This window comes from Crotalus tigris, unplaced genomic scaffold, assembly GCF_016545835.1.
Source record: "Crotalus tigris isolate CLP2741 ecotype Arizona unplaced genomic scaffold, ASM1654583v1 scf7180000017590.881132, whole genome shotgun sequence".
Taxonomy (NCBI): Eukaryota; Metazoa; Chordata; class Lepidosauria; order Squamata; family Viperidae; genus Crotalus; species Crotalus tigris.
Genome location: NW_024096496.1, coordinates 413,583 through 485,671, shown reverse-complemented (window position 1 = coordinate 485,671; position 72,089 = coordinate 413,583). Strand labels below are relative to the sequence as shown.

At 41.4% G+C, this 72,089-nt stretch overlaps 1 protein-coding gene and 1 long non-coding RNA gene across 3 annotated transcripts; both read right to left on the bottom strand.

Moving 5' to 3' along the window:
- Positions 1–16,484: 16,484 nt before the first annotated feature.
- LOC120317082 lies at positions 16,485–41,931 on the bottom strand. Of its 2 annotated transcripts, XR_005559131.1 has the most exons (4): positions 41,688–41,931; positions 40,059–40,220; positions 39,063–39,299; positions 16,485–16,840 (listed from the first exon to the last, which is right to left on the bottom strand). It is a non-coding gene; the product is annotated as an uncharacterized LOC120317082 (long non-coding RNA). The 2 variants fall into 2 exon arrangements; XR_005559130.1 differs by lacking the exon at positions 16,485–16,840 and having other exon boundaries at positions 36,913–39,299.
- Positions 41,932–64,753: 22,822 nt separating this feature from the next.
- On the bottom strand, positions 64,754–71,032 carry SIX3 (SIX homeobox 3). Its single transcript, XM_039363307.1, has 2 exons — positions 69,637–71,032; positions 64,754–66,453 (listed from the first exon to the last, which is right to left on the bottom strand). The coding sequence occupies exons 1-2, from the start codon at positions 70,470–70,472 to the stop codon at positions 66,261–66,263; spliced, it is 1,029 nt and encodes a 342-aa protein (XP_039219241.1). The 5' UTR covers positions 70,473–71,032; the 3' UTR covers positions 64,754–66,260.
- Positions 71,033–72,089: the final 1,057 nt, after the last annotated feature.

Here is a 72,089-nt window from a genome sequence, read left to right as displayed (position 1 = left end):
TATTCAATTAAATTTATAATTTGTCTAACATTATATTTCATATATCGCCCTGTTATAAATCCTGCTTGGTCATTATGAATCAAGTCCTTCATAACCTGCATTAATCTATTAGCCAAAATTTTTGTAAAAATCTTATAATCAACATTTAATAATGAAATTGGCCTATAATTCTTAGGCTCTGTAAGATCCTGATCTTCCTTTGGAATCAGTGATATAAAAGCTCTTTTCCAAGAAGGAGGAACTTGTGTACCCAACAAAATACTATTAAAAAGTTCCTTTAATGGCTCCATCATTTCTTCGGATAAAGTCTTATAATACCTCGAAGTCAATCCATCTGTTCCCGGAGATTTTCCAACCTTTAACTGCTTAATAGCTAAACCAATTTCCTCCACAGTGATTAATCTATTCATCCCATTTTGTTGTTTCTCTGAAAGTTTAGGAAAATGCACTGATTGTAGGTATTTATCTATATCCACACCCTTTATGTTATCACTTGAATATAGTTTTGTATAAAAATCTAAAAAACTCTTTTTGATCAAATTTTGCTGAAAAACCTCAATACCTTTATATTTTACTTTCTCTATAATTCTAGCTTTCTGTTTCTTTTGTAACTGATAAGCCAACCACCCCCCAGGCTTATTCGCATTACAAAAAGTACTATGTCTCATATACGACAGATTAGTAGCCACCTGATCTGCCATCAACATATTAAATTGTTCCTTAAGCATCTTTATAGATACCTTTAAATTATTATCAGTTGGATTAAGAACAAACTCTTGTTCTTTTAATTTAATCTCTTCTTCTATTTCTCTACGTCTTTGTAACCCTTTTTCCCTAAAAACTTTATTCAATTGAATCAAAATTCCCCTCATATGCCTTACTGGCATCCCAAACCATGGACATCGATGGTCCCTTATTCATATTTATAACAAAAAAGTCCTTTAAATGCTCTTTACATTTTTGTACAAACTCTTCCCGAGTAAACAAGTTCTCATTCAATCTCCAGGGTCTTCTATTCCCATCTTCCAAATGTAGTTCCATCCACACCGGACTGTGATCTGACAAAATCTGGGGAAAATTTTCACCTTCCTCACTCTAGAGAGAAAGTCACTAGTAATAAAAAAAAAGTCAATTCTTGAAAATGACTGATGTCTATCCGAATAGAAAGTGAAATCTCTATCACTTATATTCCTTTCTCGCCAAATATCAATAAGCTCCAATTCTTCTTTCAAATCAAAAAAAGTTTTAGGTAGCCTAGTTTGGGTAAAAGTTTTAGAGGAGCTCCTTTTGTCTATAGTTGAGTCTAGAACCCCATTCCAATCACCCATCAAGATTACAGATTTATAATCCAACTGAGATATCTTCCCATGCAAAAACTTATAAAATTGTTTCTGTTGCTGATTAGGAGCATATAATCCAACAATAAGAACTTTTTTACCTTGTAATGATAATTCCACAAAAAGATATCTTCCTTCAGAGTCAGTCTCAATTAGTTTAGATGAAAAAATTTTCTTCATGTAAATTACCATTCCCCCTTTTTTCCCTGGAGCTGGAGCAATAAAATGTGAACCCAAACGAGGATTCATCAAAAGTTTGGAGTCCTTTAGAGTTATATGAGTCTCTTGCAGACATATCAAGTCATTGTTATATTGTTTCAAATAGTGGAAAACCTTTCTTCGTTTCTGTGGCACATTTAAGCCATTAACATTCCAGGTCAGGAACCTGGCCATCTCCACCGGCCTGAAGCCTCTGGAGCATGGCCTGCAGATCCACTGTTGAAGATCTTTTTGGTCTTGCCCCTCCCACAGGCTCTGTGATAACCATGCCTTCAACTTTGTCTCCACTCTTCTGCTGCTGCTCTTTTTCTTTACATTTATGGGCAGCTCGTGTCATCCTTTGCTCTTTTATCTCAAAATTCTGTACAGCTTGTTCCATGACCATCATTGATGAGGCTCCTGCCATAACAGGCTCTTCCATTATCCTTGTTTGTGGGGATGAGGACAATCTTGCCTTTAAGATAGAGTGATAAAAATCTCTTGCCTTCGGAACTGTAGTTAATCTATGACGTATCCCCTCATAATTCACTATTATTCCTCTTGGAATCTCTCATCTAAACTGAATTTGATGATGCTTTAACTCATCAGACAGAAAAGCAAAATCTTTTCTGCCTCTTAAAATTTTGGGAGGTATTTCTTTTAAAATTATCACATCTTGATCTGCAATTTGAAACTTTTGTTTATAAAAAGCCTGTATAATTTCATTACGAGTAAATCTTCTGGACAAATAGATGACCACATCTCTTGGTAAGTTTCTCTGTCTAGTAACCCGTGAGTTAACTCTAAAAAATTTTTCTATCTCATTCCCAATTATTTCAGGCCTCCAGCCCAGATTAAGAGCAATATCTTTCACAATAAGCATCTTTAAGTCCTCCTGAGGGTTCTCTCTCAACCCCTGATACGCAATGCATACTCCATCTCTCTATATTGTGACATAATTTGTTCATTCTGTGTAATTTCAATCTTATTCTCTACCTCCTCCATCCTAGATTCCATTCTTGTTGCATTTTCAGTAATCTCCTCAATTCTGTCGTCAATTCTCTCTATATGCAGAGCAAGGCCCTGGAAAGCAAAAAGTATGTCTTCCCTAATTTGCTTATTTTTTGTCTCCAATAGTTCTTCTGTAACAGCCCTCTCTGCAATTATAAGATCTTTAACTTCCTCCTTAATGTCCAAAGCATGCTTTTTTAAAGCTTCTTGTAAATCTTTAAGAGAAATTGCAGGAGGAGGAGAGGGTGGAGATTTTGGTTTCTGGGAAACAGGCTGGGTCATTGGGGAAGAGATAGTAGCTTTAGGAGGAGGAGGCAAGTGTTTTGAAGCCATTTTCTTAAGTTCTAAGAAGAAAGATTCTTGTTTGAAAAAAAAGGAAAAAATCACAGTTCTTTTGAATATTCTTTTAAAAAAATTACAGAGAAAAAAGAAAGGAAAAAAAAATAAAAAGACAAATTCTTGCTTCTATATTTAAAGCATTAATCTGTAGCCAGATTTTAACTTTGTGATGCAGATCAAACAATAAAGACAATCGCCATCTTGCCTTTCACTTTCCCTTTCTTCAAAAGGGAAAGTGAACAATAAAAAAAAAAGAAGATACTTGCTGGAGTTAAAGACACCATCAAACTTAGACACAATTTCTCCTGGTCTGCTCCGTCTGCTTTTAAGTACTCACAAGCGGCTAAAAGAAGCAGATGTGGAAGCGGCAGCTTGCTTCATCCCAGAACTTCAGGACGAAGGCTCCCTGGAATGCGGAGATGCTCAGGCTCTGAGGGAGCTCTACCCTCCAATCCCCAAAAATATAGGGATCCAGGGGAGCTCTTACCTCTACCTGAGAGCTCTCCTCCTCCCTTTTGCCCAGGAAGGAGATTCAAGCCACGGGACAGCTGATTGTCAAAGTCCCACGGCTTTTACACGGACCAGTAACGGGCGGCTTTGTAAAACGCTGCCATCGTCGTCGCTGGAACCACCGGAAGTCGGGGGTAGGGTCTTGATCACATGGTTATGGCCACCATGTTGCCCATTTTTATCCTGATGCATTTTTAAAAGCTGAGACTTGGATCACACAACTTTTAGACCCCCTTTATAGACACACCAGGTGACTTTTCAGAAGCAGAAGGCATTAGTCTATTGGTGATTAACAGATGACACTCATGGGGTTGTGGTAGATAATTTAGCCAATAAACAAACAAACAAAAAACCCTGCTAAAGTATGAAGACATTTGTCTCACTTTAACAATTCACCAATTATTCTCGCATCAGCTTTTATGACATTAATCTGATGAAAGTGCTATAATTCAGAAAAGCTGATGTTAAATTAGGGATAAAATGCTATAATACTCCTTTTTTAAAAAATATGTTGATTTGGATCCTTTTTGCATGTGAGGGTTTTCATAGCAAATTATTACCATCTGATATGAATAACCATGCAAAAATATTAAATTCTATTTTTAAAAAAATAAATAAAATTGAATGAAGTCATCCTTTATCTGCCCTGGCCAAATTCAATAGATACAGCTATCAAGTGTGGAAGGGATATATTCTACTTGCCTGCTGGGAAATTGTTAGAAGTCAGGGCTCTGTCAGAAGAAAAAGCAACTCTAATTCGGTGCCATAGGCATCGATGATAAGTAAAAAAGATTTAAATTGAGCTGTTTACAAGATTAGTGTTCAAAGAACTCTTTGGATGGACCATCTACCTAGATGATTAATCAATTCATCTTCACTTTCCCCCACCTTTGGATACAAGCAAAATAGAATACTCAAATGAAGAGGCAGCAAATTTAGCTACCTTACGTAAAGCTACCATAATTGGGCTGCAAACATCCAATCTACTAGTAGAGGGCAGCAAAGAGACTTTTATTTAAGACTTTTATTTAAGGCACATACAAATTAGTGCATCCTAGGTCTGATAATTCTATCTTATGCGATTTTAATTGTTTATAGAGCATTTATTTTTTAAATTTTAGCCCTCTTCTGGGCCCAGTTGATGAAAGGGTTAGATATACATTGAAAAAGATACAAGATGAATCTGACAGGTTCTTAAAACATAAAACCAATAAAAGTCATACTTATCTTTAATGCCTATAGGTACATATTCACCATTATCCATTTTTAGAATATATGACCCAAAGAAAGGTGACAAATACTAACTTTTGCTTTATAAAACACACAGTCTTTTAGATGTAGTTTTTATATAAAAAACTTTGCAAAGTATCAAAAACACAACCAAAATATTTCATTCCTTTTTGGTCAGTTAGCAACCCTAAGAAGGAAACTGCTAAAGAAAGATGTAGCTTATCTCTGTCTTCATTTTTATGAAAAGCCCCTTGAGTGTGTCATATGTGATGGGGGAGAGCACAGAACATTGATTTAAAAATCATTTCTTTTCCTTTTAGCTACAGTTGTAATAAAAAGAGACTAAGAATTAAATGAAGTGACCTTTACAGCTACAGGAATGGATCCAAATCCATAGGAAGTCAACAGCAGCTTCTCAGTGATTTCAGTGAGGATTAGAACAAGTCCTACAAATGGAATGCAATTCATTCATTGTCAATTAATTCCTCCCTAGACATGTTGATCATTTCATTCTCAGTCTCTACCGCACCATGTAGTTAAATCAGAATTACTTTCATTTTGGCAACCTTGCATTTTTCCATGAAGTTTATACATATAGACAAAAGTATGGAAATGAAAAGTCCCCTAATGCTTGTTTCTGAGCAATAGCAATGGCACTTAGATTTATATACCACTCTGTAGTGTTTTACAGCACTCTCTGAGTGGTTTACAACATCAGCATGTTGCCCCCAATAATCTGGGTCCTCCTTTTACTGATCTTGGAAGGATGAAAAACTGAGTCACATTTAAGCCCACTAGGATCAAACTCCTGGCTGTGGGCAGAGTTAGCATGCAATATTGTGTTCTAATCACTGCGCCACCACCAAATAAGTATATGTTGCATTTTGGAGTAGTTGCATTTTATATGTTTATTGAACCATAAAGTCTAATACAGCCTTGTCCAGTTTTTGTTGGGAAGAAATGCTGGATGATGAAAATGGGAATTCAATCCAATACATCTAGAGCAGAGGTCCCCAACGTTTTGAACACCAGGGACCAGTTCCGTGGAGAGAGGTTTTTCTGTGGACTGGAGGGGGTGTGATTTCATGTATTGCCTGCATCCCACGGATGGGACTTTGCTTGTTTGCATGGACCAGTTTCTGGCATGCCATGGCCCAGTGCTGGTCTACAGACCAGTGGTTAGGGACCCCTGATCTACAGGCAGTTAGGAAAGACCGACCTAGCAGCTGAGCTGCTTTAACTGTTTAGGGAGTTGCATCACTGGAAAATACATGCTGGGAATGGTACAATTGACTCAGCCTAAGTCAAAAGTCAAAATTAGCCCACATTCAGAAAAAGGGGTGATATCTATGGCAATAACCCAGGGGATCTCTCTGCAGCTCCCCTTTCTCTGCAAGTGAGCCAGTTTTGTGTATTGACACAGGTTGATTTAGCTGGCTAAGAGTTCACATATGCTTTTTAAAAGTTATTTGGGAAAGTTTTTTATGGAGAAGAACACTCCTTCTATCTAGAAGAATGTCCTGGCCACATGCTGCAAAGTTAAAGAACCCTAACAGTGGTGCACCACTAAGAGCAAGTACTTGGGTAGTTTGCTGTCTCACCCATCCCTCCTATGAAGAGATGTACTGTATTCTATGTATATAATCATTATTTCTAAATATAATCAGTAAGCAAGTGAATATTAATAAACATAATCAAAGTGTGTTGGAGCTATCATAAAATTACAACAATATTTTTTGGTGGAAGAAGCTCCAAGGGATATCAGGCTTGTGGATTACTTTCCTTTGCTTTTTGCTTTTTTATATATATATGCTGTGGTCCACTTTTGTCCCCTTGTATATAATAATAGCCACAACATGGAAGGTTGTAAATTACCTAATGCAATAAGCACTAACCTGTAAGATTGACTTTAGTGCATTATTTATAACATAATTCTGACAGAATGAATATAAGGCAAAGAAAGCCCTCAAAGCTAAGCTAAAAATCAAGCCAGGATTGGAACTGAATTGAGATAACTATTCTGGCAGAAAATCATTTTGTTGCCAAAAGTTTGCCACACCATCTAAGTTGTGTCCTACACCTTCAACCTTTCATTTTTGCTGAATTCACTTCAGATTAAAGATTTTTTTAAAATCCCAATTTTAATTCCATATCATAATATCAGACATGGGATTCCTTATATTTGCATAGAAATAATCCATGCTATTTACACATAAAATTCCAATAGAGTCATAACAGGCTATGTGAAGGAAAGCAGCAATAATATAATGACATTTTAATGGAGTCCCCATAGAGTTGCACTGAAATTGTCAATAGGGTGTTGTAATAAACTTAATTGAATGTCTTTGCTTTTAAGAACTATTAGTAATAGTTCTTCAGGAAAAAAGAATGCAAAAACACTGGTAATGATTTTACAAAAGTTCCATAAAAATCTTAGAAAGCCCTGCAGAATTGTATTCCTTCCTTCAATTTGCATTGAATTATATGGTGACTACATGGATACTCTATATAGTATTTATTGTTATGACTAGCTGGACTCTCATCTCTATCCCCCCTCCCAGCATCAACTAATTTTAAAAGCAAAGAGAAAATGGCTGCATTTTCATCTGTTGTCAAAGCAAGAACATCTGATGTTAGCAGAGTTGATACCCATGAGCACCAACTGGCCCTCAGAATACATGACAAAAGCTTTTTAATTTCACAACACATGGACAGACTCAGTTTCTATTGGGAAATTGAGAACATTCTAGAATAGATCAAGTCAAGTTCAAAAAATGCCAGAGAATTTCTGGAGGCCCTGCATTCAGTCAAATTGGCTGTTAAGAGACACACCGAGATAAACAGCATCTACATACCACTCAAAAGACAAAAGACAATCAAAAAGTCCAAAAGGAAATAAAAAGACAAAAACACCTCCTCACCCACAATCAATACTCATATGAGCAGAGATTAACACCAAGATTAACACTAAACCAACAATCAAGAAGTAAACAATACCCTAATCAGACAAACACTCTAACAGTAAACAAGAACACCAAGAACACTCCCATCAACACTGACAGGGCAAATCACTAGTACATAAAAATAAGAGCAAACCCATTCTGGCACTGATGATATTATCTAGTTTGGTAATGAAACATTTGCAAGAAAGCTACCAAGCTCAGAGCATCAAAGATCCCACAGTTCAACCCTGAGCTGCAAATATTCTCTTCTATTGGAACTAGGATATCTCTCCACTTAGGATGTCTTTTCATTTAGGATGTCTCCATTCCAGTTATGTATTCTTCTAGATTTGATACTCAATTTGTTAATCCATTGATAATTTGGTTAGGAAAATGCTGTCATAGACCTGACATTGCAGAGATCTCCTATAAATTCATAAATTATTTCAAATGTAGAAATTTATCAAAATAAGTCATTCATTTATTCCTAATCTTTACTAAATAAAATATAAACAAGAAACTACCACACATAATAATACAGCCAGCATAAAACACTAATGAAAATGCAATATTTAGTTGCACACTTGGTTTCTATGTAGTTAAGAGCTGTCTTCTCAGAACTGTTGAGACAGCTGTCTATCAGTATGTGCAGTTACCATGGTTGATCATATCCCTTCACATTAAAATCAAGAATATTATAAATATTTTTCAACAGTCAAACCTGCTTGGATCCATTTTGTAAAAGTGGAAGGAATATCTTATACTGAATCAAAATAATTAAGAAAGAACTGTGTATGCTCTTGTCTTGCCCAGAACTCTTCTGTGTGCAAAGCAAAATGTTTTGGATGCTTCAAGAAAATATATCTCATCCACTTCTGGTTGTATGCCACTTTGGACTGAAATCTTGGTTGGCTGATAATCATAAGATCCCTTAAAAAAAAAGAACTGTTACAAAACACTGTTTTCAGTGGTGCTTTGATAATTGAAACATATTGGATTACAAAAACTATATATAAAGTTAAGAACTACATAAGATTGGGTTGTTTGGATTTTAAGATGGGCTGGTTTTATAAAACTAATTAAAGAGATTATGGCGCCATTGAAAGACTACCTAGAGGAGGGAGACAAAATGGATGTTGTATATTTATCTAAAAGTGACAGAAAACCACACCTAACATCTCCTCCTGAAGACCCCAGTGTGGAACATCAGAGATCTGCAGGAATAATGACTCAAGACAATGCAAATATATTCCAGGAGAAAATATATGCAGTGCTGTGATAGATTCAAACAACAATTGTCTTAAATCATGGTGAGATTAAAAACAACTTTGATAACATAAATGAACATATTTTAACTAAACTCACAATTAAACAATGCTCAAAAAATGACGATAAAGAATGAACAAATAAATCAGACAATAAAACACAAATCAGAGGAAAATGACTTAAATATGAAACTACAAATGAAGAGAACTACAACTTAATACAAGCAAAAGAAAATCCGCAAATGTTTGCTACAACAAAGGAAATAAAAAAGATGTTTTATCTTCCAGGACTTCAAAACAAACTTGAGGATAAAAAAAGAAGATTTAATAAAATGGATTAAAGAGCTGTCAGGAGAACATTAAAGCATGAGAGACAAAAAATGAATATTCTACTCAATTTGTGTTTTTTATCCCCGACAATGTCTACAAAAATACAACCTGGCAAGCTAAACTGACTGATTTGGAAAGTGACCTGGAAAAGAAGAATTAGATTTAAAAGATGTAATTCAATGTACCAGATGGAATACTATATGACTGAACACCTGTTTGAATACAGTTAAAAATATAAAGTTTGGATATAAAGAGGCCCTATAGTAAGATTGCTAGATGGTGTATTATATGATTAAATACCTGTTTGAACATGGTCAAAAGAATAGATAAAGTTTGGATATAAAGGAGCTCTATAGCAAGAGGGATAAGATATATAAGTAATATAATATTTTTATAATATATGAAATGTAAAAGTATTGAGATGGTAAATTTGAATGAAAAGTTTGGATATTCAAAAGTAATGAATTTTGACAAAATTATGACTGATAAGAGTGGTTTCAATATTGAGGGGAAATAAAGCTTAAATAAGAACCTTGAAAACAGGACATATAATGACTTAAAAAGATGACTTCTATAAATATAATTGAAATATAAGCTGATTAGAAAAGATGTTATATGTTGATGTTATTGTTATATGCATAAATACTAGAAAAATGTTTATACCCAACTCTATATGTATTGAAAGTATTAAGAATTATATTTGTTTAATGTAGACAAAAGGAGAATATTGCTGGAAGAGAGGATCAAGGAAATATATTATCAACTAACATATTGATCAACTATAGAAAATAATTATTATTGATTGTTTTTAAATATATGAACCCAGACAACACATTATTCATTAAGCACTAAAGATTGTTATTGTAAATAATTAATATAATATATTAAAAAAGAAAAGAAAATATATCTCATCCAACTGATATTGGCCACATAAAAAATATTGCTTGTTCTCTGACAACGGAACAATCACTACCATAAATATAATTTTATGTTAGCTTTCTGCACTAAAATATACATACTGACAGGTGTCTATCTGCACCATTTCGCTCTCAGTTCTCCTGCTACTCTCCTTGCTTGATAAATGTTGTTTATCTATGTTGTTCTTGCAATTATTTCCTTTAATACATACTTGAGAATCAAAAGTTGCTATTCTCTTCAGCTAGAAGTGTCTGCCAGTAATTCAATTAAGCTGTCAACACTTCAGTTGAAGAACATCAATAGAATGGAGCAAGACTAATTTTCATATATACATTTGTATGCACGTAGAATACTCATCATAAACATCCCTTGTCTTGTTTAATCATGTTCCCTTAGCAAAATGCTGAAGTCAGTTAGCTTTTGTTCCATTGTCATATTCCTCTCAGAAAAAACTACATGGTCCCCACATGGCTGTGACTGAAACAGGACTCAGCCCTATGAGTAGTATTAGTATGCACAACTTAAAAAAAAAGTTAAGCATGGTTTCATTATTATTGCTATCTTTTGAAATCCAGATATGGGGAAACCTGATCATCAACCATGATGTTCCCTCTACAGAATGAACAACTTGCCCACATCATTAATGTACTTGGAGGGGAAAAAATATAACCTATAAGGCATCCCAGGCACACATGTATGAAGATTTAAAAACACAGATACAAATCTTTATACTGTTTTATTTCATTTTTTAATATTATTTACATTGATAATCCGTTTTCCCCTCAAAGAGTTTAAGAAGGCATAGTTAATATTTCCTTAAGTTAGGAATGCAGAGCTAATAGCTGACCAAAGATATAACTCTACATTCTGAAGCTCCAAGACCTTCAAAATCAAATGCAATTGCTTGAGTACCCCATCAGTTAAATGACAGCAAAAATAATCAGTGACACAGGAATGATAGGAACTGGTGAAATCAGGCTGTAAAGCTCTGTATATATATAAAACAAAGAAAATTGGAGTACACAACATTTCACACAACATAACAAGGACTGCACTTGGCCATTGAATGCTGTGCCAAAAGCCAAATTGGGAAAGTACAAAGAGAAGGTTGGGCCAGGACACAAACTAACTTTGGTGTATTTAATTGTAATAAACATTAATTCTATAGTTATTTAATTGCTTCCTGTTTATGTACAAATTACCCGTTCTTCATCAGTACAAGATTTTCTGGTTTTTTCTAATCTTCCCACTGAGGATTCTACACCTTTAAGAAACCAAATTTTCAGACTGTAATGCCTATGTCCTATTACTGAGTTAGGAATTTTACAACTATAGTTGCAAAATCTGGGGAAAACTATGAGCTTCATGACTTTTCCTCCTTAAAACTTCAATTGTATCTCTTAGTTATAGATTATCTTTTACATGTAGAATTTTGCAAACTCTCTTGGCATTAACCTTGGCATGTGAATCTAATGTAAGTACCTAAAATCACTAATACAGTAATCTGAGCTGCATGACATATGAGGCGCCAAAGTTGGGAATCCATTTTACACCCTACCTCTGGGGAGTATTTTTGAGTACATAGGAATGTTCCATATTGTCACTTAATACTTGTTTGGATTCTGTGATTAAACACGCAGTCTACTTATGTACATTGATCCCAGCACTGCCCTTGGGTTTCAGGACTTGGCATTGTCTACTGAATCTGTGATGGAGTTTCTTGGTCTTCCAGATTATCAGGATGAAGTAATAGGAGGGATTTCCTTAAGACCTACAACAAAGTGTTTGATTATGTTTATCCAGCCTAATTTGGAGAGGCAAATCAGACTATATATTGAGGTAACTAGAATGTGATGCTTCCTTAAAAGAAACCCCCAATGGAACTTACCTCTCAGAATGTATCAGGTTGCAGTGGGAATCTTAGCTGTGGAATAAAGAATTCCTTTCTTTAAAAATCCTAGCATATCCATGTTTGCTTTGGAACAAATAAGAAGCCATAGCAAACTGAAGTCACTCCAGATTGGGTCACAATCACACAAATGAGAGCAAAGTGGGTGGAGGTTGCTTTCAGGCGTGATTCATTTGTCAGTACATGAATGCTTTCATAACTAAAATGTGGAATATTGTTTTAAAGCATATTGCTAACAAAAACTGGGATGGTACTTAAGTCATAAGATTGCAGGGTGATTTTTCTGGAAAGCAAAGGTTTTGGTTAGTCATGCCATTAAGCAAAGAGGAGAAGTATCCAGGCAACTGGTCTTTTAGGAAAATAAAATTATATCCAAACATCCAAGCAACCACAAGTATCCTTTGACATCCTTGTGCCTTTATTTGTGCAGGGATGTGAAAAAGTAGTCACAAGATAGCAATAGCACTTAGACTTATATACCTCTTCCTAGTGCTCATAAATGGGCACTTAGTAATTTAAGAAAAATATGTCTATATGAGTGAGTCAGTCAACGAGGTATACCTATAAGGCAAGACAAAATATATTCCGGGGAGTAAAAAAAATCAAAGCCTATGTACAACAGGTCCTCAGTTAACAAGTCACGTAAAAACTGTTCGAACAAATTTTAAAAAATTACTTACAACAAATTATCGAAGTTATGACAGTTGAACATACCCCCACAGTCACATGATTGCATTTCAGGCACTTGGCAATCAGCTCACACTTACAACTGGTTGCAGCATTCTGCGATTACATGCAGCATTTGCTTCTGATGTTTTTTGCCAGTTTCCAGCAAAAAAAAAAAAAAAAAGGCCCATGTGGCAAAATGGATTTGCTTAACAACCACGAATCACTTCACAATTGTCATAAAAATGGTCATAAAACTGAGTCAAGTCAAATGATAGCCTGCTTCATGAGCGCAATGATTTACAACCAAAATTCTGGGCCCAATTGAGATTGTTAAGTGAGGACTACATGTATGCAAATTAGCAGTGCTTTTTTTGTAAAAAAAAAAAAAAAAAAAACAAGGTGCCAGAACTTACACATGTCATACAACCTGCCTTGCCTACCCTACAAGGTTTCGTCCAAAAAAGGTGCCAGAACTCCGTTCTGTGTGTTCTATGACAAAAAGAAGCCCTGCAGATTAGACATATGAAAGATACACAGTTGGATTTTGAGAAGAAAGAAAAAAATAGAGAAGGAGTCAAGATCAGCAACAGTAATAGCTCTATGTGTGAACTCCTTCCTAGCTTAATTTTGTATTATTAATTACTACTCCTTAAAAAAATCTTGTTGACCCATCAAGAGGAGAAAAATATTTCTTATTGTGATGTTAAAATTAGGGGATGCTAGGGCTGAGTAATTTATGAGGAATTAGATGGGGGACAGGATAATTTATCCCCTCCTCCATATAATTCCACTGCACCCATCAATTTCAACTGCTATAAAGTGAAATAAAATGAAATAAAATCCAATTTGGGATCTCCCATATCATGAGGTGAGGTGAGGCCAGGTTTCAGAGACTCTCCATATTTCACGGTATTGCTTCAAAAACAGAACGGCTTATAACAGCACTGGGTCAATAAGTGTAAGTGTATATATGTGTATGCAATGAAATATTATGAGAAGCCGTCATAAAAATATGATCAGAATAAAGTTACATCTACATAAATAAAATAAAATTAATGGAAATATCCTTACAGATATATAAACTCCATTTCTGGATTGAGAACATTTATAAATTCAAGGAGCAGCTAGACTGAAATAAAAATAAAAAAATAAAAAAATCCAGATGATGGATGATGCACATTTAAAAAAAAAATTCAGGTTTTATAAAGGGAGAAAATGAACTAAGAGAGAGAGAGAGAGATTTCATTTATTCTAACAGAAAAGCAGACATTAAGATCTGCAGGGTCTATGGCAGTAATGTAAAGATATCACATGGAGAAAGAATTTTGAGGATCTTATTTCTTAAGCCTGGAGCAGATTTGTTTAGTAATAGTTGCACTGAGCCTTTAAAAAAAAAGATTCAGAAACTTCTGTCGTATTTTTAGAGTTCGCTGCTGAATTAGAACAATGAGATCTTGAAGGTTTGAGAGACTTTAAAAAGAGTCTGAGGCTTACCTGAAGCCTGGAAATTATGGCTTATTAATAAGCCTTTCTTTTAAATATATATATTTTAGGACATCACTCAAACCTGATGACTATCAAAATTAAGTCAAACTTTGTGTTAATTCTAATTTTTACTTGATTGTCCATTCTGCTCCTAACTATGTATTGTACTTTGCCTTATAATATAAACATTTCAAAGGATGCTTCAATTGATACTAAGTCCACAGTCTATGATACAGTTTCACTGCCTGCGTTGTTAAGAATAAGAATGACGATCTTGGCCATTCATTTACAACATTGTCCCCTAACCACTTTCAGCACTTCTATCAAAATATTCTTGAGGTTAAAATCTGGAAGATGGTTTTAATTTTGCTTCATTTTCCTGAAGGGAGTGGGAAGGGGCAAAGGTTACTTTATTCATGAGAGCTCTTATTACAGTACAGTATATAAGCACAAATGCTGTTGACATCGTTGGAAAATAATCTGTGATGCAGAGCGTAACACAATGAAGCATAAATTGAGCAGATTGCATGATAAGATAAACAGCTGGTCGAAATGGTAAGAGCAGATTCACTAACAGAGCATGACTGAATGGAGCAAACAGAGCAATAATAGTTGCAAATGTAATATATATTATGTTACATTATTTTATAGTACGATATCATTGAATGCCTAAGTTGCAAAGATAACCAAAATTAAAAATATTCATTGTTCATCCTAGATGAAATTAATCATATTGATGAGTTGCCACATATGATCTTCTTCTTGAATTTCCATTGGAGGATAACAATTGCAATAACAATAGCACTTAGACTTATATACTGCTTCACGGTGTTTTACAGCCCTCTTTAAGAAGTTTACAGAGTCAGCATATTGCTCCCAACAATCCTCATTTTACTGACCTTGAAAGGATGGAAGGCTGAGTCAACCTTGAGCCGATCAGGATCAAACTGCTGGCAGTTGGCAGAATTAGCCTGCAATACAGCATTTTAATCACTGCATCACCACAAATAGACCTATGAAATTCACACAACCTGTCCTGGCCCACCAAGACCTGTTTGATGGCAATGATATGCTGAAAAAAATATGTCTGTGATCTCATTACGGTATTAAAATTCAACTACCAGTCCAAACGGTGTTTCCAGACACTTGTAAAAAGGCTGCCATCCTATTCCCGTTTTAGACCAAAATAGCATAGACTAAGAGTGGAAAGGATACAGTAGTTTGTTATTGCATTTTTTTCTTGATCTAAACAAAAACTGAGAAATGAAGAAGCTGGTAAATTTAGCAGACTTCTTAACTTAGGAAAATAAAGATTATTTTCTCAGGTTTTCCATTTCAGCAATACCTGTGACATTTCAACACACTTGTGATTTGATTTGTTTGAAATAATGTACTTCAGGCTGGCAATTTTTCTGTAAGAATAGTGCTGGATAGTAAAGTCTTATTCCATGAAGATAATCTAGAGAAAATAGAATAAAATATCATAATGAGCAGACCTCCTAGGGGTTGTGTGTCTGGAAAGCATCAGTGTAGCAGGAGATTTAGAGTGCTGCTGAGGAAGAAATGTGCTGATGAAGTGATAAAAATGCTTTTGACGTAACAAAACTAGTTTTATTTAATATGACACAGAATATTGATGAGGATTCAGTTATGACCATGAAATGCATACAAGTCAGAATGTTTAAGAAACAGCTGAGTGAGCTCCAGGTGACAAACATCTGGAATGACTCAGTAAGACATGAGTTCATTCTGCTATTAAGAATGGCAAAGCACCAGCCACTATACGTTTGGGGGGGTTGCCCCCTAGGGAAGGGGTAGGCAACCTTGGCTTTTTTATGACTCGTGGACTTAAACTCCCAGAATTCCTGAGCCAGCATTCTGGGAGTTGAAGTCCACAAGTCATAAAAGAACCAAGGTTGCCCACCCCTGCCCTGAGGGCTATAAGCTATTTCTAAGAATTCTGTTAGAATAGAATAGAATAGAATAGAATAGAATAGAATAGAATAGAATAGAATAGAATAGAATAGAATAGAATAGAATATTAGAGTTGGAAGGGACCTTGAAGGTCTTCTAGTCCAACCCCCAGCTTAGGCAGGAAACCCTATACTATTTCAGACAAATGGTTGTCCAATCTCTTCTTAAAAACTTCCAGTGTTGGAGCACCACAATTTCTGGAAGCAAGTCGTTCCACTGATTAATTGTTCTGTCAAGAAATTTTTTCTTAATTCTGGGCTGCTTCTCTCCTTGATTAGTTTCCATCCACAGCTTCTTTTCTGAATATATTTTATTAATGTTTTAACATAATCATCTTAATATTTGGTAAACAGCGTGTTGTCTGGGCTTATATTTAAAAACAGTCAATAACAATTAATTTCTATAATTCCATAATCCACATAGTAGCTTTCTTTGATTTTCTCTTCTTCCAATAATATTCTCTTTTATCAATTTTGAGTTAGTACACTTCTTAGTATTTTGATAACAATTGAATATAAACATGTTTTGGCTTCCTGTTTGCGATCGCAGTGCCAGCAGATGTACGATGAGAGCGCTCTCTCTGCCGTTCGGTTTCCCTTCATAGGAAGACCCTGGAAAGGGTCGAAAGTTGCCCTGGAGAGTGACCACCACTGAGGAGGACCCTTGACAAGATCGCGGAAGGGCAACAGCCCTTCCGTTTGATCCGAGGCAGCTCCTTTGGACCTACGAAGAAAAGATCCGCCATCAACACTAAGCTGTTCCAGCCAAAAGCCAAAAGCACTACCAAGCACAATGAAAGCAACATGGAGGAATTGGGTGAAACCTTACCTTACCTTTCTTGCTTCCCAACTACTTTCCTGTAAAAGCCTTTGGAAATTCTTTTTCCCCCTTCTTAATTTGGTGGCTTCTGCCTACCCTGGGAATATAAAGCTATGGAAAATTTTTTAAAAATAACAATTAAACTAAATGACTAAATAATTGGACCAAAAGGTTTCTATTCCTACAGAGACCTACTATTTAACCTATCTGTTAAGCTGGAAAAAAAAGAATATGTCTTTTTTTAAAAATCGAATAAAAGCCTAACTTGAGTTTGGGAAAAGGTTCTACATATTATCGGGGACATCTTGTGGTGAAATTTGGTACAGCAAGTGATTTTTTTTCTGACTGGGAGACCTGGGAGACTAAGATTTGTCCTTGACACTATCAAAAAAAATAAGAACTTGAAACAGCTGGGTGGTGAAAACAACTCTCTATAGTGGAAGTGGACATTTATTGACTTTTATCAAAAATAGCCTCCACTAAAGGACTATCTGTAAACACCACAGAAATGGAGGAATACTACCCACAACGTAACTACAAACTTATACTTGAAAAAATATTAGAGGCTACTGAGCTAATGAATTCCAGACTGAAAGATAAAGGCACCACCTCAAAGCTACAAAATGCAGCCCAGATTTCAACTGATGAACTTACAACTCAAAAGGTAACAGAAGAAGATGGAATTAATACTAAAGTGGATTTACCACTTACAGACTATGGATTGTGAGGAGAAATTTATAAATGTAACCAGAACAATTTATAATAAGCAATCAGCCAGAGTAATGATAAATGGAGATATGACTGAGAAGATCAACATTATGAAGGGAACAAGACAGGGCTGTCCCCTATCTCCACTGTTGTTTGTTCTGACATTAGAAGTATTAAATAGACGTATAAGACAAAATAATGACATAAAAGGGATGAAAATTAAGAGGGAAGAATATAAGCTACAAGCATTCGCAGACAATTTAGTATTTATTTTGGAGGAACCATTAGAGACAGGACTGTATTAACAGAACAAATAGAAAAATATGGTGAGATAGCTGGGTTTAAAATTAATAAAGATAAAACCAAAATGTTAGTGAAAAATATTACTGAAAAACAAAAAAAAGAACTGGTGGGAAAATTAGATATACAGATTGTAAAGAAAGTAAAATATGTAAGGATCCACCTGACAGGAAGATGCACAACAATTAAAGAGGATAATTATCATAAATTGAAAAGACAAATTGAAGTAGATTTGGATAAATGGAAAAATGTACAACTATCATTAATGGGAAGGATTGCGATAATCAAAATGAATATATTACCACGATTATTGTTTTTGTTTTCAACAATACCAATAAGATTAGATAAGAAATATTTTGAGGGGCTTAATAAAATAATCTTGAAATATATTTGGCAGGGAAAAAAGGCAAGGATTAATCTAAAAATGTTACAAGATACAAGATTGAGAGGTGGGTTTGGTCTACCTAATTGGGAATTGTACTATCAGGCTGCAGCATTATCATGGATGAGAGAATGGATCTTACTGAGTAATACAAGATTATTGACATTAGAAGGACATGATTTACCATTGGGATGGCATGCTTTCATATGGTATGGAAAAAACAGAATACATAGCTATTTCCAGAGACAGCATATAAGGAATTCTTTATTTGTGGTCTGGGACAAAGTAAAGAGAAAGCATTATTTGAAGATTCCAAATTGGGTCTCAACTATGGAGGCGCTAATACACCCCAATATGTTTAACATGGGAAACATTATAAGATATAAAGACTTACTAACAGATATGGGGGAGTTGAAAACCAAACAACAATTAGAGCAGTGGTTCTCAATCTGTGGGTTGGGACCCCGTTTGGGGACGAACGACCATTTCACGGGGGTCGCCAAACAACGTAGTCCGCCATTTTTTTCCCCCTCTTCCTTAGCTGTGCTACTCCCTTTTATTCTATTGGCTTTTGAAAGCCAATAGAATAGACTCTCTTGAATAGAGTCTAATTCTATTGGCTTTTAAAAGCCATTAGGAATTGTCCAGGCTGTCTCTGCCCTGCTGAGCCTGTCAAAAGTCCCATTCTGCAAATGGTGCTGCACCAGTTGAGTAGTCCTCGACTTACGACCGGTTGAGTAGTCCTCGACTTACGACCGGTTGGGGGTCACGGCATTAAAAAGTTTGAGAACCACTGAATTAGAGGAACAAAGAATAAAGATGGATTGGTACATGAGAATGTAGATATGAAAAAGATGTTAAAATCGATGGTGTTAATTTGGGGACAACAGAGTTAGATGAAATACTCACAGGCACGGAAGAAAAATGGATTAAAAATGTATAGTTATCTACTACATATGGAGTTAGAGGAGGAACAAGTGAAACAGACAATGATAAAATGGACAAGGAATTTTGGATACACAATTGAATTAGATAGATGGCAGCAACTATGGGAAAGAAACTATAAATTGACAATGGCAACTGCGTATAAAGAAAATATGTACAAAATGTTTTACAGATGGCACATGTCTCCAGAAAGATTAGCTAAAATGTTTAAGGACAGGTCTATGAAATGTTGGAAATGTCATCAGATACCAGGTTCCTTCTACCATATGTGGTGGACGTGTGTAGAAGCTAAAACTTATTGGAATATAATTAGAACATGGATAGAAAAGATGATACAACAACATATAGAACTAAGACCAGAAATATTCCTGTTGGGTATTTTATCAGGGAAATACAATAAAGAGAAAACATATTTAATTAGTCATATAATTATGGCAGCCAGGATTGTGTTTGCACAAAATTGGAAAGCACTGAAAGCCCCCCCCCCCAGAGGGAGAGGTGATTGGGAAAATACTGGAATGTGCAGAAATGAATAGACTAACATTTACAATTAAAGATAAGACAGAGTCAGACTACTATGAAATCTGGGGAACTTTTTATGATTGGCTGAAAAGAGAATACGGTTAAAAGATTGTTAACATCAATTTAGATGGAAGAAGAAGGAGCAGATAAGGAGGGAGACCCAGGCAACAAAGTATTGAATAACTGGAGGTTGTATAAATATTTATAGAAGTATATACCAAGAAGGTTAGATAAATAGAAGTATTAATGTAAGAGAAAATTAATTTTATTGTATATAATACAGATAGGGAAATTTGGAGAGAGGAGTTGCTCGGACATTACCCCTGAATTGTATCTGAAGAGGGATGACAGGGAAGAAAGGAGAGGAGAGAGAAAAGAGTAAAGGAGGGGAGAAGGAAGTAGGAAGGTTGGAGGAGAAGAGGAGAAGGAAGGAAAGAGAAGAGGAGAGGAAGAAGAGGGAAGTAGGGAAGAGAAGAAGGGGAGAAAGAAGGTAGAGAAGAAGGAGTGTGGATACAGTGAAAGGGGAAATGGGTGAGCAACACCAAAAGTTATGTGTATGTATTTATTTCATTTTATTAAAAGTATCTTATATATGAATGTAAAAAAAATGTATGTTAACATCTGATAAATATCACAGTATATGTATGGGGGAGAGTTTGGAAAAATAAAAAAATATTTTAAAAATAAATAAATAAAGTGGACTTTAAAGAACACCAGCTACAACCTACTCAGCTGATCTATGTGCCGCCGAAGAACGCGGCCGTCTTCCAAGGACACTTCATAGGACAAAGGTCCAGAGACCTTGCAGACCACAGCTGGTACCCAGAGATGACCATGTCCGTAGTTCTGAGTCCAAACCGGAGCAACCATTTGCAGGCTTCTCAGTGCCCGTGGATGCAACACCTGAGATGCCACCCTGTCTGGGTGCAGTCTGTCCAACTTAGTAATAGTTCAGCAGGGCTCTTCCCGGTGGCTGTGCAAGGTGTGGTACGATGTGCAAGAAGAAAGTCTGCTAACCTGTGATGCCAGTCACCATAAGTCAGTTTCTTGAGGGCATCCTTGGTGGTGCGCACCATATGCTCAGCCATTCCGTTGGTGGATGGGTGGAAGGGAGCCGAAGTTGCATGGTGGATCAGGTTGGCCTGAAGAAAAGCCTGGAACTCAGAAGAAGTGAATTGAGGACCGTTATCTGAAACCAGAACATCTGGAAGACCATGAGCTGCAAAAATACCTCTCAGCACCTGGATAGTCTTGGCAGTAGTAGTGGAGAACACAGGAACAACCTCTAGCCACTTGGAACCAGGAAGAATTGCCCCTGAAAGGGCCCAGCATAATCTATATGTACCCTAGACCATGGGTTTGAGTTTCCTCCCACCTATGAACAGGGGCCTGAGGCATTTCAGGCCGGGACTGTTGGCACACATGGCACCCATGCACCTGGGCCTCAATGGCTTTATCAAGGCTAGGCCACCACAAATGGCTGTGCGCAAGCGCTTTCATCCTGACTATCCCAGGATGTCCCTCATGCAAAGAGATTAAGATTCTAGACCTCAATGAGGCTGGGATTACAACCCTACTGCCGTATAATAAGCATCCCTTGAAAGTGGACAACTCATGCCTCTTTTGCCAGAAACTTTGGAACTCAGTATCAGGGCACGTGTCAGGCCAACTTGACAATACCCATGTCAACATGCGTGTAAGTGTGTGATCAGTGGCAGTTTCTGCAGCCACATCCCTAGCATTTAAGGGAGACTCAGGTAGCTCTTGAATGGATAGAATGTTAACGGCTGGAGCAGGAGCAGGCTCCAGTATTGGCAGGGATAATCTACTCTGCATCATGCAGATGCCCCATTTCCTTTCCAGGTTTGTGAATCAATGTGTAGTCATATGCTGACAGGAAAATGGACCATCTCAGCATATGAGGAGAAAGGATATGTGGGGTCTGTTTGGTCATGGTAAACAACCCCAGCAGTGGCTTATGGTCAGTGTAGACCGTGAAGTGGCGGCCGTATATGAAATCATGAAGTTTCTTAATGAGCCACAATGGCCAGCGCTTCCCTGTCAATCTGAGCGTAATTCGCTCTTCAGAAGACAGGGTTCTGGAATAATAAGCCACAGGGACCTGTGTCCCATCAGCCATCAGATGGCTAAGAACTGCCCCTACTCCATACGGAGAAGCATCGCAGGCAATGCAAACAGGTAGTTGCTTATTGAAGTGAGCTAGTACAGCATTAGAAGAAAGCAAGGCTTTAACCTCATTGAAACTTTTTTCATGGACCTTAGTCCACTGCCAACAGGCTTGTTTGTCTAAGAGCCTGTACAAGGGCTCAGCTATTGCAGCTTTATGTGGCAGAAATGCATGGTAAAAGTTAAAAGCCCCAAAAAGGCTTGTAGTTCACCCTTAGACTTAGGGCTTGGGGCCTGCTGAATGGCCTTTAATTTAGCGTCAGAAGGATGAATGCCTTGAGCATCTATCCTGAATCCCAAAAGTCAGTAAAATTGACTCCTATCTTACACTTGTCCTTTTTTAACTTAAGGCCTGCTCTTCTAAAACGAAGCAAGACAATCCTTAATCTCTCTGCCAAGTTTTGAGATGATTCCCCTGCAATGAGGACATCATCAAAATATGGGCAGACTCCAGGAATACCCCTCAATGTGTTCTCCATGACACTTTGGAATATGCCAGGGGCTACATTCACCCCAAATTGCAATCTCTTTACTTTAAAAGCTCCTCTATGAGTTACAATTGTTTGAGCTTCAGCAGCTGCCTCATCAACAGGCAACTGTTGATAGGCCTGTGCCAGGTCAAGTTTCGCAAAAATGCGCCCCCCCTTTAGGGAAGCCAGAATATGACTTACTACAGGTACTGGATAGGCATGTTGCTGCAGTGCCTTGTTTAGTGCGCACTTGTAGTCTGCATATATACGTATGTCCCCATTAGCCTTAAGAGGCATTACTATGGGGGTTTCCCAAGGACTAGAATCTACAGGTTCTAAGGTGCCCTGCCTGAGCAATTTGTCCAGTTCAGCATCAATCTTGCCTTTGAGGGCAAAAGGTACCCTCCTAGGTTTGACCCTAATGGGTGTTATGGAAGGATCTAATCATAATGAAACTGGAAGCCCCTTATAGGATCCAAGCTCAGAACTAAACACATCTGCAAATTCCTTGCAAACTTCTGCAAGACTTAACGTTTGCAAATGGTGCAGCCCCATGACCTGGATTCCCAGAGCCGCAAACCAATTGAGTCCAATAAGACTCGTACGTTCACCCCCCAACAACCAACACATCTAAGAGACCCTCAAAATCCTTGTACTGTACCTTAAGGGTGCCTCCCCCTTAACACACACCTTAGAATTTTGAAAGTCTATGAGTATCACGTTGGATGGCCTGAGTTTAACTCGAAGGCCACTGCTGCTACAAATCTTCCTGAATATGTTGATGGAGAGAGCGGACCCAGTGTCCAATTATGGAGAGAGCGGACCCAGTGTCCAATTCCATGGATAAAGGAACCCCTGCAACGTTACTTTAACCTTCCACTCCTGGCTCTGCACTGGGGGGGGAGGAAGGCTATAGAGTGCATTCTGAGGATCGATGTCAGCAGCCATTACTGACCGCTGAGGAGGCCATTGATCCCCCATCTCAAGGTTCTGCAAGTGCTCCGAACAGGAAGTCATGGGGAAGGGGATCACCCCATACACCCATACTTACTCCAGCCAGGGAGTCACACTGGGGGTATCCACATTATTCACCCATAGCTAGTAACACTCCAGGCAGGGAGACTGACAGGGGGTATCCACACAACTCACATCCTGAAGAGAACTGGCAACACAGCACGGGAGCAGGCCAAATTCCTCAATTGCTCCCAGAAGGAAGTCCTCTGTAAGAGGGACAAACAGAGAAGCTACTTCTGATTCTGGCACCTCAGGCATGACCTTGGGGTCCACTGGATACTGGGGCCCTGTAGCCACCCCTGACTATCCATCTTCTGACCCTGGGTTCGAGGGACAGTGCTCCCAAGAAAGGTCCATTGTGGATCTGGGGACTACCACCCCTCCAAGGGATGTTGGTTTGAGTTCAGAGGGCACAGCCAACCAGCAGATGGGCAGGTCAACCAGGTATTTGGAGCAGCAAAGCCCTGACCTACTGAGCCTGGCAGGCAAGCAGGTAGGTCAGGCAACAACACCAGGGTCTCCTGAGGCAAGTGGGCAGCAATGTCCTGGCTCACCCTGCCTGGTGGACAAGGAAAAGGAACCAGCAAACTCTCCCGGTCCGAGGAGGTCGCAAAGGGCCAAGTGCCCTCCCAAATATCTTTCAGACTTTGTGAAGTTGCTGTCCAGCTACAAGGGGTACAACCCTTAAGGTTATTAGTTAATAATGTATTTTGTTTTACTTATGATTTTGAGTGTCTTAGTTGACAAAACAAGGATAGGAACTTGTGGGTGGAGGCAACCTCAGGCACTCCCTTCCATGCTTGAATGTCAGGAAGTTTGACACTCTTCCCAAAAATAAGAATACTGAAGTGTCAGGATTGTTCCAAGCTAGGGGGGAGGGGTGTTGTGTCCTGAGCCTGCAAATGCAGGCTTGGGACGTTACAATGGTCCCGGGCCTTGCAGAAGCTGTCCGGGACCAGACTGAGTGGCGCCGGCTTTGCACGCATGCGCAAGGCGCAAAAAGTGCCTGACTATGTTGCCATTATGTCCGGGGATCTGGGTGTATAAAAGAAGGCCTGCGTGCCTTTGCTCGTTGTTGGGGTTTTGACTAAAAGCACAATAAAGAGTTGTTCTGTAGAAATGTATCTTCATCATTCACCATCGCTTCGAGGACTTAACAGTATTCTATAAATATTAAATGACAATATGTTTCTAATAGCCAAGATATCTTTATTTATTTAGTGGCCACAATCGTGCAATTCCATGCACATAAAATGTCAAAAGAAGATACTGTGTTCTTGGTGCTCACTTGGGCACATTTTACAGGCATGTTTTTAAAGAAAAATAATTTTACTCACATGTACAGGCATGTTTTTGAAGAAAAATAATTTCACACACACATACTGTGTGTGTGTGTGTGTGTGTGTGAGAGAGAGAGAGAGAGAGAGAGAGAGAGAGAGAGAGAGAGAGAGAGAGAGAGAGAGATTATTTTTCTTTAAAAACATGCCTATAAAATAAATAATAATAACAACAACAACAACAACAACATAAAAAGGATATGGTATTTTTTATATTTTATATGCTTGGAATTTATATATAACATATGAAAGTATGACCTATTACACAATTTTAGTAAGATTTTAAACATAACATACAGTCCAAAGCACTATGGAAAGATGAAAACTATAGAAGTTATGGTTTGGGGAGTCCTTAACTAGCTGGGGCTTTGGGAATAGTGTCAATGCATCAGTAAAAAAAAATTGGCATTACTTGGATCAATATCCAACTTTTACCTTTTAATTTTCCTTCATGGACAGCCTGCATTTTACCTGAAAGCAACTGCTGTAGCTCAATCAGTTCATTATTTTATCGCTATCTCTCTCACACATACATATAATGGATGCGAGGGCATCCATGGAGAGAAGGAGGATCAAAACGTCAAGAGGCTGCTAGTACTACAATTGCCCTGCTCCTTCTTTCTCTGCACTGCTTTCTAAACAAGGGGCAGGGCTCTGATAGTCCTGTCTTTTCTCTTGAATAAGCTGAGGAAGGCATTCAGTTGACCATCACTGCAATACATTTGTGTTCCTGAAGCAATAACAAGTATTATGTCGGCCTCTGTAACTGGCCTAGAGGCTGCTGCCAGCATAAAACTATAACCTTGCAAAGACATGTTTCCTCTTTAAGGAGGTGTGTTTGGTTAAGACCATTCTGCTCAGCAAAGGTCAAGGTGCTCCAGTTGGTGGCACAATCAGCTGAATTTGTTTATTTTCTTGTAACTCTGAATCTGCTGAAATTGTCCCAGGTTCTTATTATTTTTTGTTTTAGGACTTTTTCCTTGTACTTTGCACTGATGCTCTTTCTAGTCATGAAAAAAATCAAGTGTTTTCTCACTACATAATACATTGTCAACTCTCTGGGAATGCAACTTTACTTCCTATGTGGAGGGGACCTGGTGGAAGGAGGATGCTCTGTGTCACTGTTGCTGGAAAATATTGTAGGAACTTCTCATTCTGGGATGTGGCTAATCATCTACCCTTTCTTTTAAAGTAAAACAGATGATACTTTAATTCACAAAACCTCTATGTTCATATTCCTCATAAGTATTTCTTCTTGCTTCATGGTAACTACAGCTAAGTACCCAATTCTTGCAACAAATAAAAATAAATTTGCATGATCCTTGCATGTTTTCACATGGAAAGTTGCCTGCATTCTATGTCTACGCTCTTTTTCATTCAAATGGGTTGTCCGTTTCTTTTTTTTATTGAAAAGTTTTATACAAATTTATTATTACAATACAATAACCCTCCCTCCCCCCCCACTCCAACCCTCCCCCCCTGACTTCCCAGAGCTGATTACAGGGTTAAAAATAAGCAAACAAATTCTAACTAAGCTTATCCAACTATACCAATAACCAAATCCCTAAAATACTTTAACTCAAATACAAACAACTCCCAATTTAAACTATAAACTAATCAAAAACTAAATGATACTTTCTAATCCCATATTTATTCTGTACAAAATTTATCCATCTTCTCTACACCGAGATGTATCTTTCTTGTGAATGATCCTTCAAATAGGCAGAAATTTTGGTCATTTCTGCTAAATTAGAAACTTTAAATGACCATTCTTCTATGGTAGGCAAAGAATCTTTCCTCCAATATTGCCCAACCAATAGCCTTGCCGCCGTAATAAGATTCAACATTAGAATAGTTTCTTTAACATCACAATCTTCAATAATACCTAACAAAAATAATTGTGGTGTAAACTTTATCTTTCTATTAAAAATCTTCTGAATGTTCCACCAAATCTTAATCCAAAAAGCTTTTATATTTCTACACGTCCACCAAATATGATAATAGGTTGCATCTAAGCATCCACATCTTCAACACTTAGGCTGTAAATTAGGATACATGCAAGACAATTTTTGTGGATCCAAATGCCACCTATAAAACATTTTATAAAAATTTTCTTGTAAATTTTGAGCCTGAGAAAACTTCACATTCCCAACCCAAATTGCCTCCCATGCATCTAGTAAAATCGGTTCTTGAAAATTTTGGGCCCATTTTATCATACAATCTTTGACTAATTCCATCTCTGAATCCAATTCCACTAATACATTATAAACTCTCTTTATATGAGCTCGACTCTGATCTCTAATTTGTTTTATCAAATTCTCATTTTCTAAAGTAATACCAACTTTTTGGTCTAAACTCAATCTATCTAACAATTGTCTATACTGAAACCAAGAGTAAACAATATTATCTTGCCTTAATTCATCTAACGATTTTAACTGCCAATCATTCCCTTCCAATTTAAGCAATTGGTTATAAGAAGTCCTATCCAACTTCACACCTCTCGATATCCCCTCTACTGCGTGTCCAGGAATCCCTCAAATTGGCGTTTTATAATTTAATCTATAATAATATTTCTTCCAGACACGCAATAAAGTAATTCTTAAAATATGTGATTTAAAAGCCCTATCTAGTTTCTTGTTATAAATTAAATATGCATGCCATCCATATAATAAATCCCATCCCTCCAAAGAAAGTATATTTTGATTTGTTAAGTCAATCCAATCGCTAATCAATGTTAAGGCCGCAGCATCATAATACAATTTCAAATTAGGCATCTTAAGTCCTCCTCTTTCTCGTACATCTTGTATAATCTTAAGCTTAACTCTTGGTTTTTTCCCTCCCCAAATAAATTTATTAATACCCTTCTGCCATTCATCTAAATTAACATCTTTCTTCAAAATAGGTATCATCTGAAACAGAAAAAGAAATTTTGGTAGAACATTCATCTTAACGTTTCTAAGAATGTGCAGATGTGGTGTATTCTGACTGTTGCTCACTGTTTTGCTGTTAACTAGTTTTCACTGCACCCCCTCGGATGGACATGAAGAAATTCCAAGGCAGGGAATAAGGATGTAAAATTTATAGAATGAAAACTATCACATTTTTTTTCAAATATTATATCATGAATTTTTATACACACACACACACACACACACATACATACATACAGTGGTGGGATTTAAATATGTGAACAACCGGTTCTCTGTGTGGATGCCAGTTCCAGAAGTCCATTCTGGGCCTGGGCAACAAAAAATTAGCTACCGGTTCTGCCAAAATGGTGCAAACTGGCTGAATCCCACCACTGCATACATATACATAACTTTTGTTGTTGTACACGTAGATGTTCATCTCTCACCAGAAGTCTGAGTACATTGTAGAAAGTAATGAAATATTCTTACTTTTTCTAAAATGGTTTTCAAAAGTGATCAGGATTAGTCTGTATTAACCAGGGTCTGATGGCCAGATATAAAAAATACTTCATAGTGCTGTGAAATGTTTGATGCTCATCTTCAAAATCTAAAGCATATAAAGTTGGGCAAATGAAATTTTTCATTACATTTCAGCCAAAGTTCTAAAAATTTTGTGAAATGTTGCATTAGTGACTTGGCAGGGGATTTTAAATGTCAAGCTATAGAGATGATGAAAGGTATGGAGATTTCAGAGCTGAAGTAGCACAACATTTTCAGTTGTTTCTCTACTTTCAATTCATTAACAAAGGAAGCATGAAAAACCACAGGGAGTTTTCCAAAGAAATTGACAATCACAACCAAAGCTTCTGATGTTACAAAATCTATTTCCAAGTTTGTTTTTAATAAAAAGGACTTTAATGAGAATACAACTAGTTAGTACATGCAGAGATGATGCTTCAGTGATACTTGCCTCTCACTCTGGATTTTATACTGGTGAAAGGAAGAAAAAAAATCCAGCCAAAGCCCAGTTCATTGCATATACATAGACAAACATTGCTTGCTAAAACTCTTCCAGATATCCTGTAATGCATTTAATTTAGCTATTTTTCCTTTCACACAATGATTTTCCAAAGGGAAAAAAGGTTTGCATGATTATTCAAGCCGAAAGCTGAAGTGGACATTTTCCTCCAGCAACAAAAGAAAGAAGAGTTGTATCATGTACTTACACACCAAGTATTCCACCTTCAGTGGCATATTTGACCGGCATTTCTGAATCTTTAATTTTAAACTTGCAAGGAAACAATACTGCAAGCATTATAGCACACCACAATGCCATTTATTCGGGGAAGTGGGAACAGCCTTGGAAATGTTGACAACTACAGTACCTTGATTTTGGTCTCTGTCAAGTGCCTATGGAAAAACAAAATAGTGCTTTGCAAGATATCCTTGAAGACAAATTCATTTGCTATTTCCAGATAGCTTTTCTAACCCTATTCACAAATTAGAGATATTGGTTTACAGCCAGTTATGTTCAATATACCACAAAATTTTAGTATAAAAGATAATTTCAAAAATTCTGTCCTGGAGCAATTTTAGATAAAGTGTTTTTCAACGTACTAACAACGTGGCACAATTTGACATGAAAAAGATATTCAGGTCCTAACATGATTTCTCTCACATTCTATCCATGAGGTGTTAGTGAGCAGTCTGCAGTGACTGGCCTCCTAGAACACTCATTGTGTTGACTTGTCTTGTATATCACTAATACTCAAAGTTTTTAGCCAATATGTAAATTTCTGATTGAAAAAAAAAATCTTTTAAGGAAGTTTGTATAAGATAGGTTTCTAACACCCTTATTGTATATCTCTGTTTTCATACAATTTTCATGATATGGACTAATAGAACAGAAAAGCAGATTAATTTTTCACTTCAAATTTGACAGCATGACATGTATCAATAATAGGTTGAAATTTCTATATTTCTATACAAGTAGTTCTTGGCTTACAACCATTTATTTAACCATGGTCCAATTTATGATGCCCTTGGAACAATGAATTATGACCTGCAGTCATACCTACAGTACATACCATCACAAATTCTCACACCACCTCCGGGGTCACATGATTCCATTTGGGCTCTTGGCAACCAGCTCACATTTACAACTGGTTGCAGCATCCTGCAGTCACATGTTTGTAATTTGCTATGGGGTTTGGGGTGGGCTTTTTTTTCCATCTTCCAGCAAAAAACAGCAAAAAAAAAAGCCCTTTGGGAAGCTGGATTTGCTTAATGACCATATGGATTTTTTTAACAGCAATAGTGACTTGCTGACTATCATCAATATGGTCATAAAATCAGGCCTGATCACACAGGAACTCACTTATGTACCCCCTTGATTCATGTTAAAAATTTCATGATAAAAATTTCAGTCCCAATTTTTGTCATAAACTGAGGATCATCTGTAAAGTACATTGGGATCAAGCATCATTGTTTATATAATAGCAAAATAAATAACAGTTATCCCTCAGACTTAAAGATGCAGTTCATGATCTCCTTGCCCTGAAGCTCTCACATTGTACAATAGCCTGGAATTGTTTCATGCAGGTTAGAAAAAAAAACACTAATGGGTTTTTTCATTCTAATTCTCATATTCCTGTATCTAGTTCAATAGGTTTAATCTGTGATGCTTTGATATGGTTATTAAGTAAATCTCTGTGGTTGTTACGTGAATCGTGTGGTTGTTAAGCAAATCTGGTTTCCCCTATAGACTTTGCTTAGCAGAAGCCAGCTGAGAAGTTCACAGATGGTGATCAAATGATCCCCAGGACACTGCGATCAATACATACTAGTTGCCAACCACCCACATTTGTATCACATGATTGTAGGGATGCTGCAACAGTTGTAAATGCAAGAACCAACCCTAACTTTTTTCAGTGTCATTGTAACTTCAAATGGTTGTTAAATGAATAGTTGTAAATTGAGGACCACCTCTACTCCATTGAAGGACAGGATTATAATGTGCCACAAAGGTTATAAAAAGTTATTCCTTTGAATGAAAAAAGCAAATTCCTTAGAATGTGTTGTGGGCAGTTGTTCAAGAGAATCTGCCTGTTTTTATTCACTGTTGCTCAAGTTCATCTTGACAGTATATGTACATGACTTACAGGGAAGAAAGAACATGTAGAGCTCTCTATTCCAGTATTTCTCAACCTTGGCAACTTTAAGATGAGCGAACTTCAACTCCCAAAGCAAAGCTGGCTGAGGAATTCTGGGAATTGAAGTCCACAAGTCTTAAAGTTGCCAAGGTTGAGAATCCCTGCAGGCTTAGAATATCAGCTTTTGCCGGTTTTGTAGCCAGTTCAAAGGCCAAAGTAAGAAGAAGAATCATATCAGATGTTGATATAGTCACTCTCAGATGCTAGACCTTATCAGAACAATTGACAGGGTAGTCTATTTTATAATAGGAGCGGCAATACCAACATTGTTTCTCGTATGAAAGTGCTCCATGCGGCCTACCCAAGTACTTTTTGGAGTTCTGTTGGGTCTCTTTGAATCTCCTTATACAACATCATATTCACCATATAGTAGTGCAACAATGACTTCAGACATCTGTGGACTCAAATCCTCATTCAAAAAAACCCATCATGGATTCTATCACATATGAGACATCCCTGTTGTTTTCTACAGTTGTTCCCTTCAAGATTCTGAAATGAACTGCTGCCAGGCATCCAAGAGGCTATGACAACTCATTCAGCTTTCATGGGTCTGAGTGGGATTTGGCTTTGTCTTCTTTCTCCTCTTTCGAAAATAAGATGTTTCTCAGAAGGAAACTTAGCAGCAGGGCACTATAGTTGTGTTCTTGTTCCTTTTAAAAATGTACATACATTGGGGACCTTGTGTTTCATGCTACAAAAACTGTAAATGGGTTTCAATCTGTTAGGCACTCCCATTAGTTTAATGCCATCTGACTTTTTAAAGCATATTTAATTGATAGTCAAGATTAACTATAGCAATCCGGGGGTAGATAGCATCTCCTATAACATCCTGGAAATCTAGGTGTGTCGGGAGCAATTCTATTAGTTTGTTTTCCAATAAAGGAGTGTTTTTGTTTCTGGCCACACTTCTAATATCAGCCATTGTTGGAAACCACCCAAGACCTGCTCATCAACATTCCAAATGGTCTAAAAAGATCCCCTTCCCTTGTAATGAGGGAAAATTAATGAGTAAAAATTAACTTTCTCCGTTTCATGCATATTATATTTTCCATGAGCATAATTAAAGCCCTTTGAATCTAAGACACCATTTTAAAAACGTGCCTCTCCCTCCCTAACATGATCCCAAATCACCATAAGGATACTTTCCCTTCCTACTTACTTGGACTAAAACTCTTTTAATATTTTAAAAAGATTTTTTTTAAAAAAAAAAAAACTGGATTCCTCATGGAGTTGCTCAAAGCAGCCACATGAAATACTAAGGAATCAGGAGGTATCACTTTTGAGAAAGCAGCAAGGGATGCAGGGTTGCATTACATGAGATGCATTTGTACCATTTTAGCTTGCACAGATGGAAATATAGTTCAATGTTTCAACATCATTTGACTTTCACATGTTAAAATATTGATAAGTGCTGCTCAGGATAATGCCCCTGTGATTTGAAGTAGTAACTGGAGCATGATGTTTATTGAAGTGAGATACTGCAAAAGCCTTTAATGAGTGTTTAAAAACACTGGGAATAATTCTCAGCACTAGCCGAGCCTTCATTCTTTTCTCATTCCCTTAGCTGAGCTTTATCTTAGAATTTTAGGAGAGTATAAAAATGGAAATTGGATGACTGATTAACTCAGGGATATGAGCAGCCAATGCCGGATGCAGGAGAGATAGAGTTAGCATAAAAACTGAAAATATTGCAGAAAAAAAGTTGAATATCCAAGCTCAGTGGAAGTGAAGCAGTGAGATAAGTATGAATAGGCCATATGAAAACTGCCATCTAAATATTTATGGGGTTCTTATACTGAAACAGGAGCATTTGGAAACTTAAACAAAAAAAATCCATCATCCAGATTGTTCAAAGCAATCTGTTTTTGCACAAAGCTCAGGCTCCATTTCTGTGATAAGTGATGCTTTGCATGCTATTTTGATTCTGTAGAATAAATTATCAATGCCTGGGAGGCCATAAAATGTGGAATAATGTTCGATTGATATCTTTCAGAGGGAAAGGGACTGAAGGTTTAAAACATTTTCCATAAATGTAAAACTAAGTGTGAGGACAGGCACCTATTCAAATTCACTCTTTTTGGATAGGGCATCAGATTTGAGACAGATGCAGTTTGATTCCCTGTGAAATTGGGTCTTCTTTTATTATTTCATCTCCAAGTAGCTCAGGCTTTTTACTATAAAAAGAAAGGTCTAAAATTATGTAGACAAGTGTTGTGAAAAGATTGAAGAACTTCTGAGAATGTTGGAAAATCAGCAAAAATGATTCTTGGTTTCCTTTCAGTAAGGGCTTACATGCTATGACAAATAGCAGCAAAAAATGTTATATAGTCCTACAAATGCCATTCAGAAATCTTGTACCTGTCCTGGGTTTTAACTCCCTTATGTAGGCTCTCCATATATATATAACAACACACATCATATAAGTCTGTTCACTTCATCTGCCTAATGCAGGGCAAGGAAAAGCTAACAGGCATTAAGCATACATTTGTATTCATATATGCTGAGTGCCAAAAAATTGAGGCCTTTGAACTATGGTGCTGGAGAAGACTCCTGCGAGTCCCTTGGACTGCAAGGCGTTCAAATCGGTCAGTCCTAGAAGAGATCAACCCCGACTGTTCTTTAGAAGGCCAGATCCTGAAGTTGAAACTCAAATACTTTGGCCACCTAATGAGAAGGAAGGATTCACTGGAGAAGGGCCTAATGCTGGGAAAGATTGAGGGCAATAGAAGACGGGGACGACAGAGAATGAGATGGCTGGATGGAGTCACTGAAGCAGTAGGTGTGAACTTAAATGGACTCCAGAAGATGGTAGAGGACAGGAAGACCTGGAGGAATGTTTCCATGGGGTTGCGATGGGTCGGACACGACTTCGCAATTAACAACAACATGCTGATTGAGTTCACACCACACACTAGATTAGACTATTCTATAATGAGATTAAGTAGTATCTGGTTCAGCTTACTTTGCAAAACCCATCCACCATCTTAGTATTCTCCACAAACCAAACAATCACCTTAAGTCATACTGTGGAACATAGCATGTTATGTGAACCCAGAAATTATGTATGATTAATCCAGGTTTAGGGTTAAGTGTATTGTATGAAGTCAGCAACCCTATGATATATTAGCAACATCCATTGTTAGCAAAGTGCTAGTGCCTAATTCCAGCATGTATAGGATCACTAACCAATTAGTGCAAGAACTTGTGCCATGAGCTCAAGGGATGAAGAGACCATTGGATGGCTATGCTTGCAGGATAGTGTGAAGAAAAATAGGACAAACAAGCTGGGGAAACATCTGGCTAGTCAGCATCTGGACATGTGAGAAGAATGGTAGAGTACAAGATAGTCAAAAAAATAGGCATGTACTATTTTAATCAGCTGCAGCAAAACTACAACAAAACACTGAAATATTTTTGTTTGCTTGCTTAATTTAAATATTTATATCCCGCTTTTCCCCACAGAGTTTTCAGTGACTCATAAGAATAATAGTTCAAACATCATTAGATGCTTGTAAGTTCCAAACATCTCCAAGGCCACTAGATTAGGAAGAGCAGATCCCATACAGAAATATTTGGAATTGTGGAAGCAAATGGCAGGTGCACTCACCCAACAGCTGTCTTAGGAAACCTGATCATTGGCAGCCCAACCACAAAACATCTATTTACTCTGAGGCAGATGAGTCCCTCCTGATGAACCAAAAATGCTTTTTACCACTTTGTTTCACTAAATTCTAGACTTGGAAGCAATCTTAAAGGTCATTTAATCCCACCCGATCTGTGCAGAATCCACTGCAGATATCTAACAGATGACCATCTAGCCCAGGCATATCAAACTTGCGACGTCACGTGATGTCGCACGGCGTATCGTGACTTTTTCCCCATTGCCAGCAATGAGGTGGGTGTGGTTTCGGCGTGACGCATCCGGCCCATAGGCCGGCAGTTTGACATGCCTGATCTAGCCTCAGTTTGGATACATGTGGTAGAAAACAGTTACTACTTCATGTAATAGCCTTTTCCACTGATTGACTCCATTTATAGACCAGAGGTTCCTCCTGATTTCAACCTGAATGGCCTTTAACCCATTCATTGTACTCCTAATAAGTCCACTCCATCTTCTGTGTGACAATTCTTCAGATATTTGAAGACTAATATTGCACATCCCTCCAGTTAAGTTTTCTGTAGGCTAAATGTATGCAGATCCTTGAACTGTTCCTCACAAGGTTTGACATTCAAAAGCAAATAAATAATTGCTTTTGGGAGCAGGGAGGATGTAGTGACAAAAATGGATTTCATCAAAAATGGCTACCAAGATGCAATGAAGATAATTTACATATCCCATTTGGCTCAGTCTGTTAAAATCAGATTTTCATTGTCTTTCAGCATAAAAAGTTTGTATGCATTTTGGTAGGACTAGACCCAGATGATTCTGAAGCCAGGATTATAAAACTAGAGGTGCAACCTGATACATCTAGAACTTGGTTAAAAATAAAAGGCTTGCTACAGTTGTGCTTTTATCCGTTAATTCTTAATATTGTTTTGATAAAAAAAATTGGGTGGCATATACATATAAAACACATGGATGGATCCATGGGTATGTGTGAGAGAGGGAGGGAGGAAGAGGAGGAGGAGGAGGAAGAGGAGGAGGAGGAGGAGAGAGAGGGGGGGAGAGAGAGAGAGAGAGAGAGGAGATGGCGCAATGCTATCACACTGAATCTCACTCAACAGAAGACTAGTAGCCAAAACCGATCTTTTACACAGACATAGGATCACACTCGTAAACTTCTTCACTATGTTCTACAGTACCTGCACAATTTCCAGATGAGTCTCAAGGATTGCACCACTGAGAACATAGAGTTCTACCTTGAAGTTGCCAATGAAAAAATAATCATTGCTTCCAGTGACAATGTTAGATTTAGGACACCCCACACTGTATGCCTGGGTCCTTCAGAGGTAATTGTTGCTGGAATTTAATAAAATGATTTATTAAAATCTGTTTCTGTGCAATTTCCACTGATTGATTTTTGACCTACCCTCCAGAGCAATACCAAACTATTCAGCTTTATCTTGTGCATGACAACCTTCTAGATGTTTGAGAAACATTAACCCTTTTTATCTTCTCCAGAGATCTAGAGACCATTGATAGATTTATCCTTCCTCTTAAATAACCTAGCTATTTATAAGCCTTTCAGGAAAGAAAAAATTCAAATGATTATCTTTGGGTGACTTGTTAAGAATTAACAGAATAAGAGAGTTGGAAGGGACCCTCTGCTCAAACAGGAGACCCTATAACATTTCAGACAAAGGGCTGCCCAATCCCTTCTTAAAAAGCTTTAGTTCTGGAGCATCTACAACTTGACCAGTCATCCCACCGGTCAATTGTTATGTCAGGAAATTAATTATCAAAACCATTTATTTCATTAATTTGGTGGTATTTTTCAATATTTGAAGAACGATAATTTTAAAAAATAATATAGTTCTTCTTCTGGTACTGGTGATGCAATTTTATCCTTCAATCATCAGAATAATATGTTATGTTAGAGAAATGTTTGCTTTTGATATTGCTTGCTGGTTTGTAACCTGATCATATTTTCTGCTTCTTATTATACATCTGATAAGGAAAATCTCCATTACAAAAACCCAATCCCCCCCCCAAATGGATAAAACTGCCATTTTATTTAATTATTACATGTGTTTCTTGCCACAGACAATAAGTACAGAAGTGCCTAGATTGGAGAATTATCAAAGCCACACACAAAAAAGAACTCTTACATTATTTTCACCAGTAGATGGCAGCAAAAACACACAGAATAGCATTCCCCTCCCCCCCCCCTTTTTTTTTTTAAGGCCCACAACTGAACAACTCAGCAACCCATACAATTCTGACTCTATCCAATATTTGCTTTTCCTGTTTGGAAAAGGGAAGCTGCAGATGACAATTAGAAGGTAGTGCAATATGCCAGGATACACAAAAGAAAGAAGTCACAATGTCATCAATTCTGAGCAGTTTTTAATATAATGTTATGTGTCCTGTTGCACAGCCAGGAAAGCAAAGCCCAATTCCAAAAGATTTAAAGAACCAAATTGAAGAATCAAGAAAAACATAGTAATGCAAGGAACAAGGGGCTACATACAGATTAGGACTTCTAACGCATTATATGTTACAATATTATCTGAGCTGTTAGAAATGTGTCTTTGTTTCCCAATATTTTGTTTTGTTATCCTGTCTCCTCTTTCTTCCATTGTTCTTTATGAGTTTTTCTGATAATATTTAGATGGGACGACAGGAAATCCCAGGGCTGTAGGCTGGGCTGAGAGGTTAAAAGAAAAAAAATCCCCCAAAGCCACAGTGGTAGACCACTTCTGAACTGCTATCCAAAGGAGTTAGCAGATAGCTCAGCTCAGGCGGGAACTTTGATAGTTATGGGACTCTCCCAGGCAGTTTATGCCACAATTAGCTACATTTCCTGACTAAAGTGTTAAAAAGAAAGCAGTGTGCAGCACAGAAATTTTTCTTGTGATGGTGCCAGACTTAAAGATTAGTTTGGGAACACTGAGACTTTCCATCCTTGTATCTTTGATTTCAGCTAGACTACAACTCCCATTAATTCTCAGACTGCTTGTCTGCCCTGGTGAGAATAGTGAGGTTTGAAGCCCAGTATATCTGGGGAGCAAGTGAATAGGAAGGCTAAAATCCATGAAGATGTCCTTTATGCATGCTGCTAGTGTCAAACGCTCAGTCTTGGATGACTCCAACAGTGTGCCATTTCCAAAGCATTTCAGATAGGGACAAAGTCCTCACACGCAAGTCATCAGCAATTGGTGAATTCCTTCAGCGATCAATGGAAGCCATACTTTCTTCACCCAGCTCTACTCTTCTCAAATAATGACTAACGTTTTGGAAGATATTGACTTTTAACCACCCATCAGGGTTTTTTTCAAACTTGGCAATTTTAAGATGCGTCGCTGGGGAATTCTAGGAGTTAAAAGTCAAGTTGCCAAGTGTGAAAAACACCGATCCGGGGCCTTTATTCTTGGTGTAGCCCAACTTCCGGTGCAACACAATGGTTGATCGTCTTGCTAAGTTTGCGCTCCCTCCCGGACAGAATCTCCCGGGTTCAAGGAGGCGCGTCTTAGGGCACGCGCGCTTCCTCTTGCCCTATGGAAGCAGCGACTAGGGCTTCCGGGCGAAAAGGGGAGCCTTCCAGAACCCCGTACGCATACGTTTTCTCTTGCATACGGGGTTCGGCTCTCTTGGCCGAGTGGGTTCCTTGCCCCAGCAACTCTGACCGGGCGAATGGAATGGGCCCGGATTACCGGAGTTCCGCGACAGCGGACGCTTCCTTGTCAGCCGCGGGTTGTGCTGGGGAATCGTCTATAGGCAACATTCTGCGTTGTCTGTCTGGGCTTCTGCCCTTAAACCGAGCCCCGGCCGAAACTAAGCTTTGCACCCAAAAGGCCCCCGGATCAACCTCTCAGTCTTGAAATTCTGGAGAGCTGCTGGTTGTCACTAGCTGAGTCCGTCACATTTTTATTTTGACCGAAAATTGTATTGCAGCGAGGGTCACAAACTCTTGACTTCTCATGTAGAGCTGCAAAACTCAGTCTAGCTTGGATCAACAGTCTAGCTTAGGAAAGGGCGGGCAATACCGAGCACCTTTTGATCCGGACCGGCTTTCTTTTTTTCGTTTTGATGGGGTTGCTCCACAGGACAAGTAGCTTACGCTGCACCGTCAGGCACTGCTGCGAGATGGGAATCCGGGAACACCAAGCAAGATTTGCTGGGTTGGCACTGCTGTGACTACGGGGAGGGGTCCTAGCCAAAAGCTTGAGGCTGACTTAAAGAGAATCTAAGTCCCCTCCCCACTAAATGAATCAAGAACCCTCCCACGTCTCCCTTTGGATCCAACACTGCAAGCAAAGCCCGAAGATGGTCTTGGCTGATCTCGGCATTGTGCTGCAGCCCACAAACCACGGCTTAGAGCCGCTTGTGGTGGGCGGAGCTCTGGATGGGAGCCGCCTTAACGCCACTCCTTTCACCCCGCAGGTCAAGCCCCGCCTCCGCGTCGTCCATTCCCGGAAGAGGTTCGCTCCATACCCTGCTGTTGGAAATGAAATTGTCCATTCAAATTTACGTACCCACCTTTATTAAGGTAGTAGTAGACGCGAGGAATTCAAGGAGAACGCCTGCTTCTCATGGCAGGTTTCGTCTCCTCTCTCGCTCGTTGGCCAGGATGAGCACTTAGGCAAACGGAGACTATCTCAACTAGCGAGCCGGTTCCCCGAAGTATTGGCGGAGGGAGGGGGGGATCAGAAGAGCGTGCGGGAGAAAGCGAGACGGTGGTCTCTTTCGCTCGCAGATAAATCCACTCGTTCCCAGCTGTTGAAAAGAAAACAATGCTTGGGATCAAAACTAGGTTCCTGTTCAGGAAACAGAAGTGACTACGCTAATTACAATGTTAATAAAGAAACCGATGCTGCTGGTGGTGATTGTCTTCCATCCCAGACCCCCCCCCGGAATTAGCAGTAACAAAGATGAATTTATTACAAAGGAGATCTCTTGGGAGATGCTGGTTGAAGATAATGACCATTATCAAAAAAACAATTTCGAACATCTGAGTTAGACTCGATCAAAACCTTGTCACTCCTCAAAGTAGGAAGTTCCAAAGGTTCCATTTATTGTTGTTGTTGTTGTTAATTGCGAAGTCGTGTCCGACCCATCGCGACCCCATGGACAACGTTCCTCCAGGTCTTCCTGTCCTCTGCCATCTTCTGGAGTCCATTTAAATTCACGCCTACTGCTTCAGTGACTCCATCCAGCCATCTCATTCTCTGTCGTCCCCTTCTTCTATTGCCCTCAATCTTTCCCAGCATTAGGCTGTTTGGGAAAGATTTTTTTTAAAAAAAAAACACCCTGCAATGATTCTTTTAAAAAGCAGCAGCCCTGAATGAGCGGTTGCTATTGTTACTCTTCAATTCCATGATGAAATTATTCACTAAACTGACTCATCGCTATTTTTATAGCATGTACAGCAGCCACTATTCTTAATCTCCTTACTCTGGAAGTAAAAGAGGATACTTTAAATGAAAGCAATGACATTAAAAGCAAGAATTGTGTACGGTTATCCGATTCTCCTACCATTGATGAGATCAACCTTCGTTCCAGCTACAGATCTGCTTTGCTTTGGACCGGGATATTTTGCTGGCAGATATCTACGGTAGAGGCCATTCTCAGTTCCTGGCTTTCCAAGGCAAACCCTGGTCAGTTTGGGGAGAAGCATCGGGGAAGCTTTGCGCGGACCTGGAGAGCGAAGAAGATAACGGGGAGATTCAACAACCTTGTTTCAGAACGAACAGGAATCTGTCCCAAAATGCAATTTATTCCAAAGGAAACCAGCCGCCCGATGAAAACTGGCGACAAATGCAAGCCTCATCACTGCCCTTGCCACAATGCCTGTCTTGCACTTTTAAGGAGACCTTTTCCTTACCTTTAATACGGGCAGTCCGTTTGCTCAGTTCACCAGGCAAAGTCAGTGAATGCTGGCAAAAGGTTTCACCAAATCAACAGGACCGCTTTTTGTTTAATGGCATACTTTGTAACAGGATTTAGGATTTATTTCCATCCTGAGCTGGTGGAGATTTTTAAGATTTAAACCTATATAGGTAGTCCATCCATTCAACAGGCACCTCAGTTTTTTTTTTTAATGTTTCTGAGGAAGGGGGCAGCTGCGAATTGAGTACAGATAACTGAGCAGCATTTAACCACCTTTGGTAAAAGATCACAAGTCAGTTACCCCAGGCGATATTGAAAGCTGATGGAAATGCTCAAAAATTCCCACTCCTTGATTACTGTAAGCTGTCATCTGAACTTGTGAATTGACTGCAAGGAAAATGTTATTTTGTAAGATGGTATCTGAGCCTCTTGAAAAGCTCTTTGGCACAAAGAATATTTTTGTAAGTGAAAAATATAAGAAGAGGGGAACCAGACCTGAGTCTGTGTATTTGCTAGCATGAGGTTGTGTGTTTTCTCCTCTTCTTTAGATGGAACTTTCAAATGAATGTGTTCCCAAAACTAAAGATATCTATTTGTTTTACTAACAAAATTGATATATTTACATTTTGAGAGCAACATAAATAAAGTCCAAACCGATTTTGCCTAATTGCCTTTTCCTGCTTCTTTCAAAAGGGGAGGAAAGATGAACCAACATCATACTTGATTTGAAGATTACACAGGCTTTCTGTTATGCTGTTTCTTGTAATTTCAATGCTGCAAGCGTTGCACAGAAGGAAACGCCACTTCTGAGACTTCCCAAAATGCCTTTGGAACTGGGGTTGCTATTTTGACCGATGTTTACAAAAAAACAGATTTGTGTTGGAAGTTACACAGATATGAGAACACAAATATCAGGGCTGAAGGATTAATTGTGCTCTTTATGCCCCTCCCTTGGTAAGTCAACAGATCTCTAAAAGGATTGGTATACATTTCTAGGAAGAAGTATTATTCAGAGAGTGAGACTTTCCAATTCTAAATAACAGAGTATGGTTATGTGTCCAAAAACAAGAGTTTTAAAAAGTCGTGAGCTGTAGAATAGAACCGTTCAGCTCTTCGTCGTGGCGCCCTTCAAATGTCTTGAACTGAAGTTTACATCGTTCTAAAGCGGGATCGGTTCGGACAGGCCGAATTATTCCCGCCTGGCCGGTTCCAGGAGAGCGCGGCTTTCTAGCCTCCCGGACGCTTGTTGAATTACCTCGCCGCCCGCCCTCCTACCTTCGCAAATCCGCCTCGCGGCCTTGGGCGCACGGAGACACCGAGGGAGTTGCCGCTCTTTCCATAAGGCGCGTCCCAAGGCTCCTGCCTTGGCCTGGGAGAAGAAGGACTCGCCGTGTTAGGCCGCCGCCGTGTTCGCGGATACCTGGGATCTTGGGCTGGGCTGGAAAAGCCACGGCCCCACTCTCTTCCCTGCGCCTCGCCAGGCCAGCCCGAAGAGACATTGTGTGTGTGTGTGTGTGTGTGTGTGTGTGTGAGAGAGAGAGAGAGAGAGAGAGAGAGAGAGAGAGAGAGAGAGAGAGAGAGAGAGAGATTTGCAGTCTAACAAACTAGAGAGGAAAGCGAAGTCAAAGGGAGTCTGTCCTGGGAGAACAGGCGCCTGGACTGAGGCGATGAGAACGGCTGGGGACACAGCAATCTTGGAAGGGCAAGAAAGCATCTTTATCACTATCGCCCGGTAATTTAACGAGGTGTATACGGAACTCGTCCCATTCACTTTCGCAACCGGGAGTCCTCCACAAGTTGTATGGGCATAGCTGGAGGGCACCAGGAGGGGGAGCAGGGCGTAGATCAAAGAGGCCAGGGTTTCCTATGGTTATTTTGATCATATCATCGTGAAACAATGGCTGAAATCTCTCCAATTGTCTACCTTACAGGGTTTCTGCGATGAGAAAGTGTGGGGGGAGGGGGTCATGTTGGGCATCTTGTTCAACGGATAAATAATTTTGCATTCAAAATTATTAAAATACCCTGGAGGGATGAATGCCTTCGTGTGCAGGATCCTGGTTATCTTCTTTCCAGATACTCGGAAACACTCTTCTATTTAATGCAACAGCAGTGCCCCTAGTCTGCTTCCCGACTGCTCCTGAAACGCTTCAGGCCAGTTAGGACAATCTTTGTGAAATTCGAATCAAGGGTCACCTGGTTGCTCCACAAGCCTTTTGAAAAGAGGCAGTTAACAAACAGCCCCTCGATGTATATTGGGCTATCTTTGCTGCCCTGGAAAGAGCACTCTGCACCTGGTCAGAAGAATCACCATCTTCCTACATCTTGCATCTCAATAGGGCCAGTCCTTTGCTTGAAAGGGGCATCTGTAGAGTGTGGTTAAAAAAGGCCAAGGTGGTGCCATAATGGTGTGACCAAAGCAATATTCATGAAAAAAACAAGCAGAGGTTCAGTTGATTTATTGATTGATTAATAAATAAAATTTATCATGCCAGACAAATCTTATTTCATTCTTTGGCAAAGTGATTAAATTAGTGGACCAGCAAAATGCTGGGAACATAATATACCTAGACTTCAGTAAGTATTTGACAAAGTAGACCACAACCTACAATTTAATGTGGGTTGACAGCATTCCCACCAGTTGAATTCATAACTGATTGACCAACTGCACTCAACATGTAGTCTTTAATGGAACTGCATCTACATGAAGGGAAGTATGCGGTGGAATACCTCAAAGTTCTGTCTTATGCCTGGTACTCTTTAACATCTTCATAAATGATTTAGATAAGGGGATAGGAGGAGAAATCAAATTTCCAAATATATCAAGCTGACAAGAATAGTTAACACTCCAGAAGATAGGTTCACGATCCAGAAGGATCTTGGTAGACTTGAACACTGGGCCTTGTCCAACAATTCAATGTAAGAAAAGTAAAGTTTTACACTTAGGAAAAAACAAATGCACAGGTACAGTATAAGTGGTACCTTACTCAACAGCAGTAACGTGAGAGGGATCTAGGAGTCCTAATAGTGGGCCACCACTTAAATATAAGCCAGCAGGGTGCTGCAGCTGCCAGAAAGCCAATGTAGTCCTAGGCTGCATAACAGAGGGATAGAATCCAGATCACAGGAAATGTTAGTACCACTTTATAACTCCTTGGTAAGGCCACACTTAGAATACTGCATGCAGTTTTGGTCACTACAATACAAAAATGTTGAGACTCTAGAAAGAGAAGAGCAGCAAAGATGATACTGAGACTGGAAGCTAAAACATATGAAGAACAGTTTCAGGAACTGGGTATGTCTGGTCCAATGAAGAGAAGGACTAGGATGATATGATTGCAGCCTTCCAATATCTAAGGAGCTTCCACAAAGAAGAGGGAGTCAATTTATTTTCCAAGCCATCTGAAGGCAGAACAGGAAGCAAAAGATGGAAACTTATTAAGGAGAGATCCAACCTAGGAATAAGGAGTGATAGTGAGAAGTATTAATCAATGGGATGGCCTGCCTTTAAAAGTTTTGGGTGCTTCATTGCTGGAGGGCTAAGGAGAAATTTCCTGATAGTTAGAACAATTAACCAGTGGAACAACCTGCCTCCAGAAGCTGTGAATGCTCCAACACTGGAAGTTTTTAAGAAGAGATTGGACAGCCATTTGTCTGAAATGGTATAAGGTCTAGCAAGGGACTAGAAGACCACCAAGGTCTCTTCCAACTCTGTTATTATGTTATTCTGATTGCACCACCATAGATGCCATCTCGACTTTTTTTAACGAATCTTGTAGTGGAGAAAATAAACCTAGCAAACAAAATGGAGGTGGTAATCTTTTCCTGCCTGTCTTTTAGATATGACCAGGATCAAGCCCAGTTCTTTTCTTTGCCTAATTCTGTCAGACCCTAATTGATCTTCCATGCTCCAGAAAAACCTCTGCAATTCTTCCTAAATCAAGGAATAGAAGTGTCCTCACCAGCTCACAGCTCAGCCCAAAAGGAATCTTTATAATGGAATTGCCATTCACGCAAACCCCAAACTTCCATCCTTCATCAAATGATGACCCCAAGCTTCCCTCTCCTTTAACAAGGGACTTCCCAGCTCTTCTGCCCTCCTGAAAGACCCATTGCCTGGTGGTAGAACTCATCCAAGTACATCACAAGGACCTGCCTAGCTTCCCCAAACTATCCAACCAAATAAATCCGTAAGATTTCCCACCTTGTAGCCCTAAATTTCTGTAAAAGTATTTCCTTTTCCATTTTTTAAGGTCATCTTCCTTATAAAACAGAACCCAACAATGGTTGCAATTAACATGGACCTCCTCAGTGTTGTGCTCCTTGCTTCAGTAATTTCCATGACACACCCTGCAGCCCCCTCCCCACTTGAAAAGACACTAGTGCTAAGGGGGAGGGTTTTTTCACACCTTCTGAGGAGAACTAATGTTCCTTTCCTTGAGAGAGGCAGTGTTACTCAAGTACCATCAGGGATCTGCTGCAAAGACTTTTCTAAATGATGGGGGCCTTCAAGAATCTCCCCAGAGTAAGGCCAAAGACAATTGAAAATTATCAAGGACAGGCCTGATCAGCAAAAATGTGAAGTTGGGATCAACAGCTGTTTCTTTCCCCCCCCTACCCCCACCCCATCAAAATGATCAGATGGCTCATTACTTTTTATTTGGGTCAACACAAGGAATTAGTAACAAAATTTGTATTTCTTGGATTTTGCCTCCCCGCACTCTCTGCACTCTCTCGTTTATTGAACAATTGTCTTTAATAGATCATAAAAAGGGGAAAAATAATCTTGATGTCAATTGCAAGAGACGGTAGGTAGGTTCAAATGAGCGTACTATCCCCGAGGCCTCTGTGGACCTTAAAAAGGCCCAGCTCAAATCAGGGTCACAGTGTATTTAGACTGAAGGGCATTTAAGAGTGGATGCTCCATTACTCTTTTCTAGCCCCAACATGCAGGTTTGCTATGAAAATGAAAAGAAAGGGGAATAAAAGACCAGGCTGCTCCTCTGTCACTTTACAGTATAAGGGACTGAAAACATAAAGACAATGAAATGGAGCTTGCTGAGAAGCCTCAGTCCTAGATCTAGACTTAGCTACCAAGTGGTAAGGAGAATAAACTTTGTTTAGACTCAGAGGTACTCTTGACATCTTGGCTAAAGTTTGGGATTGAACATTTCTTTCCCCAGTACCTCTGTGGTCTAAAATGTGCAGACAATGGGACCCTGCTGCATTTCTTCTTCTTTTTTTTATAAAAAGTTTTTTATTTATAAAACAGTTAAAACAAAGATGGACATAACGTAACATTCCAGTGTATATATTCCTAACAATTTGTTCCTCATCATACATATAATTATATATATATATATATATATATATATATATATATATATATATATATACACATATATGCATACAGTATATATACATATTTTTCTATACGATACAGTCTCTAATTTGTTTCTCTATATACTAACATACAGTTTTATATATCTCTATCTTAACACTAACTTAAAATCCGAACAGGTCTCCTTGATTCACATCAACAATAGAATTTGTCTCAGATTTCAAACTAATCTGACTCTGTCTTGTCCTTCATTTCCATTGTGAGCCTATCCATATCAGCACATGATAGGATTTTATATAAAATCTCTTCTTCTGTTGGAATTTCTTTATTCCCCCAGTTTTGTGTGTACGCCAATCTAGTAGCCATGAGAATATGTAGCATCAAGTAAAGTATCCCTTTGTCGTATTTCTGCGTAGTTATGCCTAGTAGGAAGAGTTCTGGTTTTAGCTCTACCTCTATCATTAGTATTTCTTCCAGCCATTTTTTTAACCTTGTTCCAAAAGTCACGGGCTTTTGAGCACTCCCACCACGTGTGGTAATATATCCCTCTTGCCAATTTACATTTCCAGCACGTGGAAGAAATATTTGGACCCATTTTAGCTAATCTTGTGGGTGGGAGATGCTGCATTTCTTCTATCTGAGCTCTACACCGATAAAAACAGGTGGTATTTCAGTTGTAAGGCTGTGGCTGCCGTTTTTGGACCACACATAGAAGATATTTTTATTAGAAGTCCAAGGTATAAACTCCTTAGCCCTTTCCACTGAGCTAAGACCTATTGCCCAGCCTCACTGGTGTTGCCTTGAATATGGGAGGCTACCTTTTTCTGTCTCAAAGTCCTTTTTCTCCTTATTCCTATAAACCTCTTATCTGAGATATTGCTGAAGCAGGACATAGAAAACGTATTGTCCAGGGGTGGTACTGTAAAATGTGTGGTCAAGGATACAAAGTGGTCCCCCAGTATCCCTCATATGCTCTTCCAAGTGACCCTCATGTGGGTGGGATGAAATATTTAGGATCTTTTTCATTTAACCTAATTAGGGTTACATGATCATGTCATTTCATCTCACGTTAAGCATAAATGATAGCTCTGCTCTCTGCTGGCCTGGACATTGGAATATAGTGTCCAGTTGTGTTCACTATAATACAAAAAGGATGGTGAGAAACTAGAAAGAGTGCCAAGAAAGAACAACGAAGATGGCAATGGGCTCAGAGCCTAAATCCTATGAATAGCAGGTAAAAGGACTTAGTATGTTTAGTCTAAAGAAGAGAAGGTGAAGGTAAAATGAAGCAGCAGTCTTCAAATTATTTAAATTATAAGAATCCTTAACTTTAAAAAGGTGAAAAGTAGCTTTGTTCTCTACTTCTTTGATACAATTCAGATGAATATTAGTTTAAATAAAATCAATAATCAGAAATAGGGGAAGGGATATTATTACAGAACATGAATATTGAAAACAGAAAGAAACCCCCAAGAACTTAGAATAAATGGACAATAATTTCCTAAGGTAGAAGAACAATATCAATGGCTACCCACTAGTTCATATTTTAGGGCTGGGCACTTAACATTCTGCTCTTTCTTACTCTGGGATTTCAATTGCAGTTAAGTATTATTTCTTTGAATAAAGCAAGCTTGAGTCTCTTCCCCTGCCATGTCTCTATCCCTGAGATCTTCACAGTTCCAATCATAAAATTAGTATTTCAAATTAATGTCAATCAAGCTTAATTGTAGCTAGTGAACTTTTCTTTTCCTTTTGTTGCAGAACATGAATGACCACTGAGTTTGCCTTTCTTTGTTCTTTCTTCTGCATCTGCAGCAGCCCTTAGCCTACTAAGGGGCAGAGCAAATGACAGATCTGCCCAAGTGCTGAAATTCTGGGGTTGCAACAACAGAGTGAATTGACTCAAAACCAAAACTGAAAAGAGGGAAAGGGCTGACTTTGAAAGAAAGGTCCTGTAATTGCTGCTAGTTTGTGCTGTTCCCTTCCAATAGCACTTCCAATTTCCTCACATTGGTGAAACATTGTGTTTTGTCTGGAAATCATTCACAGAAAGTATATTTTACTTTCCAAGCCACTAGAATGACATGAGTTGAATCTCTCTGCCACTGCAGAGAGGAAAAAAAGAAATAAGCACTCCTGAGCATGCTCAGAAAGCCTTTCCTTAACCTTTGAGTTATCTTTCACAAAGATTTTAGACTCCTGAACAAACCATAAAGAACAATTCCCACTTGGATTTGACACCAAGAACATTTCTCTTGCCAACTTGTTTGATTGTCCTGGGAAGATTGAATACCAAATGCTGGACTGGAGGACTTGTTTCCTTGAACTTCCTTGAACTTGCTTGCTAGACCTGTTGCCTGTCATAAGCAGGGGCTATCAAAGAGAGAGCTGTTTTTGCTTGGAGTGGCTTGTACTTCGATTCACCCATTTCAGCATTGGGACACTAGTCACAGAGTCAGGTTGAAGACCCCAATATGCTAATATGGGAGTTCTCTCTCCCAGTCCACTTGCAGAGAGAAAGAGGGGGAAGAAGAAGACCAAAGGGAACCCCCACCTTCTTTTCATCCTTGGGGGCTTCCAAATTTAACAAAACAGGTCTTGAATCACCCAGAGGGAGACAAATACAAGGGATCCTTACCAACTTCAGCTCAGTGTTTTGCTCACTAAAGAATTGAGATTGGGGACCTCTGTGCTGGTTACTACTGTAGTTGTGATTTTGGCAGCAAGTCTACACATGCCTTTTTTCTTCTGTTGTTTATTTAACTTTGTATCTGCCCTTTCTCAAGAATTGCTGGTGGAAGAACATGAGCTGAGTTTGCAAGACATTCTGAACCCAAAACTAGTGAACCCCACTTTAGTCAAGCATGACATTTGACTCTTACTCTATGGACAGCTAATGAGTGACAGGCACTCAAAAAAACTGAGCTAATTTAGAAAAATGTAGTTTTACTATAAGTCATGGGAGCACAGACACTTTGGAGGAAGAAGCATAGGTTTCTTCCTTCCCAGCCCATATTCTATTTTATCTTTGTAAGAAGTGACTTGGGCAGAACAGTGGGGATTCTTAAGGTCTTGCTGGAAACCTAAAAGGTAAATAGGGCTCCTCACTCTTTTCAGGTTAGATCTATCCTCCTTCTCCTGCTCCTCCTGCTCCTCCTCCTCATCATCATCATCATCTATAACTGAAACATGTAGGATGTGAACCCAACAAACAAGCTCTCCAGACATAGATTGTGTTCATAAAATCAGAATTGGTACAAGGTCATTTCATTTTATATGTTGACTAGCAATTCTACATGATCTTTTTATGGGATTCTGAATTGCCCTTGACAGGACTCATCCTGAACAAATTTTGTTCTGACTGGTGTTACAAGAAACATGTAAGAATATTTCAGGCCTTTCTATCAATAAAAAAGAATAAATTAAAATTATTATGTGCTCATGAGAAAAGATCACCATGGCTAACATCATAACTTTTTGCCATTTGCTGATTTTTACAATGAGTCACTCCTAATTTAGAATTAGTGGGAAAAATCTTAACCAAAGGTCACTGGTAGAGTTGACACAAGAGGTGTTGATAGGGTATGATAAAAAAAAGGTCAAGATGGAAGAAAAAGGTGGAGCTTTGATTGCATGAGTGCAGCTACCATCTTGCCTGCTTTGACTACTGTGCGGACACTTCTAGGACCTCTCTACTTAATTTAAAATGAAGATAACAGAGGGCTTTAATGAGCAGTTTCTCCTTCTATTCTATTATAAAAGATTCCATCATGATGAATGCATAGCTTATTGCCTTATATTTTTCATTTTAATTAAGGAAAAAATAGGAGTTGGGAGAGAAATTATGAATTGTTTGGAGTACAATTTTCCTCTCCCCAAGTCCAGGCTCTTCAAAAACTAATGGCAAAAATTAATGGCAGAATGTTCAGGAAAGATGAGGTAAAACTATTGGAAGATTTAGATGGGAGATGGACTATAAATTCCTCAATTATTAGGAAATGACTGATTATGTGGAAGCTCCATTGGCAGGGACAATCTATCTTTGGAATCAGAGGCAACCTTTTCCCTTTACGGTTTCTTGTGGGGATGCCAATAGCAGAATGCTGGGCTTGATTCAATATTTATACCCATCTTAGATTTATACATTTATAGTGGATAGTTGAATTACTCCCTTGTTTTGGGGTGTGTTGTTTTTGTTTGCAGATATACAGTAGCCAAACTAAGAGAACAAAGCCCCAAGTTTTCATAAATTGTAACCCATGGGTAGTAGGCCAGGTAATATATAAAACATGACACTTAATGCACACAAAATGTTTATTCTGTGAAAGGTTCTATATACTGTATTATACAGTAAAGGAAAAGCATTGTTGATGGCATTGCTTTTTTTAAAAAAAATTACAGTACTGCAGCTGTCTTGGCATATTAAATAGAAAGGGAAGTAAAGGTAATGAAGCTGGGGAATACCTCCATGAAAGTTTGAAAGTTTTCATGGATGATCATTATCTTCATCAATAGTAGCAATAGAAATACAGAATCTTGAGACACTAAAGCATAATGTGTTGATTTTGGCATCAATAAACCTTCCCTTCTCTTGGCTTCAGGTGTCCCTTGACTTCAACTTTGATCATCCCCAAAGCATCATACAAGTACTCCAACATTTGAAGGACACTAATTTGGTGAAGAAATTGCAGAGTTTGGTCTTAGTAATGAAATACACAAAAATAATTATCCTCAACTGAGAGATTTGGCTGGGAAAGGTGAGATTTAAGGTGAGGTCAGAAGAAATGAAATGGGGGGAAAAATACAAACTGGCAGTTACATTATAGCTGAAAGATGTATAGCATATACAGCTACCAGTTGAGGATAACATGGCATTTGACAAAAATCAACTCTAATCTATAAAAGTTTTGCAATGGTATATTATGTTAGCCATTCACATGCCAGAAAGTTCTTTCTTACTCTTGGGACATTGACATAATAACCAAACTATTAACACATTTCAAAAAAATCAAATAATTTTCTGTTTCTGGCATGCATATGTGTTAACTATATTTTTTCATGTTTATAACCAAAGTAACTGACATCTAGAATCGCCTAATTGGCAAGAAATATTATTTTTTAGTATGTACTATTTATAGATTAGATTTCTGCCAAACATTCAAGGTGATTTATTTTTTATAATAATGCCTTGTCTGATGTGATGCAAAAAGATGACTCAGCTTCAGGGGAGAAAAAAGAGAAGCACATTTTGGTAAAAAGCAATAGTAGCCTTACAAGGAAAAAAAAGCAGACTGCAGACTGCTGACTCCTTTTATTAAGCAAAGTCAAAGTAGCTTGCAGAATTCTGACCTACCCCCAAATCTTCTTTGGGTTAATAGGTAAACAAAACAAGGGTACAGAAAGGAGTGGCCATAAAATGGAATTAGAATTTGAACAATGTCTTCAGATTTAGCTTAAGGCCTATCACATGGAGTAATGGTAGCACTTGCTTCTAAATCTCTAGCAATAAAAATATTTTTTAAAAAAAAAAAGATGGCTTATTATTTTTCCCCAAAACTGAAATCTAGCAAAAATTAAGCTACAGGTCATCCAGATGGAATGATCAGCGTGGGAAATAATAAATCCTCAGGCTTATGAGATGATTACACAAGGCCTGCAAACCCTACCAAAATGGCACTCCTGTTCGGTTGAATTAAGAGATGTTCAGAGCTATGTTGGACAGAAATTAATCTGTTTCAGATTTCAGACAACAGATACCATTCCTGCAAGCTTTTTTTCACATTAAGATCCGTATAAACAAAAACTTAAAAGATCAAGAAAAGGACCTAGCTTTGCAGATCAATGACATTATTTTTTGAGTAGGGGAACTTTTTGTCTTTATTTTTTTTAAAAAAAGAAGATCCTACTACTTTTTTTACATAGTGCTGTCCTTTCCACCACTTCATTCAGCTGCAGTTATGAATTAGCTGATATAATTAGTTGATATAAACTCATGGAAATATCCCAGGTAATCAAGCAGCCATCATGGAAGCTGCCAACTCTGAAGACTAAGACATCTTTTGTCTGGGCTGAGGACCATGCTTGATCAGAGGGGGGGGTCCCCCTCCAAAAAAAGAAAAAAAAAGATGGAGCCAAGACAAACCTGATTTCTTCATTCTTTTATTTAAAAGAAATACGATTTGCAAATTACTTTCCAACCACACAATAAAGTTCTTATTTGGTCGCATTAAACATTTACAGTTGATTGAAAATATGTGGAGATGTAGGGGCCATAGTGAAGCTCTGGGGACACATGAAGTTCTGCCCTCTATATGAAAGAATTGTGAGAGGGAGCAAGCTGTGCAGGGTCAGCAATGTGTGGTCCTGTGGATCCATCCCAGAAGGAAGAGTGCTGCCTATTTGGTGCTGCCAATTCAGCTTTCCCTTGTCTGAGGCCTTAAGGATAGGTTCTGCTCACTCTGGTGCCCCTCATCACCCCCACTCTTGGTAATCTGCCTTTGCATGCAGAACACAATGCCATCTCTCTAGACTGCCTCGCCAAAACACAGCCTAAACTCTCTAATTAGCAACGTGTTCTATCATTAAGGAGCCCTGCTGAGAATTTGTATTTAATAATGACCTTAAATTAGTTATGATGGTAAATACTCATCGGGAAAACTCAACATCTAAAACTGTCTGCAATCTGGAAAGGCTCCAGCCCTCTTGTAATCTCTAGGAACCCACAAATGACCTCAAAATGCTGCTTTTTAAACACACATGTACACAGATCCCCCTCCCCCTTTCTAAAGATCAGGGATTGTGTAGACAACTTGGGGGAGGGAGCCTGTTAATTAGGTTAGTTGGATGCTTTAGCAAATATTTAGAAAGCAAAAGATGGTTGAGGAAGGAATATGTAAAGTGCACAAAATCAAATGGAGAATTAACAGGTGACTGGATAGGTTGCTATCAAAACCTTGTAGAGAAATACGTGGTACTTGCTACTCTGGGTATGGGTGTGGGTACATACATACATAGATAAGCATTCTTTTCCAAACATAAAATAGTCCCTCATCAAGATTTCTTCTCAACATATGTAGAGTTTATTTCCCACATTACTGGTTGCTTAATTACACCCAGTCCTACATACATATGTAGTGGCGATGAGAGCTTCTCCACCAAAGAGGATGATTTTTAAAGACTGTAGCATGCAACTCATCCCTAATTTTATGCTCATTAAATTTTTGATGGTCACTGTTTTTGATTCATTGTCCTCACATGAAGGTTAACAGGGCACAGTCCTGAGCTAACAACAACCACCATTTTCCCATATCACCCCAGCCTATAAAAATTTTAAGATATCACTTAGGAGTACCTATTAAAACAATATTTTTCCTCTTAAGTTGACACTATCCCACCACTGCTGCAAAATGTGTAACCCTTGTCGCTCTTTATTTTTGAAATAAAATCATCTGACTTGCTGTGGGTGTGATCAGAGATGTATGGAGTAGCATTGGAAAGTGCAAAGGAGCCCCTTGCCCACTGTTGCAGTGTAGTCCCTTCTCTGAATTCCCTTTGTACTAGTCATATCCCTATTTTACATCAATTTCTCTTCTAGCTTTCAACAAGGCCAAGGAGAGGGTTATTTCATCCGGGGAAAGACAAAGAGGTGTATTAGCACTCTTCCTCTTTAACAGTGTTCTGAAATTAATAGATCTTCATTATTTATTTTGAGAAAGAAGCAAGATTGGGGGGGGGGTCTTCATTGTTCTAATTTTTCAGTTTTGAAAAGTATGTTTACCTTCTGGTGAAGCAGTTCTGCTTTTGTTTATTCCAGTCTCCAGAAACAAACTACGAAGGTTGAATTGTTTTGTTGTCTGTTTGCCAGCTTCCTTATACAGTAGCTGTCAGTTTCAATCACTTCCTGCTGGAAGAGGCTATAGCTACCCAGCAACTAGTCAGTTTCAGTTATCCCATTCTAGGGCGCCCAGCCAGTTACCTCTACAGGACAAGGCTTGCTTTCTCCTTTCTAAAGCTATCCTTACCTTAGTGTCTTCCCATGTTTCTTTATTGTACATTGTTTAAACTTAGGAGATATACAGATGGGGTATAAGTGGACAAATCAGCCTAAAAAATTCTGGGCAGAGTCTTAAAGCCAGACCCTCTTCATTCTTGCTCTATTGCTGAACACATCCCACCGATGAATGTGTTCCCTCCTCAGTGAGAGAGGGCTACAAAGCCCAGTGAAAGAAGCCAATCACCTTGCCTACTATGAGAGGTATTGACAAATCTGTTCAAAACAGAGGCAATTAAAGCATGATCGGGAATTGCAAGGTGGAGGGAGGTAGGGAGTGAGCAAATGTCTTGCCATCCAGGAGGGAGGAGAAAAGATCCAGAATATATACTGCGGAGTTCTTACTGAGTGGCAAATCCAGCCTTCCAGGCAAATATATTTGAGTGCTCTTCCAGATGTGGATGCTCAGCTTTGAAGCTTTTTACAGGATGCTCCATTCCGCCCCCCCTCTCCGCCAGTAGTGACACTTCCTAAGGACGGACAAAGACTGTTCCATTGTGTCCCAGATCACAGTAATCTGTCTGGCGTGGAGAGGGATCCTGGCTAGGGAATTCTGGGAATTGAAGTCCACACATCTTCAAGCTGCACACTGTACACACTGAACAACCAATTCTAGACTACCACGTTTAAGCTTAGTTAGGCAATTGCTTGCGGGCTCAGTGTTTCCCACAAACTCAAAGTAGGATTGATGGAAGCAGAAATTAACAGTGTACAACCGCGACCTGCAAAAGGAGCCATTACCTTTGCAAAGCTGTAGCAATCTGGTTACACCAGGAAAGGTAATACAAAGATTTGAAATAAATCGGGAGGGGGAAGGGGGCCTATAAGGCGTCTCCACGGGGTCTCCAGCTGAGACGATTTGTAATGCGAACTGAAAAGCGGCGCGCGAGGCAATCGGTGGATGGTGGACTGGAAGTGGGGGAGAGAGAAACACTCCGGCTCGGCTCCTACCTAAACGTCTAAACGATTCTCCTCTCCTGCACTAACCTTTCATGTTTAATGAATGAATCTGCATTGCAGTCTTTCGCTCGCTCCCTCCCTCCCTCCCCTCTCCAGCTGGTGTGAACTCTGCAAGTATCGTACGAAGAGGCTGTGATCTCCTCTGCCTTCGGATTCGAATTAAAGTCCAGCTTACCTGCTTCTGATCCGGTATCATTGCCTTTCGTGACCCTTTCGTGACCCTTTCGTTATTATTTAATAGAATTAACGTCTTAAACCGGTGAGTCTTAGAGCCGACGATGATGATTACACAGACTAAAGAAAGGACACTGCCTCCCCGCCCACCCCCACCCCCCAGTGCAGATGGCCCAGTTCAGACTTTCAAAAGAACTTTGCTGTTCAAAAGGTACTTGGAATCTTGGCCGGAGCTAAGAATTGATGTACACTCCGGTTCGGTCCCCGTCCACAAGCAAAGGACATCCTTCTTGCTCTAATAGAGTGAGCGACTGCTGACCCTCTCGATGGATCACTCTCCCCCTACCTCAAACACGCATCCTCTGGTAGGCCGTTAGAGGGCAGCACACTCTGCCAACCAAGTCCACAAACCCCCAAAGTCGCCCAAAGCTCTTTTACTCAAGAACCGCTGTGGTTTCCAGCCAGATACCGTCTCGCCCCAGCAAAGCTCTTTACCAGTTACGTTGGCAGTTGATAGGAAATGGCCTCTAAGCCGTTTCTTCAGCCATTGAAGGAAAAGTGGATGCCGGCTATGTTGTGACAGACATTAAAGTCTGTTTCTCAACCTCAGCCCGTTTAAGATGTGTGGACTTCAACTCTCTTGGGGAATCCAGGAACTGAAGCCCACACATCTTAAACTTGCTGAGGTTGAGGAACGCTGATCCAAATAACACCCCTTCTGGTTCTTCCCATGGAGAGCTGGATTCAGGAAGTCTTCTAGATTGCCTTGTGAGACATTTTTCAAGGACCTACTTTTGAAGTGAAAGCCCCTCCTTCAAAATAAGCAGCTTCTTTCCTTGGACCGAATGTCAGAGGAGAAATATGCTGCTATTGGCAATGAGCACCTCTCCCTCCAAGCTCTCCTCCTGAGGAGCCTTTTCTGTGCCTCTGTAGGACCAAAAGGCTGGGCTTCAGCAGGGAAAAAAAGGCACTGTCCCAGCTCCATCTTCTGGTTGACCTTCATCCCATCTGCCCTGGGAACTCTTTAAGGGAAGTTCTTCTTGATCAAATGTGAGTAGCCTTATATCAAGCCCAGCCCAGAGGAGCATCAATCTGAGGCACTCCTTTTCCTGAAAATAAGTAGGGTCTTTCCTCACCTCTACTTTAGAAAGGGAAAGTCATGACCAATCAAATATTCCCTCTTGGTCGCATAATACTGATCTCAAGCTGGTGATGTCAACGACTGTGTGTTCCCATTCTATGTACTAGAATAAAAATAGCTTTTTCAATCTGACAGTGTCCTGTCATAGCTTCTGGTTGTGTAACTCTCTGTGTGTGGTGTTTGCCTGGACTAGCCCCTGCAGCCCCTATTATCCGTGCCTTCTCCCTGGTCCACAATGCTTAAAGTAACTTTTCTCCAGGTTTCTAACCAAACTGAGAACAGAACTCAATGATTTTATCTCTGAAAATAGCATCAGCATAGAATAAGTAGCCTTATTTTCCCTTGTTACAAACTCTGAAAATAATGAAGATTCACATTATTTGCCACTTTCCTTGCAATTAATTGTCTTCCTCTTGTAAATAAGGTGAGGTTGCCCAATAGCTATTCATTTCCAGTAGTTCAATACTCAATTTATTGTAAAAAAACATTCTTAGAAGCACCATTATGATCAAAAGCCACCTTCCCATTTCACTATGTTGAACTTCGAAGTGTAACTGTTGTTGTGGAAGAAGCAGGCAGAGCAATCAGCTTGGAAATTCGCAGCAGAGCCCCCAAATTGTGGTACTGCAGAATGAATACCAGCCTCAGTATATTTGGGTGCCCTGACTCTGTTGGTGGATGTTTTGCTCTTGGTTAGTGATGTAGGGAAAGTAGAGAAGGTCAATCAATGTCCCTCTACTATTCCCCCCCCCAGATCTGAACAGCATGATTTAACAAGCAGTAGGAAGAGAAATAGTCTGGGCAATGCAAACACCCAATTTTATAATGGTATTGTTTTGCACTGACACAAAGAAAAGATAGATGGTGCTTTAAATTAGCAGTGTCTAGTTCTTGATGCTCAAAGATGTTGCTGCAGGAACAAGATTTTTTGAGGGGGAAAGTCCAGTGTTCTCTTCAGTTTGGTAGTCCCAAAAGGACCAAGAATAAAGGTCACACTCTGGATAAGCCATCTGAGAGTGGCAGTCTTCTCACTCAGGCTACAAGTATCTGCAGAGTATGATAAAAATAAAGTCAAGATGGCAGCAGTGAAGATGTAATCAAAGCTTTGCCTGGTTTTTATATGCACTTGGCTGCCATCTTGACTTTTTAAAAACCATACTTGCAGACTAAGTGGCACATTAAGTCATCCCTGAGGAAAGGTCCAGAATCATGGACAATAGCCTGAATGAAAGAGCCTTCCGTTTTCCCTTGCCCATCTCCCTTTCCAGGCAGAACTTGAACTCTGCTGTCTGTTTGCTCAACTCCTCCGCTGCATACTCAGGACTAAATCTCTTGGCCTTTAGTTCCTGCGGCTGGCAGCCTCAATGTAACCACTGCCATTTCTGTTAAGACCCCCTTGCATTTTGTTCCCCTTTGGGCTCCTAATTTCCATAGAGAGGGGGGGTCCTTACTCTCGTATACATGTCACTAACTTCTTCCTAATTCACTACTCTACAAAATAAAGTGGGAAAAGAGGAGTGGCCAGGACGGAGGAGTGACCAAGGTTCTGGGGCACATATAGATGGATTGCTTTAATGTCTTCACGTTTTATTGCATATCCTATATTGGGGTTGCCTGGGCACATAAGATGCCCAAGAGAGTGTGCGTTGAATGCGCTGACAACAAGGACGACCCTGTAATTACTGTATGGTGTAAAGGGGAGGGGCAGAATCTAACGCTGTGGAGGGAAGGAAATGTCTGGGGTGTTAGAGTGGTGCCGATTCCCTGGGTGGTGGGCAGGATCCATATGTGGAGGAAAAGATTATGGAATTGTATGTATGTCCTCTCCAGATATGTTTCCCCACAGGCGCGAGGGGCTGAATCCAGGACAGGCCAGCCCAGCATAGCGCTCGATAAGGAGCTGCATGAATGAGCACGAATAGAGAAAGTTGTGCTCAGCTAACCGAGGAAATCGTAGCCATGCCAGGGTACCGACGTCCCCGTTTCTTTTCACTGATGGCTGGAGAGGAAGGGGGCCAAACAGGAGAGAGCCAGGCATCTCCTTCGCAAGAGCCAGTTGTAATTGATCAAGACGAAGCATCTTGAAAAGGCTCCAAAACCGACTCTGACTAGGAAGAGCTACCCTCCCATCCGCACTCGCTGTCAATAGGCAAGGGGAGGGGGCGGAAAGAGGCACACAAAGACGCTGGAGGAAAATATAAGATTGGGGGAGGGGGGCTTCCAGGCGATTTCTTTACGGGCCGGACAAAGGACCTACTGAATATTACCTGGGCAGCACAAGGCAAGCAAGCTCACAACTACAAACAACCGGATCTCTACTTTCACAAGAAAGTAATTCGGGGAATTTTCCGGGAAGCTCTATAAACGATTTTAGGTGCTTACTAACAAAGTGAGAATCGACCCTCTCGGAAAAGGATCTTCTCCTCTCAAATGAGACAGCATTTCTTTGAACGGGGGTGCAAAACTTCGGGTCAGAAGGAAGGAAAGAAGTCCGTCCAGACTCTGGAAACCATCCCATAGTATTAGCGTTATTTCCCTCTGTAGAGCTATTTGGGAATGTTATTGTTTTCGCCTTTGCGTGATAATATAGGACAAAACTTCATAATGTGCAACAGATGATCTCTGTCACACTAAACGGTCCTTTGGACTGGGAAATAAATCTCAAGACAGGTTTCCAAGCAGCTCTTTTCTTGTAGTCACCCTCTGGAATAACCTTCAAGGACAACTCGGAGTGACCGTCCAAACTCCGTGGCCCACGGCGTTCCCACTCAATCTCAAGAAACCAAGTTGCCTTCAAACCCAGCATTTCAGGCGGGTAGCGGAAGAGCTGACACCGCGAGATTTCAAGACCAACGAGATTACTTCCGTGTTAAAGGCAAGACTCCGAATCTTTTTTTTTTTTTTTTTTTTTACACAGGGCCACGAGTGAATTGAGAACTGGAAAAGCGATCCAATAGTTCAGTCTGCTTAATCTAGAGTCAATCTCGACGCTGGAAAATATTTGCAGGACTCCTATAAGCTCAGAGCCAGCTTCTGCCGAAGGGAAGAGGGCCGAGAATTTTCTCTCTAATCGGATATAATCTTGAAGGGCCAAAATGGAGGAGGCTGCAGACTGCCTTCGCTAGTTTTTTCTGGGGTGGAGAGTGGGGGAAGAGCCTTGGGTACAGAAGGCCCTCTTCCTTTCTACGGATTCTCTCCTCTCTCTTTTCCTCCCTATAGATTGCCCCCAAACGTGGACCTCGCTCTCAGTCAGTATTCCCAGCTCGGGGCCTACAGCTTTATAGGACTGCAACACCCATGCTAGTAGTAGGATTGTTGGGAGTTGTGCTCCTAAGCCCTTGGAGGGCACCCGATTGCAGGAGGCTGCTCTGGTCCTTCTCCTGCCTCCTAGCTTCCCGGTGCCTCTTTGCCGCTCCGCCTGACGAGCCTCCCTGCCCTGCCATCTGGCCTTTTCCGAGGTCCTGCGGCTTTCCTCCTGCCTATTGATCAAACGCACTTTAGCTTCCGAGTCATTTCATCTTAATCAACAGTCCAGCTTGCCTTGGATAATAAACTAATACAGGAGAAGGGACTTGTCGATAACGATCGGCCAAAGCAAGGGGGGGGGGAGAAGCCGTAAGCTCCCCTTCCCTGCCTAGTTTGGCCATCTTCGATAGGCCCTATCTTCCCAGGGCAGATGGCTTTGGTAGGGAGCCGAGGAGAGGTAGGAAGAGAGCGGGAGAGAAGGCTTAAAGGCAGATTTTCATAGATTTACACCTCAATCAGCCATTTAGGTTTCTAATGCAAATGCTACAAGAAGTTCGTTCATCTGCCTGCTGCGGTGATCTCTCTCTCTCTCTCTCTCTCTCTCTCTCTCTCTCTCTCTCTCTCTGTGTGTGTGTGTGTGTGTGTGTGTGTGTGTGTGTGTGTGTACATACTGTAAGGAGGAGGAGAACGCTGATTAAAAGGCCCGCGTTGTGGAGGATCCGGCCTTAGAAGCCTCCAGTTCTTACAAAGCACCCTTGGCGGTATTACTCGATAGTAAGAGCCTCCAAATTTGCGGGCCTGCCCTGCCAGCCAAAGAAAGGCAGAATGACAAAGGGCATTTCCTCGCTGGTGATTTATAGCATCGCCGGCCGCACAGCGCTGTGAAAACTGGCTTTGTAGCCCCACGATGGCCCTGACTACAAATCGCTAGTGAAATAAAAAATGGCAGTCCAAAGGGAATTTAACTGGAATAAATCACTTTGATCCCAACATGGTCTCCTATCTCGCCAAATCAGGCCTGGGGCTGGCCTTATTTTAAAGTAAGGCCATTGGAAATAATTTAGTCTTGCTTCCATGTAAAAAGATCGGGGGATTCTGCAAGCCCGGGTGGGATGGGATGGGGAGTTCACACGACCTCAGGATTCCAAAGCACAAACATTACAGAACCAAGTGCCCCTCACATAAGTCAAAAGGCAACAGCTAGGAATCCTAGTCTTATCATCTACATTCTGCCTGGTTATTTTTAAGGGTTCCAAGTGACATACAACCAAGAAGGATTTATCTCATGGTGCTCAGCTCATATCTGGGGTTAAAAGTCCTTGGATCTTGGCTATCACTGAGACTGGGATCTGAAGCATCCAACTCAAACATTTGGGTGATTTTGTTCTCAAAGTGTAGCCGCCACCCTAACGCCTCTACCTACTTCCATTTCACCATACAGGGAGTCAGTTCTGAGGAAAATAAAATTCTTAAATAGCATGAATTTATCTCACTTCTGCCAACTTTAACTGGGACATCAGTCAGCGTGGCTCTGAGGCCAGAAATGTCGTGGGTTGAATTAACCAAATTTATTCCTGAATACACATGTTGGACAGCAGATCTTCTCCGAAAGCAATGGAAGAAAATGTGTGATTTGGAGGCTTTTCCTGCCATCCTTGGGATCAGAGAAGCACTTCTATGACTCAAAATAATTCCAAATAGCTTGATTTGCAAAAATACACAAGCATGCACAGAATTAAAAAAAACACCACAAAAAACACTTCGCTTTCTATTCTGCAGTCTACTACCAAGAAATTAGGGGGAACTTCATAAAACGAACAAGGAGCTTTATGATAAACCTCGTGGGACCGAGAAATCGAGCCACGTGCAATCTCTAGTCCTGCTAAGGAAATCCTCCAATTTCACCTGCTCTTTGTGGCTACATGGGAAGTCAAGGGAGCGTCGAGTAGCTTCTTCTACCTGGGGAGGAGTTGACCCCAAGCAAATGCCTAAAATTTGTATGAATCAGGCCAGCACTTTTCACACCGATTCGGAAAAGGTCTAGCCGATTTCTGCCGCTTCTGGTCTAGCCCTTCTCGCTCTTTTCGGCATACAGCAAGAGAATCTGGCACGGTGGGTCAGATATTCCTTTATTTTTTCCATTTCGAGGCAGGTGAAAGGCTAACAGCCGACTTAGTGACCTCGAAGTGAATATTGTTAAGGCCCCACTTCGGGACGCTTGTGAACTGGGTTGTTAAAGCTCAATTGAAAGCACTCCCTATACACTTGAGCTGGCTTTTTGGTGTCTCCTGCACAATATTACTTGGGAATAAATCCTCTTCACTACAGCCTAGAATTCGGTCAAACATCTCTGCATTTTTCTCCAGATTGCGTGCAGCGCTTTTTCCTCTGTTAAAGTGGGGAAAAGGCTCGCCGAGATGCCAAATGGCTGCTCTCCTTTACTATCGCCTCCCGCCAATGTTACGAGCTTGGAGAGGGGCCGAGCGACCCTCCTGAGCGCAAGAGCAGATTCCTCTTTCTTCTATAGAGAATCAGTATCAGGAAGTTGCATTCCTGGTTATGAGTTTGAACCCGGTTGCAAATCACGCAATTCCAGGCAATCCGAGAGAAGGAAAGAGCCTTAGATTAAGCAAATCAGATTCTCGCAGGAACCGGCCTAAACCTATTTTACAGCGACACAGAACTCAGGGAGGGTCTGGTGGTGGTGGTTTGTTCTCCGAACTTGCTCGGAATACAAACCACCATCACCACCACCTACCACCTACCATTCGAGCTACAAATATTTGCTATTATTTCTAACTCAAGCGGGGTGGGGGGATTTCTGGGGAGCTCTGTGGGGAAAGGCCGCCTTTTATTTCTATCAGTGTGGCGGGGCTGATCTTTTTAAGGCCTTTAAAGGCTCGAGAGAGCAAGTCCTTTCCTGCCTGTGCAGTCTCTTTGCTGCCGTGGCTCCGCCATTCCAGTTAAGCCATCTCAACTCTCCTGCATTTTCCTCTTACTTTTGAAATCTCCAGCTTTTCTCTACGCCCTAAGTCCGGAAGCACAATCTCTCAACAAGCTCAGGAGACAAAGTCAGTGGATTTCTCTTTCTCTCTCCTCTGACCCTGTTTTCTCGGTGACGGGCCCGTAATTTTTTTTTTTAAAAAAAGGGGGGGGGGAGGTAGAGAGGGCAGTGGGAACGATTCAGATCAAGTCAAAAGCTTCAAACTCCCACCTGGCGCTTCAAGGGAGAGGGAGACCTCGCGCGCCTTGGTGGTTTCTCCTGAAATCGGTGAGGCTGCAGCCCGTCGTTCAGCCCCAAACAGACCACAGCCACCCGGTTTTGCTAGACGTAAACCCAATGGGACTGATTCTCAAGCAAACCAGGGTTTTGTCCGAGCTAGCAGCAACGTTCCCTCTTAAAATATTATATCTGCGCTACTCCAATTCCTCTGGTTAAAAACACCGGGCCTCCCAAATCAAAGATCTCTTCCTAACACACATACACACAAACACACACACACACACACCGCCTCACATCAGGCGACAAGAGGGAGATATTTCGGAAATCCCAAACGCGTTTCGAAATGGTCAAGAAACATTCCAGGCACGTTAGTTCCTTAATCCCAATCAACGTTTCAAAATTGTATTTTCAAGTAAAAACACGTTTAGAATTCACCCCTTCTTAATTCACGCTTGACTAACCAGCCCCGGGCCAAGCCGAAACTTTTGAATGCGCCGAAGGTGACGCAGGACCCTTCTTCGTCCGGGCAAAGAAAGGGCCTTTTCAGCGCATTAAGCAGCTCCTGAGGACTGGGGGGAGGAGCCGTAAACTGATTAAGGAAGGAGTTCCTTAGTTTGCTTTGGGAGGCTTGTATCGCTGCCGTGTTTGCTTTTAAAGTTGCAGACCGAGAAAAACAAAACAAAAAAGCCCACCCATCTTAAACTTAAACAACAACACCGAAAAGCCTAATTTGGACCAAGGAGGAGGAGGAGGAGGAGGAGGAGGAGGAGGAGGAGGAGGAGGAGGAGGAGGAGGAGGAGGAGAAGGAAGGAAGGAAGGAAGGAAGGAAGGAAGGAAGGAAGGAAGGAAGGAAGGAAGGAAGGAAGGAAGGAAGGAAGGAAGGGAGGGGAAAGCAGGACAGAAGTGGAATCTTATGTCTACATGATCCGTCCTTAAATTAGTGCCATCAGTGGGATTCCAGTTCCCAATATCCCAGCTGGGGAACTGAAGGAGAGGCTATTCCTGAGGATACAGCCCTGTCCCCTTTGAGGGCTCAAAAGGGCAGGATGCCATCTAAAGAGGGATCCAGACCCCCCCAAAGCGTTGCCATGCCTTTGAAGGGGGAGAGCATCAGGGCAGTGAGGGGGCCCTTCCTGTCGTCAATATGCTGAGCAGCACCAATCTAGGCATAATGGGCAGAAGTAAGTGACCCTTCCTGACAAGAACGTTAATTTAGAGCACCTGCCACAGAGGTTGACTTAGCAGCCATAATCTCCCCCTTTCCCCCAATGCAGGCGAAGTAAGCTCTGGTACCACTTGAGGGACTTTCCAACCTTCTTTGGAGGAAAAGCCGGGTAAGACCAATCAGCAAGGCTGACGCATCAGGAGATTCTCTTTGTCCAAGGGCTGTAGCTGGCAAAAGACTTTGTGATCCTCCTCAATAGTAGGTAAGGTGCCCGAACACGCTTCCTTATCCCTCTTGCTGCTTTAAACTAGGCCCCTCTATCTCCTCCTAGCAATTTGAAGGGGTACACTTGTGTCTGGAGGAAAACTGTAGCCTTCTTTAGCCAGGAGCACTCAGCAGGGAGTTTGAGGTCCTGCCATTCGCCCTAGGAGCACAGAACAAGGTTTTGAGATCTCCCAGATCCACATCTCCCTCATTTGGCCATACCTATCTAACTCCCATGGCCCCAAATATGTTTTAAAAGCATACCCCATATGTGCCAAAGGCTCACAAGTCATTATCTTGGGGGATTTTCAAGCTGGGTCCTGAATGCACTCTGATCCGGAAGTCAGTTAATGGAGTTCAGTGGAGGTTTAGTTCCAGCAAACTGACTTTGAGTGAACAGAAACTTTTTTCAACCACCTCCTAAGACTGCCTAAGACCGGTGGGAATCCTACAGAGCGGAAAGGGCAAGCCTTAGACTAGAGCAAACCTTTGGACAATTAGGGCTGCAACCCTTTCCGCTTCTCCTGCTTGAGTCAGCCTCATCTCGGCCAATGGACTTTATTTCTCTTACTTTTTAGTAGACCCATGTAGGGTTATGCGGCAAGGGGCCTTGAGGGCTGAGCCCCAAATGATGCTCATTAGGCACTTCTTTACTGAAACAAGCCGGCAGGAATATACCTTTTTAGCATGAAGCCCAGCTTCTCTGTGGGAGGAGGAGGAGAAATAAGAGCAGGAAACAATTACCAGCAATACAGAAAACACACCAACATCACCAAATAGATAAGAAAAAAATGGAATACTGTATTTGATTTTTTTTAAGAAAGTTTGTACATAGAGATAGACACGCAGTAAAAGAAAACAGTGGCATAAGCATCCTACGTGAATTTAAGAAGAGACCTCAACAGCTGCTATTTAAATACTCAAAATGCTTTTGCATAAGAAAACTACAGTGGAACCCGAAGCCTCGTTTCTTCTATCACTGAGGTCCCTTTTGAAAACCTAGTCTGTCACCTCTTGACAGCTACGTTTGTGCAAGAAACCCAAGTCAGGGAAAATGTTTCTTTTCTGTCTTTTTTTTTTTTTAAGAAGGAAAGAGAAGGGAGGGGAAGGGTGAGGGCAAGACAGGGACACAAGAAGAGAAGAGCAAGTATCATATACAAGTATTTTCTACACATATATTACAAACTGGGAAAAATGACCTCATCATTAAGATATACATAATTCATATAAAATTTTGAAATAAAAATAAAAATCTGTTACAGTCATAACTATTCTTTTTCCACATTTATAACCAGTACCCACACAGGCAGTGACAGAAGTGTAGAAAAAAAGGTGCTTAGGAAGAAAATGATTGTCTGTTGAACAAAAGAATAACAATTTTTAAAAATAAAACAATAAAAAAAACAGAGGAGGAGAGAGGAAAAGGAGCAGGGCAAACCAATTGCATCTACTTCAAACCATCACTTGGATTTGGAAAAAAAGATCAGCTGATTAAAACCCAACAAAAAGTGATAAACATTAGTTATTTCCCTCTTCAAAGAGTTCCTTTAAATTTTTGTAAAAGCTTTTCTCTCTTTTTGTACAAATTTGATCGGCGTTTTCCTTTCCCGCACCCTAGTCTTTATTATTATTGTGTTCATTTAGTATAGAGAATATTATATTTTCCCCAGATGCAAACTGAATCATTATCATGCAAAATGGGTGTAATGCAGTCCATGGGAAAGCGCAAACATTAAAATAAAATTTATCAAAATTAAAAAGAAAAGCGCTCAAATGTGCTTTTGTCCTACAAAGAAAACTAATGTCACCTTTCTTCTTTCTTTCTTTCTTTCTTTCTTTCTTTCTTTCTTTCTTTCTTTCTTTCTTTCTTTCTTTCTTTCTTTCTCTTTCTCTTTCTCTTTCTCTTCCCTTTTCCGGTAATAATATTCATAATAGCACAGTATTATCACAATTATTATTTCCCAGCTGCAGCATCAGAAATTCACAACGTTAATTTTGTTTTGTTCCTTTACTGAGTGGATTGTTTGTTTTATTTCTTTTATTTGTTAAGTAAGGGTTGCTTTTATTTATTTTTAAATTCGTTTTAAGTGTCTGCTTCTCTTTTTTCGGTTCTCTTTCTAGGGTTGTTCTGAGGTGGCTTTTTCTCTCGGGGAGCTGGGGCAGTTCGTCGAGGGAGTCGGCGCGCGCTTGCTCGGGATGGGATGGGGGCTCACGTTTGCCTTTTGCTAGTTTTTGTTTTAATTATTATTATTATTCTTTTCTTAGCTTTTGTTCCTTTCCATTATCATACATCACATTCTGAGTCGCTGGAGGTTACCGAGAGGATGGATGTCCCCGTCTCGGCTCTTTCTGTCAAACTGGAGACGCTGGTAGTGGGGCTGGCCGCCGTGGACGGAGACTCCGCCGAACTGTGCGTCGGGCAGCCAGGTTCTGACAAGGACCGCATGCCGCTCTGTCCGATCGCCTGGTGCTGGAGCCTACAGGAGGCGGGGAGACAAAGCAACAGGACAAACCTTCGCTCAGAAGCAGAGCCACACAGAAAGAGGCAGAGAGGAGGCGGCGCCCTTCGGGCTGGCTCTCGGGCCGCGCAAAGGCGCGGCGCGTCTCGGAGCCAGTGGAACCCCAAGGCAGAGGAGCTGGGATCCGAGGCCGGCCCGGGCCTTCTCCCCAGCCCGACCCCACCGCCGTTTCTTTCGCCCCAGCTTAGCCTGACCCCTCGCGTCTGCTCGGCCTCTCTCCCCCTCCCCTCCTTCCTTTCCCGGCCAGACTTCCTCCCTCTCCGCTGCCTCCTTAGTTCGCAAAAACCGGAGCAGCCGTCTGCCGGCCTTGGCACTTCGGTTTCGAGCCGGGGTCGCCCGCCCTCTTCCTCCAGCAAAGATCCCTCGCCGGTGGCTTCAGGCTCGCCTCTCTGGGCGGGCAAGCAAAGTGGGAGCACACGCACTCCCGCGGGGACAGGGAATTTGCATTGGCACCTAACTGACACGCACCCACGCGCGGCCTTCTGCCCCTCACTCCCTCGGGCTGCTTTATTTGGAGATCGCGCCTCCTCTCGCTCGGTTCCAGGAAGGCAGAAGGAGGGAGATCCCGGGCCTTCTTAGAGCCTCACTCCCCTAACTTCCTGCTCCTCGCAGGCACCCTTCCGCCAGCGGGACAAACCCACTTTCGATCCACAACGGGCGACTCACAAAGGACGGATGGATGGTGGGCAGCGAGGGAGAAGCTCCCTCCCCCTCCCCCCACCCCACCCGGGGCTTCCCTGGAACGCCACCCAGAAGGGGGGGAAAAAAAACTGTGATGGGAGCAATGTAAACAAACAGCAAAACAAAGTGACAGGCCCGGCTGTGGGGGAGGGGGACGAACATCTGCGAAGCGCTGGGCGCCTTCGGTCTGTGCGGATCCCGGAGAGAAGAAAAACCCGCCGGTGCTCCGAGTCTGCTTTTCTGAGCGATTGAGAGGACGGTTGAATTGCTCCAGCCGCGTTTGGAAGCCCCCGCACCGCCAGACAAAGGAACCTCGGCTGCCGCTGCACCAAAACTATCCGGCAACTGGCAGAGGACTCTCCACGGGACCCCACCCTCGGCTCGATGCAAACTGCCTTGAGCCACTGAAGATTTGGGGTGGGGTGGGGTGGGGGGGCGGGTGGGGGGGGGTTATGCATCGCATCGCCTCCCTCCCGAGAGAGATCGCGAGATTGTATCTAATTTAGCAAAGGGGAAGAAGGTGACGGACAAAAATCAAATAATGAAAATAAAAACGTCCGCCTTGAACCTTCAAATCCTTTTTAAGAAGGATCTGAGGATATTTTTAATTCTTCTTTTCTCACCCGGCGGTGAACTGCTTTTTAAAAATAGACCGCCTTGTCCTTTCCACTCTATTTACTGCTGCGTTTATCACTGGTGCCGCTTTTTTTATTGTTATTATGGTTATTATTCGATGACTTGTTTTTCTCCTCCACGTTACATGTGTTTTACGTTAATCTCGACCATTCAACCCAAACATTTACAACTCTCACGCTTTGCTGGTGTGGAGGTTACATGCCTTCCCTCACAGATACAACTGAGAAATAGTTTTACGGCAATATTTCACTTTCTTTATTTCCCTGCTCCAGAATTTGGAACAAAGTTTGACAATATAAACAACACGGAATTAGAAAGACCAACTTGGTAAAAAATAAAAAATAAAAGATGGAAGGGTTTTCTCTCCCTGCATTATTTCATGCAGCTGCTACCTTTTTGGATGCCGCGTTAAAACTACGGGAGCGTTCTGAATCAATAACCAAGCAGAGAAACTCGAATCATATAGTAGCCTAATAAAGTTCTAGCATTCAGTTGCCTACAGTACCGCCCTATATATTTATTTACACACTCATAAACACGCTTCGGTCAAGCTACCTTGGACCCCAAACAACCTGCCTATATGTGGGGAAGAAAAACAACTTTGGAAACTATTTTAGATGCTTTCCTTTTTATTATATTATTTTTATTATTACTATTATTTTATTAGTGCATCCCTATCTTCTCCTCTCTGCTCTCTCTCTCTCTCGTTTTTGACGGCATTAATGAGAACAAAAGAAGAGCGGCGGCCCTTTCTCTCTCTCTCTCTCTCTCCCGCCCTCCCTCCCTCCCTCCCTCCCTCCCTCCCTCCCTCCCTCCCTCCCTCCCTCTCTCTCTCTCTCTCTCTCTCTCTCTCTCTCTCTCTCTCTCTCTCTCTCTCTCTCAGAAGCTCCCACTCCGGGAAGGGGGCACCTTTCTCCGTCTACTCAGAAGTAAGCGGCAGCGGATCCGGAGACCTTGCTCCGAGAGCCCCACCGCCGCGCGGAAAGCTGGCCCGGCAGAGGGAGAGAAAGCGAAACGTCGTAGCCTTCGAGGATCCGACCCAGATCAACCAAGGCAGCCGTTTTCCCGCTGCCGGCAGCTCGGGGCCCTCGGAGGTCGTTGTTGTTTAGCTGTTTCTCGCAATGGCCGTTTGCCAACCCGCGACAAAAGAGAGAAACGCGCCCCAAACACCGGCAAGGAAAATCCAGATGAAATGAAAAGAGCGGCCCGTCCCTTTGTACCGGGCCAACCGAGCCGGGGAGAAGGAGGCTTCCCTCCAGCCTCGGCTTTAGAGGGCTCTGCGCCCTGATTAAAGCTGGCGGCGAGGATTACTCACCCGCCGGTAGGCAAGAAGACACGCGCGCATTCACACACACATCCAGAAGATTGGGGGTGGGCGGGTGGGGTGTCTATTTTTCGGGGAGAAAGAGGATTGGAATTGAAAGCAGGGGAAGGAAGACCCCCCCACACACACACACACGAACTTTGGAATCCGAAGCGGAACCCTTTCAGGCCTAAACTGAACCTGGCCTTGGACCGCCAGCCAAGAAAGAGGCGAAACAAGATCTCTCGACCCAGATGCCCAAAAGAGCCCGGTTGCACCGCGCCACCTTCTCTCCCTCCCTTCCCCCCCCGAGAGGTCGGGGAACGCCGGACTCTCTTCTGCGACCTCCCGGGGGCTCGCCGTTTTCTTAAGGGCGGCCGCCTCCGAAGGGAGGCTTTCCCGGGTGACCATCGCCGGCCCGAACCGAGGGGGCAGGGGTGCAAGGGGTGCAAGGAGTGCAAGGGGTGCAAGGGGCGCGCGTTCTCCCTCCTCCCCCGGAGAGCTCGGGCCGCCCTACTGACCTGTTCTTGGCAGCCGCCGCCCGGTCTCTCTGCCGCCGGTTCTTGAACCAGTTGCCGACCTGCGTGGGCGTCAGGCCGGTGGCCTGGGCCAGTTCCCTTTTCTTGCTGGGGTTGGGGTAGGGGTCCTGGAGGTACCATTCCCGCAGGAGGCTGCGAGTCCGTTCCTTGAAGCAGTGGGTCTTCTGCTCGCCGTCCCAGATGGTTCGCGGCAGGGGAAACTTCTTGCGGACTCGGTACTTGTCGACCGGCCCCAAGGGGCGTCCGCGCAGCTTCTCGGCTTCCTGGTAGTGCGCCTCCAGCCACATGGCCTGTAGCTTGCCGTGAGACTCCTTGGTGAACTTGTGGTTCTCCAGGATGTGGTAAAGGTCTCGGAAGTTGCCCGTGTGGAAGGCCACCACCGCTCGGGCCCGCAGGATGGACTCGTGCTTGTTGATGGCTTCACACGCTCCGGGCGCTACCGGCAAGGACCACAAGAACCGGCCCAGCCTCTCGATGTCCCCCGTCTCCTCCAGCGTCTCGCAGACACTGGCCACTTGCTCCGGGGAGAAGTTGAGCGTGGGCAGCTGGAACATGGACGGCTCTTCCGGGGCTCCCCGCGAGGCGCCTCCTCCTCCTCCTCCTCCCGCGCCGCCGCCACCGCCACCGGCCGCTCCGGCGCTACACCCGGTGGCGGCGCCGCCGCTGCCACCGCCGCCGCCTCCAGCTCCGGCGCTGCTGCTGCTGCTGCTGCCACCAGTGGCCAGAAGAAGCGAGCGGTGGTGGTGGTGCGGGTCGCTGGGGAAGTTTGGCAGAAAGAAATGGGTGGGATAAAGCTCTAAAGGGGATCGGAACACCATGGGACCCAGCCTGGCGGACGGGGGAGGGGCTCGAAAGAGAGAGACCGGGCGAGGCAGAGGGGGAAGGAAGGAAGGAAGGAGAGGAGGACGAGAGGAAGGAGTCGGGATCAAGGCGAAAAGAAAGGAAGGCAAGAGGCAGACGGCGGGAATGAAAAAGAGGAGAAAGAGGGGAGGGGGCTCACGCACCCCACGCGCATCCACACCTGCATAGAGACCTTCATCCGAACCCAGACATGCACACACACACACACACACACACACGTATACACACACTCCCCCCGCCCGCACACACTCACTCACTCCCACCCACCACCTTTCACACGCACGCAGGACACTCGCACTCACACACCCTCAGCCACGTACAGGAGGGCATCTGCGCGCCGGCTTGCTCGCTTAGACACCCACAGGAACACGCACTACACACGCACACGCACACGCACACACCTCCAGAGCCAGAGCGGCTGCCGCCGCCGCCGCCGCCGCGGCGAAAACAAGATTCAGTGATTCGGCCGCGATCGCCCTAATGACAACAGCCTCATAATATCTCTCCTAAATCCACCGTGAGTGCAGCGCCGAAGCATTTTGTTTCGCTTTTCTATTGGCCTGGCGGGTGTCGTTTGGCGTCGCCATAGCAGCGCCCTGCCAATCACTGTCAGCCTTGCCAATCATCGGGGACTACGTAAGAAAAAGGGCTCTTACCGCTGCGCCCAAAGGCGAGGAGGAGGGGAGTCGGGAAGCAGAGGGAGGGACGGCGGGGGAGGAGGAGGAGGAGGAGGAAGGCGAGGGGAGGGGAGGGGAGGAAAGCTTGGGCGCGTTTGTGTGTTAATCTTGGCAAGTCCTAATCTGAGCACTTCCACTTCTCTTGAGGCGTCTCCCCCTTTCCACCGGCATGTCTCCCCCGCCTCCCCCACTTCCCTAAATAAATAAGGCAATAAAATGTACAAGGGTAGGCGCTGCTACTTCTCTGAAGCGAGATCCAGGATTAGACTCCGAAGCTGACCGCGGCTTTTTAAGGGAGCCCCTTCCCCTCTTTGGGAAGAGAGGAAAAAGGAAGGAAAGGGCTGGGGGGTGGGAAGGAGAAGGAGAAGGAGACGATCGGGGCCAAGTGGGGATAAAAGGACTCCGAAGGGAAACGATTTACACATGATTTGCACGTAGTTGCCCTTCATTCTGCCTATCTGAGCACTAATAGCGCCGGGGAAGAAAAGCTAGATGAGATCATTAGGCCCATCCTCAGGCCGCTGACCCCGCCGGGAGCAACCCAGGCTGGGGGGGGGGGTGTAGGGCATGGGGGGCGTGCGAGGCTCGAGAGCGAAGAGCGGGAGCTTCCTATCTTTTCTTTCCCTCTTTTGCTCTCCCCGCCCCTCCGCTGGGATTTTGCAGAGGTAACTTCCAAGAGAAAACTTTGTCCCAAGTCTGGGCCCTCGGAGCAGAAAGCTCTTCTCCGGAGCAACCTAGCTTGGAAATGAGGAGCAAAATCGGTGAGGTTAAGGAAAGCCCCCGATTCCTGGAGGTCGTGGGCGAGGCCCCCTCCCCATTCATTAGGCAGAACTTGACTGAAGTGCCAGCCTGCCCAAATTGGCCTCCAGAAGCGCCGAGAGCCTCTGCACGATTTGG

What these genes read in the sequence shown, in the direction of transcription:
- SIX3 (XM_039363307.1), bottom strand. Translation starts at nt 70,472, where the DNA reads ATGGTGTTCCGATCCCCTTTAGAGCTTTATCCCACCCATTTCTTTCTG. An exon ending in GCGGCGGCTGCCAAGAACAG is followed by an intron (nt 66,454 to 69,636) that starts GTCAGTAGGGCG and finishes CGCCTCCTGTAG; the next exon opens with GCTCCAGCACCAGGCGATCG.